Consider the following 71,296-nt stretch of genomic DNA (forward strand, 5'->3'; position numbering starts at 1 on the left):
GTAGTCCACTGTGTTGGGAATAGGGTGCCAGTAGTCCACTGTGTAGGGAAGAGGGTGCCAGTAGTCCACTATGTTGGGAATAGGGTGCCATTTGGGTCGCACTCCTGTCTTTTGGGTCATGTGATTCACAACGTCACTACGTCAGGAAATAAGCGAGACGCCACTGGCTCTCACAGAGATGTACATACAGTATGTAGTCACACACACCAGCGTTCACACAGACATGGAGACATTGATCAATGTTTATTTGTTCTTCTGTCATTACAACAATCATGTTTAGCCTTCATTGCAGCATTTACAGACCATGATGTATGTTTCACGTCCACTTGAAGCACAGTGATGTCAATTACTGACTAGTTTAGCTTCTAATGGTACCTTCCATCAGGATTATATATATCTATAACACCTTACCTTCTATCAGGATTATATATATCTATAACACCTTACCTTCTATCAGGATTATATATATCTATAACACTTTACCTTCTATCAGGATTATATATATCTATAACACCTTACCTTCTATCAGGATTATATATATCTATAACACCTTACCTTCTATCAGGATTATATATATCTATAACACCTTACCTTCTATCAGGATTATATATATCTATAACACTTTACCTTCTATCAGGATTATATATATCTATAACACCTTACCTTCTATCAGGATTATATATATCTATAACACCTTACCTTCTATCAGGATTATATATATCTATAACACCTTACCTTCTATCAGGATTATATATATCTATAACACCTTACCTTCTATTAGGATTATATATATCTATAACACCTTGCCTTCTATCAGGATTACATATATCTATAACACCTTACCTTCTATCAGGATTATATATATCTATAACACCTTACCTTCTATCAGGATTATATATATCTATAACACCTTACCTTCTATTAGGATTATATATATCTATAACACCTTACCTTCTATCAGGATTACATACATATATTGTCACGATCGTCATAAGGAACGGACCAAAATGCAGCGTGGTATGTGTTCATGATGATTTTAATAATTAAAGAAAGCACTGAACACTGAACACAAACTATACAAAACAATAAACGAATAACGACCGTGACGCTATAAGAACTGTGCTGACACAAGCAACTAACATAGACAATCACCCACAACCCACAATGAGAAAACAGGCTACCTAAATATGGTTCCCAATCAGAGACAACGACTAACACCTGCCTCTGATTGAGAACCATATCAGGCCAAACACAGAAACAGACAAACTAGACATCCAACATAGAATGCCCACTCAGATCAGACCCTGACCAAACAAAACATAGAAACATACATAGCAAACTATGGTCAGGGCATGACATATATATATATATATATATATATATATATATATATAACACCTTACTGTTTAGCTTCTAATAGTACCTTCTATCAGGATTATATATATCTATAACACCTTACCTTCTATCAGGATTATATATATCTATAACACTTTATCTTCTATCAGGATTATATATATCTATAACACCGTACCTTCTATCAGTATGTAACTGAATAGCAGCTAGTGGATATAATCTTATATTTTCACCTGTCCGGTCAGAAACACCAATGCTCATTCATTCAAGCAATCCCACCTCTTTAAAAAAAAACAAATGAGGTACCCTTTTAACCCACTGTAATCATAGTTTTTTTTTTTTAAACAAAAAAACAACATTGATTAGTAAAAAACAATATTATATCCTTCATATTCAAAATATTACACATGTGTATATATATATATATATGTTAACATCTTATAAACAATGTATCATTTCCTGGAATGTGCATAGCTGTGTGTGTCTCATTTCCAGTATACTGTTTGGATACAGAAAAGGCTAGAAAAGTCTGGATAGTTTTTAAAGCTGAAAGGTGATACTTCTTACAGAAAACCTTCCTTCCTTCCTTCCTCCCTCCCTCCCTCCCTTCCTTCCTTCCTTCCTTCCTTCCTTCCTTCCTTCCTTCCTTCCTTCCTTCCTTCCTTCCTTCCTTCCTTCCTTCCTTCCTTCCTCCCTCACTTCCTTCCTTTCTTGAAGTAGCCTAACCACTGATCTTTATGGGATTGGATTAGTAAAGACACACTTGTCTTCCTTTTGCATTAAATCAATCAAACCTTGTCAGACCTGTGATTTCCTCAGGGAAGGACTGTTAAGTGCCTACCTAGCTGTCACTGAGAAATGTTCACTACTGCCAATCAGCAGTCCATTATAATGTAACAAGACAGGAGGTACAGGAGAGTATAACTTCAGACTCTCTAGTACTGACAAAAGGGTTCCAAATGGTAAAGTCAAAGTCTCAAATCACTATCTTCAACTTACCCTCAATTTATCTTCAACTTACCCTCAACTTATCTTCGACTTACCCTCAACTTATCTTCAATTTACCCTCAACTTATCTTCGACTTACCCTCAACTTACCCTCAACTTATCTTCAATTAACCCTCAATTTATCTTCAATTAACCCTCAACTTATCTTCAATTTACCCTCAACTTATCTTCAATTTACCCTCAACTTATCTTCAATTTACCCTCAACTTATCTTCAATTTACCCTCAACTTATCTTCAATTTACCCTCAACTTATCTTCAACTTACCCTCAAATTATCTTCAACTTACCCTCAACTTATCTTCAATTAACCCTCAACTTATCTTCAATTAACCCTCAACTTATCTTCAATTTACCCTCAATTTATCTTCGACTTACCCTAAACTTATCTTCAACTTACCCTCAACTTATCTTCAATTAACCCTCAACTTATCTTCAACTTACAATTCATCTTCATCTACCTTCGTCTTTCCCCAGAACGGACGGCCATGTTGAAATAAAGTTCAGAAGTAAGAGCAGTCTTTGGCCACTATCTCCCTCATCCTCATCGCCATCCTTGTCATCGTACGTCCTCTTTCCCAGTAGGAAGACTGGAGCGTGCCCTCTTCTTCTCCTTAAACCGGCCTGACCGAGACACCCTCAGGTTCCTACGACACGTCTGTTCGTTGAAGACCGACTCAAACTGGGAGTCATCGAAGGTCTCGTCGCTGAAGAGGCTGTTGCCTGTACTGACTGGTGCCTGTGACTGCTGTGATGCTGGTGGCTGCTGTGACGCTGGTGACTGCTGTGATGCTGGTAGCTGTTGTGATGCTGGTGGCTGTTGGTCGGTTGGGAGTTTGGGGGCTGCTGCTGCTGAGAACAGTAGAAGAGAACAGTTTGGGGGATTTCAAGGTGGCTTAACATATGTGGCCCGTTTCAGGAACTATGTGGCAGGTCACTACTTTACAGGAGAGCCGTTTGAACGTAAACAATAACTGATGATTTTACGAACGCTCAACACCTGTTGGCCGGAGTCAGTCAACATCAGCAAAATAACGTAATTAAATTGTTGCCAGCAGCACAGTCACCAACGCTCTGGATAACATGAAAACTGCCTAACCAAGCTCTGCTAGGGGGAGTAAAATGGTCAGAGTTTTGGATGGGGACTACAGTTTAAGAGGATGATGCTGAATGGGTGGAAACAAAGAAGAGCTGTCCTGTAGGTACCAAAACATTCAAGGGCCATTTACATTTACACAAGTCAAAGAAGAGCTGTCCTGTAGGTACCAAAACATTCAAGGGCCATTTACATTTACACAAGTCAAAGAAGAGCTGTCCTGTAGGTACCAAAACATTCAAGGGCCATTTACATTTACACAAGTCAAAGAAGAGCTGTCCTGTAGGTACCAAAACATTCAAGGGCCATTTACATTTACATTTACATAAGTCATTTTTCCTAAAATTGTTTAAAGACAGATTATTTAACTTATAATTCACTGTATCACAATTCCAGTGGGTCAGAAGTTTACATACACTAAGTTGACTGTGCTTTTAAACAGCTTGGAATATTCCAGAAAATTATGTCATGGCTTTAGAAGCTTATGATAGGATAATTGACACCATTTGAGTCAATTGGAGGTGTACCTGTGGATGTATTTCAAGGCAACTGCACATGGGGACACAGATCATACTTTTTGGAGAAATGTTCTCTGGTCTGATGAAACAAAAATAGAACTGTTTGACCATAATGACCATTGTTATGTTTGGAGGAAAAATGGGGAGGCTTGTGTAACAGTATAATTTTAGACCGTCCCCTCGCCCATACCCGGGCGCGAACTAGGGACCTTCTGCACACATCAACAGTCACCCTCGAAGCATCGTTACCCATCGCTCCACAAAAGCCGCGGCCCTTGCAGAGCAAGGGGAACTACTACTTCAAGGTCTCAGAGCAAGTGACGTCACTGATTGAAACGCTATTTAGCGCCCACGCTAACTAAGCTAGCCGTTTCACATCCGTTACACTCACCCCCCTTTTGACCTTCCTCCTTTTTCCGCAGCAACCAGTAATCCGGGTCAACAGCATCAATGTAACAGTATAATTTTAGACCGTCCCCTCGCCCATACCGGGCGCGAACTAGGGACCTTCTGCACACATCAACAGTCACCCTCGAAGCATCGTTACCCATGGCTCCACAAAAGCCGCGGCCCTTGCAGAGCAAGGGGAACTACTACTTCAAGGTCTCAGAGCAAGTGACGTCACTGATTGAAACGCTATTTAGCGCCCACGCTAACTAAGCTAGCCGTTTCACATCCGTTACACTTGCAAGCCGAAGAACACCATCCCAACCGTGAAGCACGGGGGTGGCAGCATCATGTTGTGGGGGTGCTTTGCTGCAGGAGGGACTGGTGCTCTTCACAAAATAGATGGCATCATGAGGAAGGAAAATTATGTGGACATATTAAAGCAACATCTCAAGACATTAAAGCTTAGTCGCAAATGGGTCTTCCAAATGTACAATGACCCCAAGCATACTTCCAAAGTTGTGACAAAATGGCTTAAGGACAAGAAAGTCAAGGTATTGGAGTGGCCATCACAAAGCCCTGACCTCAATCCTATTGAACATTTGTGGGCAGAACTGAAAAAGCGTGTGCGAGCAAGGAGGCCAACAAACCTGATTCAGTTACACCAGCTCTGTCAGGAGGAATGGGTCAAAATTCACCCAACTTATTGTGGGAAGCTTGTGGAAGGCTACCCGAAACGTTTGACCCAAGTTAAACAATTTAAAGACAATGCTAGCAAATACTAATTGAGTGTATGTAAACTTCTGACCCACTGAGAATGTGATGAAATAAATAAAAGTTTAAATAAATAATTCTCTCTACATTTTATTCTGACATTTCACATTCATAAAATAAAGTGTTGATCCTAACTGACCTAAAACAGGGATTTTTTTTTATTACTAGGATTAAATTTCAGTAATTGTGAAAAACAGAGTTTATTAAGTGTATTTAAGGTGTATGTAAACTTCCGACTTCACTGCGGGTGCTGAGATGACTTACAGTGTGGTGTTGCTAGGACTCCCTGTGTGCTGGGCGTCAGAGGGTCCTTCACTGTGTCGGGGAGCTGAGTGGCGATGTCCTTGGTACCACTACACGTTCTCTTATTGTTCCCCATAAACGCTCTCCACCAAGTCACTCTCTCGGCCATCTTCCACCTGCTACAGACATTAACAGGTCCACCTTTATGCCGAGTATCACTCAGACATGTATTAAACAGTATATCTAAAACGAATGTTGTCATAGTGATGTCATAGTGATGTCATAGTGATGTACAGGTTGGTACAGTGTTATTACAATGTAATAACTGTTTACAATACTGCTGGTATAATCACGCAATGAATATTACGTTGTTTTTTTTTTACATCAAACATCCTGAGCAGCATAATGCATGCTCATCATCATCATCTTCATCATCAGCAATTATAGCTCTATGATGATGCCCACAGTGCGAATTATATCCTGACATTCGGGAGATATTTTTAAAAAATTAAAATAATTATGTGACTTCCTATAACGGTAGAAATGTATTCTATTTTAATGTGGCATGATCTTCATGATGCTGTCATCTGATTGTCAAAAAATATATATATATATAGACTTTAAAAACATAAGGCTACGTGCACATGTTCGTTTCACTCCAAAAAGACTTCGTGCATCACAACAGCGCACTGTGCACCGTACCATATATAAGAAATATATGAGACGCACTGTGCACCATACCATTTATATGAAATATATGAGACGCACTGTGCACCATACCATTTATATGAAATATATGAGACGCACTGTGCACCATACCATATATATGAAATATATGGGACGCACTGTGCACGTACCATATATATTACATATATGGGACGCACGGTGCACCATACCATATATATGAAATATATGGGACGCACTGTGCACCGTCCCATACATATGAAATATATGAGACGCACTATGCACCATCCCATATGGGACGCACTGTACACCGCGATTGGATGAATAGAAAGAGACATCTGTTATAAGACACACCAACAAGTCTAAATTACATTCGGTGATTGTCATTAGGCCTGCACTCTTGTAGCCTGATTAATTGATACGTTTAGGTTGTCAAAATGAACTTCTTTTTTTTTTGTCAAAAATGAAAGTCTGGACACATGAGAAGGTGTTGAAATATGGGATGATATGATATTTAAAAAAATCAATTAAACAAAATAAGGCTACATGCACATGTTCGTTCCACTACAAAAAGACTTCGTGCATCACAACAGCGCACTGTGTACCATACATATATATATAAAATATATGAGACGCAAATACAGTGTCTAGAACCTCATGTCTCATTCGCACACCGACTATGCCTTTATGTTCTTCTTGGTCAGTGAAAGCCTATGAATATGAATACAGAACTTCTCTGCAAAAAAAAAAAAAACTAAACAGCAAACACAGCGTATACTATCCGTGACTATCTATGTGGTGCAGAACAGGTTTAATGAGCCGTGAGAACAGCTGAGACAGAGCTGTGATTCACCGCTCAGCAACGCTATAAGCATCTCTACACCACCGGGCCACTCACCTGCACTATTCGGGCTGGTATGGGACAGGGTCGGAGCGGGTCGGACCTCTTCAAGAACGAACTTTAGTCCGTGTTGAGGCAAAAATCCATGGCTGATCTCTTGTGGAGTCAGTTGAAACGGTTTATATGTTGTGCGTCCTAAAAGTGCGTCTACCTTTACACACGGATTCTCAGCGCAAGCTATCTCCACTCATTCTCTTTCCACGGTTGAAAAATATATATATTTAAACCTAAATATCATTAATTTGATTCGCTCTCATAACTCGTTGTTTCGGTGATTCTCTGATTTTAAAAAATACGACTGAATTTACAACTTTATATTGAGGCGTCTGTCTTTTAGTGGACCTGCAGGTTTCCGCCTCCGAAACTGTCCTCCCGGAGGAGCACCTGTCCGGGCCCCTGATTGGCCAAAACCGGAGGACCGCACACGTGACCTGCGTTCAGGTGAATCCACTCGAAGGGTGGGTTGGGCTTCAGGGTTACCTAGCAACGTGCTGCGGCGCGCACATTGCCTGACATCCAGGAGGATATACATAGAGGCACTGAACAATAGGACACAACACAGAGTCACACCCTCCAAAGGGACCAACGATGTTCAGATACTAGAGTTTAATTGCTTAGCAACAGCATATTAAAACACCAAAAAAATGGAATGAAGATAGCACTGGTGATACTTTTTACAGAACAAATATTTGAATGGTTACCACAGCGACAGTGAGGTATACCAGTAATTGTAGACCTATCTGTCACATCTAACAAAACAAAAAAACTGTTTTCTGCAGATAGATGCAACTGAGCAGATTGATGTACTGTACAATGGGCCTTAACCCCAATCTATATCAGTAGGCCTATACAATTTCTACAAGTATATGTATTCCAACCTCCTGCGACAGATACAGAGATGATCCGTGTTAAAATTAGCAGAGACATTTAGTGTCTCTATTATAAAAAGGAGCTTAGGAGTTGGAGGAATCCCAGGACCTTTCAAAATCAAATTGACACAGAGCATACAAACTGACGTAAGCACAGCAAAGACTGGACTGTTGCCAGTTTTACCAGTTGTGCAGCTTGTAGGAAATGAAGGTTCCGAATGCTTTAGCAAGGACACATACTGTGCATTCCTTACTGTTTCTGTATGAGTTTTTACAATTCTCTCTCTCGCTCTCTCTCTCTCTCTATGTCTCTCTCTCTCCCTCTCTCTCTCTCTCTCTCTCTCTCTCTCTCTCTCTCTCCCTGTCTCTCTCCCTGTCTCTCTCCCTCTCTCTCTCTCCCTCTCTCTCTCTCCCTCTCTCTCTCTCTCTCTCTCTCTCTCTCTCTCTCTCTCTCTCTCTCTCTCTCTCTCTCTCTCTCTCTCTCTATCTCTCATTATAACTGGGACTTTTTTCACCATCCACAGTCACAGAGTCACCTGATCATCCATGGTGTAAATGGACCAATGTCAATACAACATATGAAATATCTAACCCATGTCATTACCTATCTCAGTGAAAAATAGGATTGTATCCATATAAACGTATAAACCAAGCAGTGTGCCAGTAGTTCCATTTGATGCTTTCACAAGTCAACAGAGGACAGGGGGTGAAAGTGGATGAGAGAGAGAGAGATTGGGGATAAGGTGGAAGGAGATTGAGAGAGACAGAGAGAGAGGAGATGATGGAGGAAGGAGAAAGAGAGAGAGGGTGGGGATAAAGGTGGAAGGAGAGAGAGAGAGAGAGAGGTTGGGGATGAATGTGGAAGGAGAGAGAGAGAGAGGGGTTGGGGATGAAAGTGGATGAGAGAGAGAGAGATTGGGGATGAAGGTGGAAGGAGAGCGAGAGAGACAGAGAGAGAGGAGATGATGGAGGAAGGAGAGAGAGAGACAGAGAGAGAGAGGAGATGATGGAGGAAGGAGAGATGCATCTCTGATGGAGGAGAGAGAGATGCATCGCTGAGTCAGGACATCTTTCAGGAAGTATTGGATCTAAGTACACAATGACACCTAATGTATTTATGTCAGGCATGTTTTAAGGCTGCAACTATCACACTCCTTTGGCAGACAGACAGACTGAGACAGACAACACACACACACACACACACACACACACACACACACACACACACACACACTCTTTGAGCAGTATGATATTTTATGTCACAAGGTGGAAATGGGAAAAGATCTCACCATACTTGGGGCTCCCAACTGGAACAGCGGTCTAAGGCACTGCATTGCTAGAGATATCACTACAGACCCCTGGTTCAATTCCAGGCTGTGTCACAACTGGCCATGATTGGGGGTCCCATAGGGCGGCGCACAATTGGCCTAGCGTCATCGGGTTAGGGATCGGCCGGGCTAGGCCTTCATTGTAAATAAGATTTTGTTCTTAACTGACTTAAATTAAGGTTAAATAAATACAAAAAATCCTTCCCTGGGTTTTTGCTCGGGTCAACTCCTTATCCCTAATGCATGCTTAACCTTCCTCACATTTGCATGGGCTTGTTGTAAACAATACAAAATACTATTTGCAGGAATATTACGGTGGAGTGTCTCTTATACAATATTGGGAAAGGGACTTTTCAGTCTATTGGTAGTGTATGTGTTGCAGGTGCATGTTATTGGTGACCTGTGATTTGTGATACTGTACTGTGTGTGTGTGTGTGTGTGGTACTGTGTAAACACTGCACGGCCTTCCAGGTGAAACTCACCCGAATCTCACCTCAACAGGTTGTGTGTTGTCATGGCAAGACTCGCCACAGGTGAAACGCTCTGGAATGTAGAGTTGGCACAGAGGAATCCAAAAGAAACTCTGTGTTCCACCCTCTTTCACTTTGTCTCTCTGTCTTGCAACTCTTTCACTTCTAGGTTAAAAATAGCATAGTTTACATAGCAACTGTACTATCAACACTGACAATGCAGACAATCTTGTTGCTCTTAACACAGGCTACGTATGTACAGTATTTAAGCACCCATATGCACCTGACGCACACACACACGCACACGCACACACACACACACACACACACACACACACACACACACACACACACACACACACACACACACACACACACACACACACACACACACACACAAAATACAATAATACTACAAATTGTATAGAGTCTTGGGTAATATAGCCTAATTATGTAATTATTTTCGGTACTATTGTCTGCTGTGGCTGATGATCATTTTGATTGAGGATTACTTTCCTGGATGCAGTACCAAAACCAAACACATGAGCGCGTTGTTGCGTTACCCGCCTTGAACCTGACGTCATAGACCCGCGACATTCCTTCATGTGGATTTTCAAAATGGCGTAATCTGAAAGAAAACAATGTGGTGTTGAAAACTATTGTGGGGAAACGAGAGGATTTCATTTCATTCACCGCACCGGTAATTATAAATCCTGCCACACTATGACGGTGTGCAACTTTTGGATGCAAGGCCGGTGTCGATATGGCGACAAGTGTTGGAATGAGCACCCAAAAGGAGGAGGAGGAGGAGGAGGAAATTACAACAACCGTCCCCCTCAACAGTCCAACAGAGGTGGAGGTGGAGGAGGAGGTGGCGGAGGTAAGGGGTAACTAGTAGCTAGTCTCTGCCACACAGGCTTTCATCTTCACTTTCGACAACAACGTCGGCGCAGCGTGGGAGCCGAGGCGAACCAGATGTAGTACTAGCAAGTAGTATTGTTCATCCGGGTCCCCAGACCGCAGTCTGTTTTTGTTATAAGCAACTCTCCACCGTAGCTAATAGACATAAACTCAACTATAACATTTGTTTTGTTTACCTTTTAGCCTAGCTAGTTACGTTTCTTTCTAGTAGTCTCGGCTTTACATCCGTTACAAGATGTTACGGCAGTGGGATAAAGACGTTGGTTATGAGGAACACTTGTATTGTAACGTGACTTGTGATGGTTTTTGGTTCACTGATTATTTGGACCAATCACGATTTCCCGCGAGTGAACCAGTATTTGTCTGGCATATGTTGAATGTTTTGAAAATGTTTATTAAGAGCAGAAGATGGTATGGTCGTGGGTAGTCCTCTTCAGAATGTAACTGTGGGGGAAATGATGCTGTTGGTGAGGAAAAATAGGTGCTCGGACGAGCCCTGAAACTCCAGTCACGTCCCAGGTGAAAAAGATGAGAGGGCAAGAGGGTATGTCACTTATTGAGATGCAAAACAATATTGTGATGCTTTTGACAGCAACAAAATAAATAAATGAAAGGGCAGATGGCTTGGAGAACATGGTTTATTTTAATTTTTAAATTTAACCTTTATTTAACTGGTCAGTTAAGAACAAATTCTTATTTACAATGACGGAAGGTATCTGCCAGGAAAATGAGAAGGTGTCTGAACTCGAGCGAAAGGTGAATGAGGCGGAGAGATGCCAGCAGGTGGAACCTGAGGCTCCATCGAATTCCAGAGCAGTCGGGGGAGGACACCAAATGTAGAGTTGTTGACATCTGTGGAGCTCTCTCACTCACGCTCACTCGCTGACCTCTGCGGACAAAGTGACACGGGAGAAACTGTGACTGACGGTGGCTGCAGCTCGAAAGGCAGGGAAAAACGGCATTCATAGTCGGTGCTGAAGTTATCGTCAGGAAATCAGACTCTGGCTCTCTCTTAAATGTTCTAACTCGGACAGACCTGGCAGGCCTAAACACGGCCTAATTGCCAGGTGAAAAGCAGCCTTTTATTATAAAGAATTTACACAATACACTTGAAATAAGAAAAGGCTAAACTGAAAACTGGTGAACTAAACACTAACTATGGGTGAATAACTGCTTATTGTAAAGTTTACACAATGTCTCCCCCTTGTGGGAGTAAGAATACTTTGGTAACGTTATGAACAGTATAATGGGATGGACATCTTTTGAGTTACAACTTTTTTTCCTTAGCTTTTGTGTAGGTTGTTGGTTTAAATTGATGTCTTTATCTCTTTGTTCAATTAATGTCAGGGTTATTGGGGATTTACTCAAAACCTAAGGCTATTTTCCTGTATTGAAAACTGTTTAATGGAGACATTCTACAAGAGACCCATGCTTGTTCTTCCGATCTAGCTTTTTGAAAAAAATCTATGGAGTAACGATATCTGGTTATCATATGGCAACAACCACTCTGCAGGTGTAGCAGTTTTTAAGAGGTACATTTAAAGGGAAGGTCATCAGTAGTAAGACTCACCACTCTGGCAGAGATTAATAGAGTTAAAGGTGTATTTAAAGGGAAGGTCATCAGTAGTAAGACTCACCACTCTGGCAGAGATTAATAGAGTTAAAGGTGTATTTAAAGGGAAGGTCATCAGTAGTAAGACTCACCACTCTTGCAGAGATTAATAGAGTTAAAGGTGTATTTAAAGGGAAGGTCATCCGTAGTAAGACTCACCACTCTGGCAGAGATTAATAGAGTTAAAGGTTTATTTAAAGGGAAGGTCATCAGTAGTAAGACTCACCACTCTTGTAATATTCTATATTTGGATACCTAAATATCCTAATTAAAAAGTACTTCACTTGGTGTAACAAGGACATGTCCAGATAGTCAAGAATTTACTTCTAATCCATTAGATAACACTGTAGTAAAGGTATCCATTGAACCATATGATCATACAGTTATATTATTATCTTTAAATTTGAATAGATCTGAAGTTAATAAACCCAAATCTGAGTTATAGGAAACTCAATAGTAGACTGTTGGTAGATGATCATTTCAAGATGGATGTCAAAGATATTATACAAGACAATTGGAGGAAAGCCCAACTATTTGTCATTGGGGCGGCAGGTAGCCTAGTGGTTAGAGCGTTGGACTTGTAACCGAAAGGAATCCCTGAGCTGACAAGGTAAAAATATAAAAATATCTTTCTGCCTCTGAACAAGGCAGTTAACCCACTGTTCCTAGACCAGTTAACCCACTGTTCCTAGACCAGTTAACCCACTGTTCCTAGACCAGTTAACCCACTGTTCCTAGACCAGTTAACCCACTGTTCCTAGACCAGTTAACCCACTGTTCCTAGACCAGTTAACCCACTGTTCCTAGACCAGTTAACCCACTGTTCCTAGACCAGTTAACCCACTGTTCCTAGACCAGTTAACCCACTGTTCCTAGACCAGTTAACCCACTGTTCCTAGACCAGTTAACCCACTGTTCCTAGACCAGTTAACCCACTGTTCCTAGACCAGTTAACCCACTGTTCCTAGACCAGTTAACCCACTGTTCCTAGACCAGTTAACCCACTGTTCCTAGACCAGTTAACCCACTGTTCCTAGACCAGTTAACCCACTGTTCCTAGGCCGTCATTGAAAATAAGAATTTGTTCTTAACTGACTTGCCTAGTTAAATAAAGGTAAAATAAAATAAAAAAAGGAAAATATTGTGAATGTATGAGATGAGAGGGAAAGACATTTCTGAACTTTAAAAGATTGAGGGAAGAGGAAATTAAGGACATACTTTCTCTAATCTCTATGGATGAAGAAGGAAAGGGTCAATTATGGACCGAATGTACGAAGAGAGCTAAATGTATCAGCTAAATGTATCAGCTAAATGTATCAGCTAAATGTATCAGCTAAATGTATCAGCTAAATGTATCAGCTAAATGTATCAGCTAAATGTATCAGCTAGGTTAAAAGAGAACAAATCTCCAGGGAATGATGTCCTTATTACTGAATTCTATTCATATTTTCAGGAGGATATTGTTTAATTTATATTTCATGTCTTTAAGGAGGCAATTGATTTAGGGCTCCTGCCTGTTTCTATGACACAAGGCCTCATTTCTGTAATACCCAAACCAAACAAAGATCCTTGGTTAATCAAAGGTTTACCTAGACCCCACTATGCTGCTGCTACTCTCTGTTTATTATCTATTCATAGTCAGTTTAATAACTCTACCTACATGTACATATTACCTCAATTACTTTGACTAACCGGTGGCCCATTGACTCTGTACATGTAATTACCTGTATTTAACTAGGCAAGTCAGTTAAGAACAAATTCTTATTTTCATCCAGTATTTTTTTATTGAACCTTTTATTAAACTAGGAAAGTCAGTTAAGAACTATTTATTATTTAAAATGACGGCCTGCCCCCCCGGCCAAACCCGGACGACGCCGGGCCAATCGTGCGCCGCTCTATGGGACTCCCAATCACGGCCGGTTGTGATACAGCCTGGATTTGAACCAGGGACTGCAGTGACGCCTCTTGCGCTGAGATGCAGTGCCATAGACCGCTGCGCCACTCAAGCAGCCCGTATTTAGGTAGTCCAATATGGAGGCAGTCTAACCTATGAATGTCCTGTTTCCTCATCCAATATGGAGGCAGTCTAATCTATGAATGTCCTGTTTCCTCATCCAATATGGAGGCAGTCTAATCTATGAATGGCCTGTTTCCTCATCCAATATGGAGGCAGTCTAATCTATGAATGGCCTGTTTCCTCATCCAATATGGAGGCAGTCTAATCTATGAATGTCCTGTTTCCTCATCCAATATGGAGGCAGTCTAATCTATGAATGTCCTGTTTCCTCATCCAATATGGAGGCAGTCTAATCTATGAATGTCCTGTTTCCCCATCCAATATGGAGGCAGTCTAATCTATGAATGTCCTGTTTCCTCATCCAATATGGAGGCAGTCTAATCTATGAACGTCCTGTTTCCTCATCCAATATGGAGGCAGTCTAATCTATGAATGTCCTGTTTCCTCATCCAATATGGAGGCAGTCTAATCTATGAATGTCCTGTTTCCTCATCCAATATGGAGGTAGTCTAATCTATGAACGTCCTGTTTTCAGGATTTGGGAACAGAGTGTGGGTGAACCCAGCTCAGAGGTCTGGAGGAGGAAGCTACGTCCAGCCGTCATCCTTCTCCTCCCAGCAGGGTGGGGATGACTGGGGTAGAGGGGGAGGAAGAGGTGGGGGAGGTGGTGGCAACAACTGGGGTCCAGGCGGAGGAGGAGGAGGAGGAGGAAGAGACAGCCAAGTCAAGAGTTCCAGTTTCAGTTTCGCAGCCGTCTCTCCAAACCACAACAGATTTTCTGCCTTGAGCACACAGAGCAGCTCCGACAGGGGTGGGAGTGAAGGGGAGGACAATGAAAAACACTTGTAAGTCCAGTGATTGGTTGTGTGGATACAGTTTTCATTATGCTATTCAGAATTCACACACACACACACACACACACACACACACACACACACACACACACACACACACACACACTGTACAAAGTAGTCTGTAAATGTAATATCCATTGTCTTCTATCCTCACCAGAGAGACCATCCAGAAAGATATGGAGATCTGGGAGACTTCAGGCCAATGGCTTTTTTCCTGTTACTCTGTCCTCAAAGAAAGCATCTCAGGTAAGACAAACAGCTTAGCTTCGGTCTGTCCCACTATAGGATCGTCTGGTTGGAACAGATTGATTGTTGCAACCACACACTCACACATGAGGGTTGGATACAGCTGTTAACTATTACCCACTAGTCAATGGGAGGATTTAGAGGAAGTGGTTTTGGACAGACGAGTGGAGGGTTTTGGGGTATGGTATCAGGGACAGGGGCGACTGGGGGGGGGTAGCAGACAGTCTCTTCTTCCCCCAGAGCCAGCTGAGTGAAGAGGAACTGAAGGAGTTTGGAGGGAAGAGGTTCACCCTGGGACAGATACCACTCAGACCTCCCCCTGTTGATATGCCGGTGGTCTGATCCCACCACTCAGACCTCCCCCTGTTGATTTGCTGGTGGTCTGATCCCACCACTCAGACCCCCCCCCCCTGTTGATATGCTGGTGGTCTGATCCCACCACTCAGACCCCCCCCCCCCCCCTGTTGATATGCTGGTGGTCTGATCCCACCACTCAGACCCACCCCCCTGTTGATATGCTGGTGGTCTGATCCCACCACTCAGACCTCCCCCTGTTGATTTGCTGGTGGTCTGATCCCACCACTCAGACCCCCCCCCCCTGTTGATATGCTGGTGGTCTGATCCCACCACTCAGACCTCCCCCCTGTTGATATGCTGGTGGTCTGATCCCACCACTCAGACCTCCCCCCTGTTGATATGCTGGTGGTCTGATCCCACCACTCAGACCTCCCCCCTGTTGATATGCTGGTGGTCTGATCCCACCACTCAGACCTCCCCCCCCTGTTGATATGCTGGTGGTCTGATCCCACCACTCAGACCCCCCCCTGTTGATATGCTGGTGGTCTGATCCCACCACTCAGACCTCCCCCTGTTGATATGCTGGTGGTCTGATCCCACCATGGACATCTGCAAAATGGCTTGTCTCCTTTTCCCCTGTGTGTGTGTGTATGTGTGTGTGTGTGTGTGTGTGTGTGTGTGCGTGTGTGTCTTACAGTCCCTACTGTTCCATGAGATGTTATTTATTCGTTTGTTTTAAAAGGTCATTTTGCTGTTTGCTTGAGTAGTTGGACATGGAAAGGAGTTTCTATGCGATCATGGCTCTCTGTATATTACTGTACGTTGTCATGAATTAGTTTTGGGCTTGGGGGGGTGATGTTAACTCCAGCATATTGAATGGATGTGGACGGCATTGAACCGGGTCTTCCTCCTCCTCTGTGCAGGGTTCACAGAGCTCTCTCCAGAGGAGCTGAGACTGGAGTACTACAACACCAAGCCGTCTGGAGACCTGCAGGGATATGTGAGTAGAATCACATGGATGTGTCCCTTTATCTGCAGCAACACAATATAACGTGAAGGTATCTGCACTGGGATTCAATGTCATGAACACAGTATAACGTGAAGGCGTCTGCACTGGGATTCAATGTCATGAACACAGTATAACGTGAAGGCGTCTGCACTGGGATTCAATGTCATGAACACAATATGTTATTGATCCATACGAGACAGACATTTGTCTCCTGGTTTTTTTTACGAACCATTCCGATACACACACACACACACACACACACACACACACACCTTATGTAGAGGTGGCCGTAGTGCAGCGTCCAAGGAGCAGTTTAGGGGCGTTAAGTTCCTTCGAACTTTAAGGACAGCGATTCCAGAGTGTACCGCCATTGGAGTACGATTTGATTTGATATGTGTCTGTATCGTCCAATCAATGCTACCTTCTGTGTGTCTGCAGGCTGACATCATCAATCAGCTGCTCAACCAATGGAGATGCAGAGTCCAGGAGCTGAGGGCTATGAGCGGCAACACCAGAGTCGCTATGGTAACACACACACACACACACACTACTTTCTGTAGTAATACGACAAGACAAAATAGGAAGTCTTATACACTAACTGTTCAAAAGGTCAAAAGGTCGGGGTCACTTAGAAATGTCCTTGTTTTTGAAAGAAATGATCATTTTTTTTGTCCATTTTTAAAATAACAACAAATTGATCAGAAATGCAGTGTAGACATTGTTAATGTTGTAAATGACTATTGTAGCTGGAAACGGCTGATATCTCATGGAATATCTACAGAGGCTGACAGAGGCCCATTATCAGCAACCATCACTCCTGTGTTCCAATGGCACGTTGTGTTAGCTAATCCAAGTTTCTCATTTTAAAAGGCTAGTTGATCATTATAAAACCCTTTAGCAATTATGTTAGCACAGCTGAAAACTGTTGTCCTGATTTAAAGAAGCAATAAAACAGGCCTTCTTTAGACTTGTTGAGTATCTGGAGCATCAGCATTTGTGGGTTCGATTACAGGCTCAAAATAGACAGAAACAAATAATTTTCTTATGAAACTCGTCAGTCTATTCTTGTTCTGAGAAATGAAGGCTATTCCATGTGAGAAATTTCCAAGAAACTGAAGATCTCGTACAATGCTGTGTAGTACTCCCTTCACAGAACAGCACAAACTGGCTCTAACCAGAATAGAAAGAGAAGTGGGAGGCCCCAGTGCACAACTGAGCAAGAGGAGAAGTACATTAGTGTCTAGTTTGAGAAACAGATGCCTCACAAGTCCTCAGCTGGCAGCTTCATTAAATAGTACCCGCAAAACACCAGTCTCAATGTCAATAGTGAAGAGGCAACTCCGGGATGTTGGCCTTCTAGGCAGAGTTACAAAGAAAAAGCCATATCAGACTGGCCTATAAAAATAAAAGATTAAGATGGGCAAAAGAACACAGATACTGGACAGAGGAACTCTGCCTAGAAGGACAGCATCCCGGAGTCGCCTCTTCACTGTTGACGTTGAGCCTGGTGAACGGTAGTGTATGTACAGGGTGAGTAATACTGTCTCTTCTCTCCCAGCTTGCAGAGCTAGGCAACCCAGCATCACGGGCAGCGTCTGGAGGTTTTGGGTCGACACCAGTGACCGGCTTTGGGTCCTCAGCACCATCTGGCTTCGGAACAGGTAAGATCTGCTGTAGCCTGTGTTCTTCATAGGAATACAATACAAATGGAATACAAACATGGAGGCCTTCTGTAACTCCTAGGTTGACTGGCTAAGACCCTCTGTAACTCCTAGGTTGACTGGCTAAGACCCCCTGTAACTCCTATGTTGACTGGCTAAGACCCTCTAACTCCTATGTTGACTGGCTAAGACCCTCTAACTCCTATGTTGACTGGCTAAGACCCTCTAACTCCTATGTTGACTGGCTAAGACCCTCTAACTCCTATGTTGACTGGCTAAGACCCCCTCTGACTCCTATGTTGACTGGCTAAGACCCTCTGTAACTCCTATGTTGACTGGCTAAGACCCTCTGTAACGCCTAGGTTGACTGGCCAAGACCCTCTGTAACTCCTATGTTGACTGGCCAAGACCCTCTGTAACTCCTATGTTGACTGGCCAAGACCCTCTGTAACTCCTATGTTGACTGGCTAAGACCCTGTAACTCCTAGGTTGACTGGCTAAGACCCTCTGTAACTCCTAGGTTGACTGGCTAAGACCCTCTAACTCCTATGTTGACTGGCTAAGACCCTCTGTAACTCCTATGTTGACTGGCTAAGACCCCCTCTAACTCCTATGTTGACTGGCTAAGACCCTGTAACTCCTAGGTTGACTGGCTAAGACCCTCTGTAACTCCTAGGTTGACTGGCTAAGACCCTCTAACTCCTATGTTGACTGGCTAAGACCCTCTAACTCCTATGTTGACTGGCTAAGACCCCCTCTAACTCCTATGTTGACTGGCTAAGACCCCCTCTAACTCCTATGTTGACTGGCTAAGACCCCCTCTAACTCCTATGTTGACTGGCTAAGACCCTGTAACTCCTATGTTGACTGGCTAGGATGATATCTCTCTGGTACGTCTCTCAATCTAAAGCTCGACTCTCTCTAGGTTTTGGAGTGCCAGCCCAGGCTCCAGTCCAGGACACCGCAGGTGTCAGCAGTTTCAGCTTTGCTGCGCCGAGTGCAGGAGGCTTTGGTTCGGCTGCTTCAAAGCCTGCAGCGTCTGGTTTTGGCAGTGCTGTGGTAGGTGCCGCACCATCTCCCGCTGGGATCGGCTCTACGGCCGCCTCTGCTCCCTCGGCAGCCGGTTTCTCCTTTACCGCCCCTGCTGCCAACAAAGACCTAACTACTGCCGCTTTCGGAGCTTCTGCTTCAGGGTTTGGAGCTGCTGCCTCTGCTTCCGGGTTTAGCTTCACCTCGACGACCACTAGTGGAGGAGGATTTAGAGGAAGTGGTTTCGGGAGTGCAGTCCCGGGGGCTGCAAGTGGTTTTGGACAGGCGAGTGGAGGGTTTGGGGGTTTGGTAGCAGGGGCAGGGGCGACTGGGGGGGCAGCAAACAGTCTCTTCTCCCCCCAGAACCAGCTGAGTGAAGAGGAACTGAAGGAGTTTGGAGGGAAGAGGTTCACCCTGGGACAGATACCACTCAGACCTCCCCCTGTTGATATGCTGGTGGTCTGATCCCACCACTCAGACCCCCCCCCCCCTGTTGATATGCTGGTGGTCTGATCCCACCACTCAGACCTCCCCCCTGTTGATATGCTGGTGGTCTGATCCCACCACTCAGACCTCCCCCTGTTGATATGCTGGTGGTCTGATCCCACCATGGACATCTGCAAAATGTCTTGTCTCCTTTTCTTTAACTGACCTGATGGAGGAAAGAGCTGGACAGAATGAGTAAAAACCCGTTGATCTGACTAGATTCTACTGATCACATGGATTCTGAATGATGTCATGTTTCAACCAAGAGGGTGTTCCTGGTAATAGTGCCTTGGCAGTTGGTTGAAATGTTTTCTTTTTAAAATGAAGGTGGAGCAGAATGTAATGCAGATATCATTATCACAGGCTACTTACTGGTGGTCTGCAGGGACTTAATGTTTCAACATTAAACTCAGTTTTAATTAATTATGGTTGGTGGTATTTGTTTTCCTTTACGTAGATGTATTTTTCAAACCAAATTGTTGTGTGCTTTCATCCCCCCCAGGTGTATGTTGTATGCACGATACTTTTTGACAAGTAACAAAACGCGGACAGTCACACACACATTTAAAATACCATGTACAAATAATACAACAGAAACCAACTGTGGCGTGTGTGTGTGTGTGTGTGTGTGTGTGTGTCCTCTTGCACTTCCATGAGATGTTTCATATGTATTTTTGTTTTGTTATGGTCATTTTGCTGTTTGCTTGTAGTAGTTGGAGATGTGCGATCATGACTCTGTATATTACTGCGTTGCCGTAAATTATTTTTGGAGCCCTGTTGGCTTGTCATGTGGGGTGTGTATTGGGTGTCTGAAGAGACCCCTGGTGGCTGGTCTTGTGGGGTGTGTATTGGGTGTCTGAAGAGACCCCTGGTGGCTGGTCTTGTGGGGTATGTATTAGGGTGTCTGAAGAGACCCCTGGTGGCTTGTCTTGTGGGGTGTGTATTGGGTGTCTGAAGAGACCCCTGGTGGCTGGTCTTGTGGGGTGTGTATTGGGTGTCTGAAGAGACCCCTGGTGGCTTGTCTTGTGGGGTGTGTATTGGGTGTCTGAAGAGACCCCTGGTGGCTGGTCTTGTGGGGTATGTATTGGGTGCCTGAAGAGACCCCTGGTGGCTGGTCTTGTGGGGTGTGTATTGGGTGTCTGAAGAGACCCCTGGTGGCTTGTCTTGTCGGGTATGTATTGGGTGTCTGAAGAGACCCCTGGTGGCTGGTCTTGTGGGGTGTGTATTGGGTGTCTGAAGAGACCCCTGGTGGCTGGTCTTGTGAGGTATGTATTGGGTGTCTGAAGAGACCCCTGGTGGCTGGTCTTGTGGGGTGTGTATTGGGTGTCTGAAGAGACCCCTGGTGGCTTGTCTTGTGGGGTGTGTATTGGGTGTCCGAACTGAATGTTATTTGATTATGCAAACAATCTGGTATATATTACAGTAAATATTCCCATAACTAGTAGAGAAGCAGCTAATCTCTCGTCAACATGAAGGACTGTCACGCGTGTTGATGATGTTTAGTTCTGTATGTGCAGTTAAAGGGAAAGGCTTCCTGCTCTGTTCTGAGCTGCAGCTTTTCCAGGTCTTTATTTAGCTACACTTGACCATATTACCGGACAGTAATCAACATGGGACCACAGTCTGATACTACTGCTACTGTTGATTTATGTGTAAAAATAATAATAATTTAAACACAAAAAACAATACAGAACATGTTTTAATAACAGACCTTCCCGTCTTCACAGCAACTTAGTCAATATGTCGTGACGTTGTATTAGTTAATGTGACGACTGTTGTTCATCGAATTATAAAAAAAATTCTAATTGCGTGATTAACTGAATCAAGCAATTATTAACTCATTAACCTGGGGCACCATGGGAAAACTAGTTTTTTATTGAGTTTCTATTTCCCAAATTAACTCAAAAGAATATCAGAATATCGATTTTACAACAGCCGTTAATTAACCAGTTTCCTCTACCAATCTGGTTCTGAACGTCGTGTAGCCCGTGAATCTGCACAGACCCGGGTCTCACCAATGAGTTCGGACCCGGGTCTCACCAATGAGTTCGTACCACACCAATCTTAGTTTACTATTTATTTACTAAAAAGCTAAAATGATGAAAAAAGGTACACATAGACAAAACACATAGGCTATTGATTAGAACTTAGTATAACGGGCCAACACACTATGGCGCGTGTTACCCACAATGGGGATTTCAAAGAGAGAGAGAGAAAAAAGAAAGTACATGAGAGAAATATACATTTGGGTGAATTTGTCAGCTGTGCTATTCTAACCCTAGCCTTGCCCCAAACTGCCGCTCTTATGGGTCAGAATATAATGATGTAATTACGTGGGGAAGACCTCCGAGGATTCTCTGCGTGGACCGTTCAGGGGACCGTTCAGGCTTCTCGATGATGCACTTCTCCGGCGCACCTTTCTGATCGTCCTCACGATGTCAGTGTCCTTTTGGCTTAGGAGTCTGTTCCCTCACCCATTGCTCTGGAAGGGGTCTTCTGAGGACAGGCAGCTCTGTAGCTCAGAGCTCACAGCATAGGAATGAAACCTTTTAGATACCACGATTCGCTGGGATTGGATGCTAGGTGGTTGGACTTGAATTCACCCGCTTAGACATAGCGGGTAGCTTGGGTAGAAAAATATTTCTTTGTCTTCAAACTTGCGTTGCGTTTTGGGTTCGTTGACTTTTTAGACCTTGGCTGCAGCTTGGGTCACGTAGTCTTATCTGTAAATTATTTTCTCACAGGTTTTATACCCTCGTGTCAGAAGTGGGCGTAACCGCCTTTTAGGGCAATTCTCTGGGCGTACCTAGTTAAGAGGCAAGGTCTAGATTTGACTCAAATCCAATTTTAGACAACTAACTTCACATTTCACCTTTACCAAAACATTCTCTTTGATTTGGACATTTTCCATACAACGTACAATGTATAAACCTCAAACATATACTAGGTAAACTGTTGATGTTACAATGTTTTTGTAATAACATCATCTATTAACCTCTAATAACAAAACAAAAATGACATACATTTTCATATCCCATCTATCGTCATGACCACCATTGTGGCTGACGGAAACCATTGTCCCAAAGTCCCTTCATTTCATGTTTAATGTTCTGAGGCTGGTTTTTAATAGTAACAGGACAAAGGAATGTGTCCGTGGCCTGAGATTTACAAGGGGCGTGAGGGGTCATAAAACCCCCAGATCTCTCCTCCTCTGTTGGGGTTGAGAGATAATCTGTAGGGTTGTGGTCTCCTGTAACCTGACCTGATCAGGACAGTCATGACAGTCTTAACCATGATAACTGACCCTCCAATGTTAAACCAAGGAGATTAATTTCCTCAACTGGCTCAGTGGTCACATTCTTTATGTTCTCCAATTGAGGTCTTAGAGAGTGTTTTTAATCAAATAAAATACTTTTAGTTGCAGATGTATTTCAGACCTGTTTGTTATTAATCGCCCATTCTGTAACTAACTCATTATTTAGAGGTTCAGTGAGCTCAAACTGGCTTTGGAATCATCTGAATCATTCTAGCTTTGTGTTTAAGACCAGTGGCAAATCACTTGTAAAAATAGAGAAGAGTAACGGCCCAAGGGAACTGCCCTGAGGGACACCCCCACTACACATCTGATGTTAGAGAATCTTCCATTGAAGAACACACTCTGGGTTCTATTGGTTAAGTAACTATCCACCCAACCATATGATGGCAGGTGATGTAAAATCATATATAGTGAGTTTCTTCAATAACAATTTATAATCAATAACATTAAAGGCTGCACTGAAATCTAACAACACAGTTCCAACTATCATCATATCCTTGTCTTTTAACCAATCATCCTTTATCTGAGTTAGTTGTGAAGAGAGCACGACAAAGCCTATTCCCCCTCAGGAAACTAAAAAGATTTGGCATGGGTTCTGAGATCCTCAAAAGGTTCTACAGCTGCCTGGTATGGCAACTGCTCGGTCTCCGACCGCAAGGCACTACAGAGGGTAGTGAGGCTAAGCTTCCTGCCATCCAGGACCTCTATACCAGGCGGTGTCAGAGGAAGGCCCTAAAAATGGTCAAAGACCCCAGCCACCCCAGTCATAGACTGTTCTCTCTGCTCTCTGCCACGGACAAAAAGGCTTCTCAACAGCTTTTACCCCCAAGCCATAAGACTCCTGAACAAGTAATCAAATGGCTACCTGGACTATTTGCATTGTGCCCCCCCTCCCTTTTACGCTGCTGCTACTCTCTTTTCATCATAAATGCACAGTCACTTTAACTACACCTACATGTACATATTACCTCAACTACACCTACATGTACATATTACCTCAATTAGCATGACTAACCAGTGCTTGTATATAGCCTCTCTACTGCATATAGTCTCTCTACTGTATATAACCTCTCTACTGTATATAGCCTCTCTACTGTATATAGCCTCTCTACTGTATATAACCTCTCTACTGTATATAGCCTCGCTACTGTATATAGTCTCTACTGTATATAGCCTCTACTGTATATAGCCTCTACTGTATATAGCCTCTCTACTGTATATAGCCTCTCTACTGTATATAGCCTCGCTACTGTATATAGCCTCTCTACTGTATAAAGCCTCTACTGTATATAGCCTCTCTACTGTATAAAGCCTCTACTGTATATAGCCTCTCTACTGTATATAGCCTCTCTACTGTATATAGCCTCTACTGTATATAGCCTCTCTACTGTATATAGCCTCTACTGTATATAGCCTCTCTACTGTATATAGCCTCTCTACTGTATATAGCCTCGCTACTGTATATAGCCTCTCTACTGTATAAAGCCTCTACTGTATATAGCCTCTCTACTGTATAAAGCCTCTACTGTATATAGCCTCTCTACTGTATAAAGCCTCTCTACTGTATATAGCCTCTACTGTATATAGCCTCTCTACTGTATATACCCTCTACTGTATATAGCCTCTCTACTGTATATAGCCTCTCTACTGTATATAGCCCCTCTACTGTATATAGCCTCTCTACTGTATATAGTCTCTCTACTGTATATAGCCTCTCTACTGTATATAGCCTCTCTACTGTATAAAGCCTCTCTACTGTATATACCCTCTACTGTATATAGCCTCTCTACTGTATATAGCCTCTCTACTGTATAGAGCCTCTCTACTGTATATAGCCTCTCTACTGTATATAGCCTCTCTACTGTATATACCCTCTACTGTATATAGCCTCTCTACTGTATATACCCTCTACTGTATATAGCCTCTCTACTGTATATACCCTCTACTGTATATAGTCTCTCTACTGTATATAGCCTCTCTACTGTATATGGCCTCTCTACTGTATATAGCCTCTCTACTGTATATACCCTCTACTGTATATAGCCTCTCTACTGTATAGAGCCTCTCTACTGTATATAGCCTCTCTACTGTATAGAGCCTCTCTACTGTATAAAGCCTCTCTACTGTATAAAGCCTCTCTACTGTATATAGCCTCTCTACTGTATAAAGCCTCTCTACTGTATATAGCCTCTCTACTGTATATACCCTCTACTGTATATAGCCTCTCTACTGTATATACCCTCTACTGTATATAGCCTCTCTACTGTATATAGCCTCTCTACTGTATATGGCCTCTCTACTGTATATAGCCTCTACTGTATATAGCCTCTCTACTGTATATAGCCTCTCTACTGTATATAGCCTCTCTACTGTATAGAGCCTCTCTACTGTATATAGCCTCTCTACTGTATAAAGCCTCTCTACTGTATATAGCCTCTCTACTGTATATAGCCTCTCTACTGTATATAGCCTCTCTACTGTATATAGCCTCTCTACTATATATAACCTCTCTACTGTATATAACCTCTCTACTGTATATAGCCTCTCTACTGTATATAGCCTCTCTACTGTATATAGCCTCTCTACTGTATATAGCCTCGCTACTGTATATAGCCTCTCTACTGTATAAAGCCTCTACTGTATATAGCCTCTACTGTATATAGCCTCTCTACTGTATATAGCCTCTCTACTGTATATAGCCTCGCTACTGTATATAGCCTCTCTACTGTATAAAGCCTCTACTGTATAAAGCCTCTACTGTATATAGCCTCTCTACTGTATATAGCCTCTACTGTATATAGCCTCTACTGTATATAGCCTCTACTGTATATAGCCTCTCTACTGTATATAGCCTCTCTACTGTATATAGCCTCTCTACTGTATATAGCCTCGCTACTGTATATAGCCTCTCTACTGTATAAAGCCTCTACTGTATATAGCCTCTCTACTGTATAAAGCCTCTACTGTATATAGCCTCTCTACTGTATAAAGCCTCTCTACTTTATATAGCCTCTACTGTATATAGCCTCTCTACTGTATATGCCTCTCTACTGTATATAGCCTCTCTACTGTATAAAGCCTCTCTACTTTATATAGCCTCTACTGTATATAGCCTCTCTACTGTATATAGCCTCTCTACTGTATATAGCCTCTCTACTGTATATAGCCTCTCTACTGTATAAAGCCTCTCTACTGTATATAGCCTCTCTACTGTATAAAGCCTCTCTACTGTATATACCCTCTACTGTATATAGCCTCTCTACTGTATATAGCCTCTCTACTGTATAGAGCCTCTCTACTGTATATAGCCTCTCTACTGTATATAGCCTCTCTACTGTATATACCCTCTACTGTATATAGCCTCTCTACTGTATATACCCTCTACTGTATATAGCCTCTCTACTGTATATACCCTCTACTGTATATAGCCTCTCTACTGTATATAGCCTCTCTACTGTATATGGCCTCTCTACTGTATATAGCCTCTCTACTGTATATAGCCTCTACTGTATATAGCCTCTCTACTGTATAGAGCCTCTACTGTATATACCCTCTACTGTATATAGCCTCTCTACTGTATATAGCCTCTCTACTGTATATAGCCTCTCTACTGTATATAGCCTCTCTACTGTATAAAGCCTCTCTACTGTATATAGCCTCTCTACTGTATAAAGCCTCTCTACTGTATATACCCTCTACTGTATATAGCCTCTCTACTGTATATAGCCTCTCTACTGTATAGAGCCTCTCTACTGTATATAGCCTCTCTACTGTATATAGCCTCTCTACTGTATATACCCTCTACTGTATATAGCCTCTCTACTGTATATACCCTCTACTGTATATAGCCTCTCTACTGTATATACCCTCTACTGTATATAGCCTCTCTACTGTATATAGCCTCTCTACTGTATATGGCCTCTCTACTGTATATAGCCTCTCTACTGTATATAGCCTCTACTGTATATAGCCTCTCTACTGTATAGAGCCTCTCTACTGTATAGAGCCTCTCTACTGTATAAAGCCTCTCTACTGTATAAAGCCTCTCTACTGTATAAAGCCTCTACTGTATATAGCCTCTCTACTGTATAAAGCCTCTCTACTGTATATAGCCTCTCTACTGTATATACCCTCTACTGTATATAGCCTCTCTACTGTATATACCCTCTACTGTATATAGCCTCTCTACTGTATATAGCCTCTCTACTGTATATGGCCTCTCTACTGTATATAGCCTCTCTACTGTATATAGCCTCTACTGTATATAGCCCCTCTACTGTATATAGCCTCTCTACTGTATAAAGCCTCTACTGTATATAGCCCCTCTACTGTATATAGCCTCTCTACTGTATATAGCCTCTCTACTGTATATAGCCTCTCTACTGTATATAGCCCCTCTACTGTATATAGCCTCTCTACTGTATATACCCTCTACTGTATATAGCCTCTCTACTGTATATAGCCTCTGTATATAGCCTCTCTACTGTATAAAGCCTCTCTACAGTATATAGCCTCTCTACTGCCATTTCCCGGTCGCTCTGCCATTTCCTGGTCGCTCTGCCATTTCCTGCTCGCTCTGCCATTTCCTGCTCGCTCTGCCATTTCCTGCTCACTCTGCCATTTCCCGGTCGCTCTGCCATTTCCCGGTCGCTCTGCCATTTCCTGCTCGCTCTGCCATTTCCTGGTTGCTCTGCCATTTCCTGGTCGCTGCATTTTTTAAATATTTTTTCGTTCTTACTAATTTCAGTTTATGACAAAACAAGTTGTTTAAAGAATCATTGTATCGATTCTATTATTATATATATATATTATATAACCATCTTATCTAATGTGAAATATGTTTGCCATAAAGAAATATTAGTACTTTCAGCTGTTGGAAGTTGGTGAACAAAACCGAAAGTAAAAAAAGACGCATTAACAACATTTTTAAGAACGGAATGCGTAGAATTAGCGCACGTAGAACATATCTACTGCTTCTTAGACTTGTTTTTCAATGAAAATGACAGATCTATAACCCACATTTCTATGTTAATTTGGTCGGGGTCTCCCAAAAAACGTTACATATTGCAGCTTTGAAATCAAATCAAATGTATTTATAAAGCCCTTCGTACATCAGCTGATGTCTCAAAGTGCTGTACAGAAACCCAGCCTAAAACCCCAAACAGCAAGCAATGCAGGTGTAGAAGCACGTTGGCTAGGAAAACCTCCCTAGAAAGACCAGAACCTAGGAAGAAACCTAGAGAGGAACCAGGCTCTGAGGGGTGGCCAGTCCTCTTCTGGCTGTGCCGGATGGAGATTATAACAGAACATGGCCAAGATGTTCAAATGTTCATAAATAACCAGCATGGTCGAATAATAATAAGGCAGAACAGTTGAAACTGGAGCAGCAGCACAGCCAGGTGGACTGGGGACAGCAAAGGCACGCTGACTGCAGAAATATCCACGTGAGCCGTTGTGTTGTTGTCTGTGTCGAACTGCTTTGCTTTATCTTGGCCAGGTCGCAGTTGTAAATGAGAACTGGTTCTCACCTGGCCTACCTGGTTATATATAGGTGAAATAACTAAATAAATCCCTGAGCTACAGTCTGACTCTAGGCTCCGCCCACTGTGACGCGCAGCAAATGATGAGGAAGCTCATGTCCATCCTCGGATTCAAGTGCCACGCCCTCTTCCTGGACTTTAAAGTGAGTCGGGCTCTGCTATTGGCTATGACCACCTGTCAATCAACTGTCTGTCCACTCTCTCCACGGCCTACATGAAATGTGTGACCACAAACAGCCACAGTAAACAAAGGAGAGGGACTTTAGCCTCTCTGTCTGAAAGAAACCCAGATAGACACACCAGCAGATTGATGGTTAACTAGCTAACCACTAACATAGTTTATAGATACTGTAATAAACCTTAGCATCTATGATATAGTAATGGTCATTTCTCTATGGTTAATGTTTTCCTGGGTTTTATGAATGAATTTTTGGGGGGGATTACATTTTATCTGTAACGGAATCAATCATTTATTTTCTTGTTCACCTTTATTCCAAGAGTGGACACATTCCATTTCATTCACTAACCTCCTTTACTTCTAATCAGCGATACTTTCTGTGGTTTTGGGGCATTAGGTTCCATGCCTATGCCCAGAGTTTGCCCTTTGGTCAGAATGTGGACTGAAACCACGCTTACTTCCTCAATCTGATCTGGGACATGTCAGAGTACACCAACCAACTAGTCAAACTCTGAAACAAAGGCAAGCCTGAGCTTTTTGTTACATAATATAGGATTCTCCATACTTCTGTCGTTTTAGCTTCCATCTGCCTTTCACATCCTCCATCTCTATCCACTCATTGTCACTGTTGTCTTCATTAGCTAAATGTGCTGATGACTGTGCTGATAATGAACGTATCTTTCTCACTGGTGCCCCTTGCCCAGGTCTGTCTTTAGGCTGTGAAAGGCTCTCCATCGTGATTTCACAGTCTACGCCAACTCATCTACAGAGCTCCGTTTGCATTGCGTTCCCATATTTCAGCTGCACAAATACGTCTCCTTTGAGTAGATCCTAACAGGTGTTCCCTCTAGTATGAGACAGTAGAACTAATATACTGTTTGAATTCACTTCTCAATTCAATTTACACATACAGTGGCAATGCAGAAGGATTCATCCCCCTTGGCGTTTTTTCTATTTTGTTGCATCGCAACCTATAATTTAAACAGATTTTCATTTGGATTTCATGTAATGGACATACACAAAAAAAAGTACAAATTGGTGAAGTGAAATTAAATAAATAATTTGTTTCAGAAAATTTTCAATAATTAAAAATGGAAAAGTGGTGAGTGCATATGTATTCACCCCCTTTGCTATGAAGCCCCTAAATAAGATCTGGTGCAACCAATTACCTTCAGGAGTCACATAATTAGTTAAGTGTCACATGATCTGTCACATGAGCTCAGTATATATACACCTGTTCTGAAAGGCCCCAGGGTCTGCAACACCACTAAGCAAGGGGCACCACCAAGCAAGCGGCACCATGAAGACCAAGGAACTCTCCAAACAGGTCAGGGACAAAGTTGTGGAGAAGTACAGATCAGGGATCGGATATAAAAAATGTCTGAAACTTTGAAAATCCCATGGAGCGGAGCACCATTGAATCCATTATTAAAAACTGGAAAGAATATGGCACCACAACAAACCTGCCAAGAGAGGGCCGCCCACCAAAACTCACGGACCGGGCAAGGAGGGCATTAATCAGAGAAGCAACAAAGAGACCAAAGATAACCCTGAAGGAGCTGCAAAGCTCCACAGCGGAGATTGGAGTATCTGTCCGTAGGACCACTTTAAGCCGTACACTCCACAGAGCTGGGGTTTACGGAAGAGTGTCCAGAAAAAAGCCATTGCTTAAAGAAAAAAATTAGCAAACCTGTTTGGTGTTCGCCAAAAGGCATGTGGGAGACTCCCCAAACATATGGAAGAAGGCACTCTGGTCAGATGTAGTTTTTTGGAAAATGCTTTGTCTGTCACAAACCCAACACCTCTCATCACCCAAATAACACCATCCCCACAGTGAAGCATGGTGGTGGCAGCATCATGCTATGGGGACGTTCTTCATCGGCAGGAACTGGGGAAATGGTCTGAATTGAAGGAATGATGGATGGCTCTAAATACAGGGAAATTATTGAGGGAAAACTGTTTCAGTCTTCCAGAGATTTGAGACTGGGACGGAGGTTCATCTTCCAGCAGAACAATGACCCTAAGCATACTGCTAATGCAACACTCAAGTGGTTTAAGGGGAAACATTTAAATGTCTTAGAAAGGCCTAGTCAAAGCCCAGACCTCAATCCAATTGAGAATATGTGGTATGACTTAAAGATTACGGTACACCACCAGAACCCAACGAACTTGAAGGAGCTGGATCAGTTTTGCATTGAAGGATGGGCAAAAGTCCCTGTGGCTAGATGTGCCAAGCTTATAGAGACATACCCCAAGAGACTTTCAAAAGATGTCTCTACAAAATATTGACTTTGTTATGCATGCTTTGTTATGCATGCTCAAGTTTTCAGTTTTTTTTGTCTTATTTCTTGTTTGCTTCACAATAAAAAAAGTATTTTACATCTTAAAAATGGTAGGCATGTTGAGTAAATCAAATGATACAAACCACCAAAATATCAATTTTAATTCCAGGTTGTAAAGGCAACAAAATAGGAAAAAAGCCAAGGGGGGTGAATACTTTCGCAAGCCACTGTATGTTTACATTGCCAAAGCAAGTAAAATGCAGAGCATTCGGAAAGTATTCAGACCCCTTGACTTTTTCCACATTTTGTTACGTTACAGCTGTCAGAGTCTATCTAAAAGATAGCGAAGGAGTCAGGCGCAGGACAAAAATAAGAGTAACAATCACTGATTTACTCAATCCAAAACGTAACAAAATCCCGTTCCAAACAAGGATAAAACAGGACTCAAAATACATCACACCGGAATACACGAAAGACAATCACGCACAAAACAGAAAGGGAAACGAGAGGGTTAAATACGGAACATTAATTATGAGATGGGAACCAGGTGTGTAAAGAGACAAAACAAAAGGAAAAATGAAACATGGATCGGTGGCGGCTAGAAAGCCGGTGACGTCGACCGCCGAACGCCGCCCGAACAAGGAGAGGGAACAACTTTGATGGAAGTCGTGACAGTACCCCCCCCCCCCCCACCCCGTTGACACGCGGCTCCAGCAGCGTGCCGACACCGACCTCGGGGACGAATCCCCCGAGCTGACAAGGTAAAAACAACTTTTCATTGAAATCCAGAACTGAAGGTGAACCTGTTACTTTTAGTCCATCGGTTTTTCTATCATCTGTATTTTAGCAGAGACAGAGTTGATGGTGTCTTCTCTGAAGCCGTTGTCTTTCTGGCAGCAGCGGTTGTAGGTGAATTTGAATATGGCGACTCCAGGGACAGCCAGACTGGGAATGCCAGCCAAAATAAATATGATGAAGTAGATCCAGTCGGGATACTGACGGTCTGCCAGAGTAGGGAACTCCTCCTAGAATCAGATGAAGGAAATCAGGGAACAACAAAATAACTTATTATTTTATTAAATTAACTTGGTTTATCCTCAATAGTGTTTTCATTTGTTGATAATTGATTTATCTTGGATAATCCAGAACTAAAGTTTTGCGTAATTAGTTTAGATTCTGGATTAAGTTCCGGGTCCATACTGTGTTAAGAGAACCGGAACGAACTCTTCAATACGGGCCATTCTACTGCCATTGTTTGTCTATGGAGATCGCATGGCGGCGGGCTCGATTTTATACACCCGTCAGCAATGGGTGTGGCTGAAATAGACGAATCCACTAATTTGATTGGGTGTCCACATACGGCTATATATCCTGTATAATGTATCAACTTCAAAAAACTGTTGACAACTTTAGATACATTTCCAATCTAGATACTAAAGAGTTGTTGTGGCATAAGAGCAACAAATGGTTTAAACTTCAACAAGTGAAAGTCTTTACTTAGAATAAGGGAGAAAATGCATACAAGTCCATGTCTGCATCATCTATGGGTCCTGGTCTAAAGTAGTGCACTACTACCCTATAGACCCTGGTCTAAAGTAGTGCACTACTACCCTATAGACCCTGGTCTAAAGTAGTGCCCTACTACCCTATAGACCCTGGTCTAAAGTAGTGCACTACTACCCTATAGACTCTGGTCTAAAGTAGTGCACTACTACCCTATAGACCCTGGTCTAAAGTAGTGCACTACTACCCTATAGACCCTACACAGCAAATATGGTGCCATTTGGGACGCAGATATGATATCAACAACATTCATGAACTATTTCCTGTCAACAAGGCTTACCGCTTCCTGGTCCCATACGAGGTAGGTCAGCTCTCCGCTGACCTGGGTGACGAAGTAGAAGATGAAAATCACCAGCATGATGACTGGACTGACGAACCTCCAGGTCACCTGCCAGAACAGGTTGGGCTTGTGTCCAATCATGAACTCTATGTCTGCGTTAAACCTGTCGGAGTAGGAGAGTGAATTAACTGGGATTTCGATGTTCCAATGGCTGGTTATCAGAGTGAAAGTTCCCCATGATATCCAACGAAGAGGAATATGCACACTGTGATACATGTTTGATGTAACCCAACAGGTCTAATGAAGACCTAAGGTGTACTCAGGCGCGCAACATTCACTGGGGACATGTCCCCCCCCACATCCTGAAATTGCATTTTTGAGGCTTCTAATGTTAATATGCATGAAATCAAGGCTTTTACGGTTGCAGAAGTCAACAAATGAGAGCACCTGGGGAATAGGAGTGGAGCTAGGCACTGCAGGACCTGGATTCACCTCTACATCACCAGAGGAACAGAGGAGGAGTAGGATAAGGGTACGGCTAAAAACTATACGAACTGGCCGTCTAGCACGTTCGGAACAGAGAGTAAAAGGAGCAGGTTTCTGGGCACGATAGCATAGATTCAAGGCATAATGTACAGACAAAGATAAGGTAGGATGTGAGTACATTGGAGGTAAACCTAGGCATTGAGTAATGAAGAGAGAGACATAGTCTCTAGAGACTTTTAAACCAGGTGATGTCATCGCATATGTAGGAGGTGGAACAACATGGTTGGTTAAGGCATATTGAGCAGGGCTAGAGGCTCTACAGTGAAATAAGACAGTAAAATAAACCCACTACAATAAGACAGTAGTGGGTCCAGTGAGTGGTTGGGCTGACTGGGGACAAGGCGATTCAGACAGTTAGCAGGCCGATGCTAACACGCTAACAGTTAGTAGGCCGGGGCTAAACAAGCTAGCAGTTAGCAGACCGGGGCTGGCAAGCTTGCAGTTAGTAGACCAGGGCTAGCAAGTTAGCCTTTGGGGGACGTCGCGATGGCGGTAAGTCTGTTTTTGCCTCTTCATGCGGTGACGTCATTACACCAGTTGTGGAATTAGTAGGGTTCCAAGTAGCTCTAGGTAGCTAGCAGGCCTAGCAGGTTAGCAGAATGGGTCTTCAGCGGGCGTCGCACCTGAGGGGCCTGTTGGATTCCTCGGGCAGATTATGTCAGTATTCCAGTCGTAGAGGATCGGTGGGGTTCCGTGCCCCGTACCGGCAGTAGAAGGGGACCGGATATTGTAGCGCAGGAGTGAGCCGGAAGATGGGTCTAGCATGGGCTAGCCCCAGGCTAGTTGGTGCTAGCTCCGGGACGAAAACGTTAGCCAGGAGTAGTCAACCCGGGTTGCGGTTAGCTAGCTATGATGATCCAGATGAAAAAATATTAAGAATAACCCTTGAATGAGTAGGTGTGTCCAAACGTTTGACATCTACAGTACATCTCCACGTAAGCTTTGACAATTAGGTATTTTCTATTCTATTCAGTTCTATTTTATTTCGTGGTGTTTCAGTATCTGGACTCACCTGTCGATCCCGTAGATGTAAACAACAGACACCATTTCACAGAAGGCGATGACTAGGAGAGGGATGGAGCCGGCAAAGCCGTCGAACAGAGCCAGCCAGTAGTTACCAGACCGCTGGGTGAATATGAGAGCGACCGTGAAGCAAACGATACAAGTGACGCCTGAAAGGAGACGAAACAAAGACAGTTGTTTAAACGGCGACAGCCAAGGTTCTATCATTGGTGCTCAACCTCATTGGATGTTCAGAGGGATACTCCCTTAAAGGTGCGTGCGCAGAGAGGTTAAAGGTCAACAACAAGCTTGTGATCTCAACCAATGAACAACTGGGATGTTGGAGACAATGCCTTGGTTTGAAGACATTTTGATTTAGTGCTGTTTAGAAGAAGAAATGTCAGCTTCTGTGTGTCACTAACCTGTTAAGACTTCTTTGGGCCACTTGGGGAAGATGTTGAGATCCTGAAGGGGCACCACGACCCCCTCTATGTTCCCAAACATGGTGGACAGTCCCAGACAGAAGAGCATGATAAAGAACAGGATGGACCAGAGAGGAGAGACAGGCATCTTGGTGATGGCTTCTGTGAACACGATGAAGGCCAGACCAGTTCCCTCCACACCCTACAGGGAACACAGTACGGGCATAAGAAAGTTCTGGTGTCCCTTAGAGTAAATGATGTGTCTTGGATTGAACATGGTGTAATTTCACTACCTGACTGAGAAACTGCTGTAGATCACAGGTCTTCAGGTTTAATCCCTGGATGATGTCTGGCGATGTGCTGTTGAAATGTTGAAGAACTTCCTCATAGTTGTTCACAGTGAAGAAGTGCTCAGGGAGATCAAATGCATTCACAAGGGCCATGGTGTTACTAGGAAGAGAACACATTCAGCAGGGCCATGATGTCACAAGGAAGAGAACACATTCAGCAGGGCTATGATGTCACAAGGAAGAGAACACATTCAGCAGGGTCATGATGTCACAAGGAAGAGAACACATTCAGCAGGGTCATGATGTCACAAGGAAGAGAACACATTCAGCAGGGCCATGATGTCACAAGGAAGAGAACACATTCAGCAGGGCCATGATGTCACAAGGAAGAGAACACATTCAGCAGGGCCATGATGTCACAAGGAAGAGAACACATTCAGCAGGGTCATGATGTCACAAGGAAGAGAACACATTCAGCAGGGCCATGATGTCACAAGGAAGAGAACACATTCAGCAGGGTCATGATGTCACAAGGAAGAGAACACATTCAGCAGGGTCATGATGTCACAAGGAAGAGAACACATTCAGCAGGGCCATGATGTCACAAGGAAGAGAACACATTCAGCAGGGCCATGATGTCACAAGGAAGAGAACACATTCAGCAGGGCCATGATGTCACAAGGAAGAGAACACATTCAGCAGGGCCATGATGTCACAAGGAAGAGAACACATTCAGCAGGGCCATGATGTCACAAGGAAGAGAACACATTCAGCAGGGCCATGATGTCACAAGGAAGAGAACACATTCAGCAGGGCCATGATGTCACAAGGAAGAGAACACATTCAGCAGGGCCATGATGTCACAAGGAAGAGAACACATTCAGCAGGGCCATGATGTCCACAAGGAAGATAACTAATTCAGCAGGGCCATGATGTCCACAAGGAAGAGAACACATTCAGCAGGGCCATGATGTCCACAAGGAAGAGAACACATTCAGCAGGGCCATGATGTCACAAGGAAGAGAACATATAGAAGTAAACACCAAACTCATTTAGATTATCTTCCTGTAATCCCTAATTATTAAATCCAATTTTGACATAAATTTGACAGTGTTGTCAACAAATATGAGTTCAATCTACATTGAATTTGATTGAAAATACGGATTCAACCAAGAAGGAACTAGGAATGTACCCATCCGAGCAGTCGTCAAACTTCTCCGTGGCCCTGAAGCCTATGATGGAGTAGATGACGGTAGCAGAGTAGACGGAGGTGGCTCCGTTGATGATGGAGATGATGACAGCATCCTGTTCACAGTTGTTGCTGGAGAAACAGACAATGGAAGAAAATGACTGAAATTATTTGAAGAGATTAAAAGACAAGATCCTTGGGAATAATGTCTATGAGCATCTGTGATTTACTCTCTGCACGGATGAGGATTCAGTCGCAATAAAAGTTTAAAAAAAAAACAACATTTTAATAAGGAGTTGCTTACTGTACAGAGTTGTAGCTGGAGAATGAGATGAGACCTCCGAAGGCCAAGGAGAAAGAGTAGAACACCTGTGCCCCTGCATCCAGCCAGGTAGACGGGTTCATCAACTCATTCACCTGGAGAAATAGAAAACAGTTAGACTCAAAGAAATCAGCCTTTGTGTTGATTTTAGTGGCACGACAACGTTAGCACATACAGTTAATGCTTACGTCGGGCGTGAAGAGGAACTTGACTCCATCCAGAGAACCTTTGAGAGTCAGTCCTCTGATCAGGAAGATGGTGAGCACCAAGTAGGGCAGAGTGGATGTTATGTACACAGCCTGACGAGAAGGAGAGAGAGATTCTAAAACTGTTACACAAACTGAATCCAGAACCACTTATGAAATGAGACAGAGAGAGAAAGAGAGAGAGAGAGACAGAGAGAGACAGAGACAGAGAAAGAGACAGAGAGAGGACAGAGAGAGAAAGAGAGAGAGAGAGAGAGAGAGATACAGAGAAACATCAGCAATAAGACAACTGGCACCCATTCCCAAGGCAAGCCATTATTTTTTACTGAAATTTGACCTCCCTCATAAACAGTGAGAGAGTGAATCTGAGCTGGTACCTTGCCAGTAGTCTCAATCCCCCTGATACAGCAGACATAGAGTAAGGTCCAGGCAGACACCAGGGCTAGCACCATCCACCACTGAAGGCCTCCAGATAAATCTATGGCCGTAGAGGTGTTCAGTGTCTCTCTGTACCAGAAGTAATCCACTGAGGAGCTCCTTGCGCATTCTGACACCAGACCTGCAGGGGGCCGATATTCAAACTGTTTCTGTCTGGATCTAAGAATGATAACAGCTAAGATGAAAATGAGATAGAAGTTGGGTCGGTCTAAATTCTCAATGTTTGTCTAGCTAGCGATCTTACTGCCAATGTATTCAGCATGATACAGAACGAAAAAGCATGATTCAGCATGATTCAGCATAGATGAGACGAGTCAAAAACACCTCAAAACAACATGGTATTAATAACAGCTACCTACGATTCCCCCTCAAGTCAGCTTCTTGTCATTGTTGCTAGCTTAGTTATACGTAGCTATATATATATCATATATATTTATTCATATAGTTATAAGCTAGTTGCTAGCTATCCATCTTAAATAATAACACACAGACACATCTTCCCCATGGACGTGTGTGCATCGTTTTCGTGACGACGTCAGTTAACCCGTGAGCTGAGCCTGCTTGCTATCATGCTGTTATTAGGCTAGCTAGCTAAGTTTAGATATCTTTTTTGGGATCCAAGTTTTGATGATACTGTAGTGAATTCACGGGGGGGGGGGGGACGGGGGGGGACTCTGTCGGGACTCTGTCAAGCCAACACCTCAAACCTTTACGCCAAGAGGTCTGAACATCGTAACCGAGGTAGCTGGGTAACCGAGGTAGCTAGGTAACTGAGGTAGCTGGGTAACTGAGGTAGCTAGGTAAACGAGGTAGCTAGGTAAACGAGGTAGCTAGGTAACCGAGGTAGCTGGGTAACCGAGGTAGCTAGGTAACCGAGGTAGCTAGGTAACCGAGGTAGCTGGGTAACCGAGGTAGCTGGGTAACCGAGGTAGCTAGGTAACCGAGGTAGCTACGTTTTGAGTTAAGGTCGCTACCAATACCAACTGTTACTCATGAAGGAAATTCTGTACCTGTCTTGTTTGCATTGAGGGGACACTGACTCCAAGGCAAGGGGTCCTGGAAGGAGTTGAAGAGGTACCACATGATCCAGGCCATGATGGTGTTGTAGTACATCCCAACCAGGAATGATACCAACATGGAGGCAATACCTGTTTCAGAACAAATGTTATTTACATTCCCTGTACATTCCAGTGAATTATAAGCATATTAAAGTGTATTCAAGTATGCTATGTCTAAGTATATACAGTATACAGAGTATCAGTCAAAAGTTTGGACACACATACTCATTCAAGGGTTTTTCTTTATTACAACAAAAAAACTGTTTTGTACATTGTAGAATAACAGTGAAGACATCAAAACTACGGAATAACACATATGGAATCATGTAGTAACCAAAGAAGTGTTGAACAAATCAAAATATATTTTTGATTCTTCAAAGTAGCCACCCTTTGCCTTGATGACAGCTTTGCACACTCTTGGCATTCTCTCAACCAGCTTCATGAGGAATGCTTTTCCAAAACTATGGAAAGTGTTCTCACATATGCAGAACACTTGTTGGCTGCTTTTCCTTCACTCTGCGGTTCAACTCATCCCAAACCATCTCAATTGGGTTGAGGTCGGGTGATTGTGGAGGCAGCACTCCATCACTCTCCTTCTTGATCAAACAACTCTTAAGGAGCCTGGAGGTGTGTTTTGGGTCATTGTTAAAAAAATGAATGATAGTTCCACTATGCGCAAACCAGATAGGATGGCATATCGCTGCAGAATGCTTTGGTAGCCATGCTGGTTAAGTGCGCCTTGAATTCTAAATAAATCACAGACAGTGTCACCAGCAAAGCACCCCCACACCATCACACCTCCTCCTCCATGCTTCACAGTGGAAACCACACATGCAGAGATCATCCGTTCACCTACTCTGCATCTCACAAAGGCACGGCGGTTCGAACCAAAACTCTCAAATTTGGACTCATCAGACCAAAGGACAGATTTCCACCGGTCTAATGTCCATTGCTCTTGTTTCTTGGCCCAAGCAAGTCTCTTCTTATTATTGGTGCCCTTTAATAGTGGTTTCTTTGCAGCAATTATGGCGATCCTCATGAGAGCCAGTTTCATCATAGGATTTCATGGTTTTTGTGACTGCACTTGAAGAAACTTTCAAATTTCTTGGAACTTTCCGGATTGACTGACCTTCATGTCCTAAAGTAATGATGGACTGTCATTTCTCTTTGCTTATTTGAGCTGTTCTTGCCATAATATGGACTTGGTCTTTTACCATATAGGGCTATCTTCTGTATACCACACCTACCTTTTCACCACACAACTGATTGGCTCAAAGCATTAAGAAGGAAAGAAATTCTACAAATGGAATTCTACAACTTTGCACAGCTATTAATTGAAATGCATTCCAGGTGACTACCTCATTCAGCTGGTTGAGAGAATGCCAAGAGTGTGCAAAGTTGTCATCAAGGCAAATGGTGGCTACTTTGAAGATTCTCAAATAAACTTTGATTTGATTTGAAATGTAAAATATATGTTGATTTGTTTATCACTTTTTTGGTTACTACATGATTCCATATGTGTTATTTCATAGTTTGGATAGCTTCACTATTATTCTACAATATAGAAAATAGTACAAATATAGCAAAACTCTTGAACGAGTCGCTGTTTCCAAACTTTTGACTGGTACTGTATGTTTAAGTATGCTATACATAATACACAATATGGCAAAACATAAAAACATAGCTACTTATAACCATATTCCTGAAGCCACAAGGGTTTTGTCAGACATGATCACAGGAATTCCACACAGATACCGTAATCAGGAATGGTCTGTCACCCACCAATGCCAGTGAGGTAAGGGTTGACAGAGCCCCACACCCCGACACTGCCGCTCCTGAGGCGCTGTCCGATGGCAAACTCCAGGTGCAGCAGTGGAATCCCCTCCAGAACCAGCAGGATCAGGAACGGGATCATAAACGCTCCTGGGAACACAAGATCAGGAATGGAATCATAAAACGCTCCTGGGAAAACAGGATCAGGAATGGAATCATAAAACGCTCCTGGGAACACAGGATCAGGAATGGAATCATAAACGCTCCTGGGAACACAGGATCAGGAATGGAATCATAAACGCTCTTGGGAACACAAGATCAGGAATAGAATCATGAAACGCTCTTGGGAACACAGGATCAGGAATAGTATCATAAAATGCTCCTGGGAACACAGGATCAGGAATGGAATCATAAAATGTTCCTGGGAACACAAGATCAGGAATGGGATCATTAAACGCTCCTGGGAACACAAGATCAGGAATGGAATCATAAAACGCTCCTGGGAACACAGGATCAGGAATGGAATCATAAAATGCTCCTGGGAACACAGGATTAGGAATGGAATCATAAACGCTCCTGGGAACACAGGATCAGGAATGGAATCACAAAACACTCCTGGGAACACAGGATCAGGAATGGGATCATAAACGCTCTTGGGAACACAGGATCAGGAATGGAATCATAAACGCTCCTGGGAACACAAGATCAGGAATGGAATCATAAAACGCTCCTGGGAACACAGGATCAGGAATGGAATCATAAACGCTCCTGGGAACACAGGATCAGGAATGGAATCACAAAACGCTCCTGGGAACACAGGATCAGGAATGGGATCATAAACGCTCCTGGGAACACAGGATCAGGAATGTAATCATAAACGCTCCTGGGAACACAGGATCAGGAATGGGATCATAAAACGCTCCTGGGAACACAAGATCAGGAATGGAATCATAAACGCTCCTGGGAACACAGGATCAGGAATGGAATCACAAAACGCTCCTGGGAACACAGGATCAGGAATGGGATCATAAACGCTCCTGGGAACACAGGATCAGGAATGTAATCATAAATGCTCCTGGGAACACAGGATCAGGAATGGGATCATAAAACGCTCCTGGGAACATAGGATCAGGAATGGAATCATAAACGCTCCTGGGAACACAGGATCAGGAATGGGATCATAAACGCTCCTGGGAACACAGGATCAGGAATGGAATCATAAACGCTCCTGGGAACACAAGATCAGTAATGGAATCATAAACGCTCCTGGGAACACAAGATCAGGAATGGGATCATAAACGCTCCTGGGAACACAGGATCAGGAATGGAATCATAAAACGCTCCTGGGAACACAAGATCAGGAATGGAATCATAAACGCTCCTGGGAACACAGGATCAGGAATGGGATCATAAATGCTCCTGAGAACACAAGATTGGAATTGGAATCTCTTGTTGGTTGTTTTGATCAGTTGACAAATCAACAATAGTCTACTGAACACATTTCCAATATTGCAGCAGTAGCAGGTGTATTATTGTGTTATCCAAGTCTTAGTGTTGAAGATGTTCAGATAATCACATTTTTAAATGAACTCTCCAGTGAAAAATCCCTCTTTTAAAAGTTCTCATATATCTTATTTTTTTAACCTTTATTTAACTAAGCAGGTCAGTTAAGAACAAATTCTTATTTTCAACGACGGCCTAGGAACAGTGGGTTAACTGCCTGTTCAGGGGCAGAACGACAGATTTGTACCTTGTCCAGCTCGGGGGTTTGAACTTGCAACCTTCCGGTTACTAGTCCAACCACTAGGCTACCCTGCTGCCACAGTTACTTTAAAGTGTTATTACCCAAACAATGTTGTTGACTCGTCCTATGTTTGACATTTTAGTTATTCAGTAGACGTTTTCATCCAGAGCAACTAGGTCTAAGTGCCTTGCTCAATGTAATGTTTTGTAATCTCCCTGTAGTTTGTAGTTTTCCCTATTTAATTTCTACTGTGAAAAAATACGTATCTCAAAATCCTTTTCATTAATTTACAAAAATGTTGCATACAATCAAACCCACTCCCTCTTTCTCCCCTACCTCCTCCATGGCTCTGACACAGGTAAGGGAACCTCCACACGTTCCCCAGCCCCACACAGAAGCCCACACAGGTCAGCATGTACTGGGTCTTGTTGTCCCATTTGGGCCTGTCCCCAGCCTCCTCTTTCTCCATCCTCTCCAGCTCCTTATGAGACGGGATCCGGTCATCCAGACCTGGGTTGGGCAGCTTGGGGAATCTCATGGCAACCGGCTGGATAGTGAAGTCTTCCTCACCCAATGAAGATACAGTTCTCCGTCTCTCTCTCTCTCTTGTTCTCCGTCTCTCTCTCTAGTTCTCTTTCTCTTTCAGCTGCTGGCTTTTTTGTTCACCCAGAAAGGGTCTCAGGATGGTTGTAAACAACAAAAGGAACTGAATGGCCTCTCTACTGTCAGCTGGTTGACTGCCGAGTGTATCTAGCCTCTCTACTGTCAGCTGGTTGACTGTTGCGTGTGTCCTGCCTACCTTGTGTGGCCTTTACCCTCTAAATGTCTTATTTCAAGGGGGACTGTCACAGCAATTCTGCTGAACTTTGGTTTCACAGTGGCTTCAGTTATCTGAGGATTGATCTGAGCCAGTGAGATATTATACACATCGTCAGCAGGTTGTGTCGGCTAAAAGGTCAGCCATCTTTATAATGGTTAAAACATCACGGGAAGAGCAGTCGCGTAATTGGCATTGTTTTTCCAGACGGAAGCGAGGGTCCACATCCAAAATGGCAGCCTATTCCTTATTGGAACGCTCTAGAACAATAGAACGCTCTAGAACAATAGAATGCTCTAGAACAATTGAACACTCTAGAACAATAGTACGCTCTAGAACAATAGAACGCAGAAAGGAATGTGGTCTAGCTCAGAACGCTCTAGAACAATAGAACGCTCTAGAACAATAGAACACAGAAAGGAATGTGGTCTACCTCAGAACGCTCTAGAACAATAGAACGCAGAAAGGAATGTGGTCTAGCTCAGAACGCTCTAGAACAATAGAACGCAGAAAGGAATGTGGTCTAGCTCAGAACGCTCTAGAACAATAGAACGCTCTAGAACAATAGAACGCAGAAAGGAATGTGGTCTAGCTCACCCGCGACTTAAAGGTCACTGATGCTGTGTTCTCATTTACCAACGTGTTGACACATTCTTCCCATCAACACTCACCTGTTCTATTTACACGATCTGTACAGTCTACTTCTAGTTTAAAGGTCCCGGACAGTCATTTTGATTCCCATGTAAAATAGCCTTTTGAGTAACTAAAATATCACCTGTAATATAGGGGGGTGGGGGTTGAACATTTTTGAAAAAGTACATTTTCTCTCAGGACTAACTACCAGGAAGTTTGAAAAGACAGGCTGAGTGGGCAGGGAGCTTCATGAGCTCGTCTTTGACTGACAGCTCTTTGAAACACCTACGTCAAGAAACTTGGATGCCGTTAGCAGCGTTGCAGTTAGCAGCGTTGCAGTTAGCAGCGTTGCAGTTAGCAGCGATGCAGTTAGCAGCGTTGCAGTTAGCAGCGTTGCAGTTAGCAGCGTTGCAGTTAGCAGCGTTGCAGTTAGCAGCGATGCAGTTAGCAGCGATGCAGTTAGCAGCGTTGCAGTTAGCAGCGTTGCAGTTAGCAGCGTTGCAGTTAGCAGCGATGCAGTTAGCAGCGTTGCAGTTAGCAGCGATGCAGTGAAACCATCTCAAGCTAATTTGGTGAAACACAAATCAACTCAAACAACATTGAAATTGCATCAAAGATGTCCATTTTTTTTTAATATATATATATATATATCTCCCGTCTGGCATGTCTCTTGTGATGCGGTTCACAGCAGCACTGACAGATGTGTTGACATGACAACTGTGTCAAGGGTTTTGAACAACCCCCCCCTTGAAGACCTAGCTAGCCAGTAAGTAGCTACACCCAGACAGATGAAAGGGGAAAGATATCTAAGTATCTTTGACATGGATAAATAGTGTAGATGTTTTATTATCTTTTGCTAACACCCGACAGTAAAATGTTGGCACCAGTAGAGTAGATATCTAGCAATATAAACCACACCCCTCTGCAAACACACCTTCTCTGATGTTGGTTACAAGATGTTCTTATTTAAATTAGGTAAGACAATATAATGTTACCATTGGTGTATTAAAATGAGAGCTAGGGTGATGTTACCCTATCCGCTTAATAATCCCGCCTCCTTAATCCAAGTGTTTGACACGGGGGAGGGGACCGGTGCCTGTGGTCTGGTTTCATTCAAATTATCATCCAATTTCATGAAAAACATGATTTTGAGTGTTTCATGACCTTTAACATAAATTAATTTGTACAGTCTAGTTCTGCTCTGTGGCTGGAAGCCCACTGATGTCATATGTTCCATACTCTATATGACTTAATACAGTCCATTATATGAATGTACAGTGCCTTGCGAAAGTATTCGGCCCCCTTAAGTTAATACTTTGTAGCGCCACCTTTTGCTGCGATTACAGCTGTAAATCTCCGTCCCAGTCTCAGGTCTTTTGCAGACTCCATCAGGTTTTCTTCCAGAATGGTCCTGTATTTGGCTCCATCCATCTTCCCATCAATTTTAACCATCTTCCCTGTCCCTGCTGAAGAAAAGCAGGCCCAAACCATGATGCTGCCACCACCATGTTTGACAGTGGGTATGGTGTGTTCAGGGTGATGAGCTGTGTTGCTTTTACGCCAAACATAACGTTTTGCATTCTTGCCAAAAAGTTCAATTTTGGTTTCATCTGACCAGAGCACCTTCTTCCACATGTTTGGTGTGTCTCCCAGGTGGCTTGTGGCAAACTTTAAACAACACTTTTTATGGATATCTTTAAGAAATGGCTTTCTTCTTGCCACTCGTCCATAAAGGCCAGATTTGTGCAATATACGACTGATTGTTGTCCTATGGACAGAGTCTCCCACCTCAGCTGTAGATCTCTGCAGTTCATCCAGAGTGATCATGGGCCTCTTGGCTGCATCTCTGATCAGTCTTCTCCTTGTATGAGCTGAAAGTTTAGAGGGACGGCCAGGTCTTGGTAGATTTGCAGTGGTCTGATACTCCTTCCATTTCAATATTATCGCTTGCACAGTGCTCCTTGGGATGTTTAAAGCTTGGGAGATATTTTTGTATCCAAACCCGGCTTTAAACTTCTTCACAACAGTATCTCGGACCTGCCTGGTGTGTCCCTTGTTCTTCATGATGCTCTCTGCGCTTTTAACGGACCTCTGAGACTATCACAGTGCAGGTGCATTTATACGGAGACTTGATTACACACAGGTGGATTGTATTTATCATCATTAGTCATTTAGGTCAACATTGGATCATTCAGAGATCCTCACTGAACTTCTGGAGAGAGTTTGCTGCACTGAAAGTAAAGGGGCTGAATAATTTTGCACGCCCAATTTTTCAGTTTTTGATTTGTTAAAAAAGTTTGAAATATCCAATAAATGTCGTTCCACTTCATGATTGTGTCCCACTTGTTGTTGATTCTTCACAAAAAAAATACACTTTTATATCTTTATGTTTGAAGCCTGAAATGTGGCAAAAGGTCGCAAAGTTCAAGGGGGCCGAATACTTTCGCAAGGCACTGTACAGATCATATGAAAAGGCTGTGTTTCAAAGAAGGAGGAAACCAATAGAAAAGTTGTTTGGTGAAAACTCCCATACGACTTGAGTAGGACAATAAATGGTTGAGTTTGGAAGGTTCTAACAACTGAGATATATTTGCTCAATTTACTAAAACCAATAAATGTAAATCAATAACCTCTTTATGAAGTTGAGTCATTCTGCCTATTGTTTATTAAAGACTATAGAGTTGATCCAAAATCAATTAATCAAGTGAGAGAGAATGTAATCCACTGGGCACACTACGTCATTTCAACGTGGAGAAATTGGACACTATTTGGTAGATTCGTTGATCAATGAGATTCCAACCGATTTTCAACCAATCAAAAACAGAGACAGCCAAAACGTTTTTTTGAATTTCCAACCAAATTTAAATTGGAAGATCAATGTCAGATTTTTGGATTAGTTGTCACCTAAATGTGTTATCAACTGCGCTTTAAACATTTTTTGTTAAAAGCACACTAAAGTTCAAATGGGAATACAATGTCAGCTATTTGGTTTATTTCTACAACAATTGAATGTGTGTGCTTGATCTAATAGCACAACTACATGGCCTGGATTGCAGGTAGTTGAGATTACATTACAGTACATTACAGTTGAGATTACATTAGAGTGCATTACAGTTGAGATTACATTACAGTACATTACAGTTGAGATTACATTAGAGTGCATTACGGTTGAGATTACATTACAGTTGAGATTACATTACAGATGAGATTACATTACAGTGGAGATTACATTACAGTTGAGATTACATTACAGTACATTACAGTTGAGATTACATTACAGTTGAGATTACATTACAGTTGAGATTACATTACAGATGAGATTACATTAAAGTACATTACAGTGGAGATTACATTACAGTGGAGATTACATTACAGTTGAGATTACATTACAGTTGAGATTACATTACAGTTGAGATTACATTACAGATGAGATTACATTACAGTACATTACAGTTGAGATTACATTACAGTTGAGATTACATTACAGTACATTACAGTGGAGATTACATTACAGTTGAGATTACATTACAGTACATTACAGATGAGATTACATTACAGATGAGATTACATTACAGATGAGATTACATTACAGTACATTACAGTTGAGATTACATTACAGATGAGATTACATTACAGTTGAGATTACATTACAGATGAGATTACATTACAGTACATTACAGTTGAGATTACATTACAGTTGAGATTACATTACAGATGAGATTACATTACAGTACATTACAGTTGAGATTACATTACAGTTGAGATTACATTACAGATGAGATTACATTACAGATGAGATTACATTACAGTACATTACAGTTGAGATTACATTACAGTACATTACAGATGAGATTACATTACAGATGAGATTACATTAAAGTGCATTACAGTTGAGATTACATTACAGTACATTACAGATGAGATTACATTACAGTACATTACAGTTGAGATTACATTACAGTTGAGATTACATTACAGATGAGATTACATTACAGTACATTACAGTTGAGATTACATTACAGATGAGATTACATTACAGTACATTACAGTTGAGATTACATTACAGATGAGATTACATTACAGATGCGATTACATTACAGATGAGATTACATTACAGTACATGGTGTAAGTGATCAACGCCATGTGAGATTCTCTGTAGATTAGTGTAGATTTCCACAGACCTGTGACCTTGAACGCTTCCTAGGATTACATAGGAAGACATTTATAGTCACAGTAACCTCTCTAAATGTGACCATGAACGCTTCCTAGGATTACATAGGAAGACATTTATAGTTACAGTAACCTCTCTAAATGTGACCATGGAAGTGTTACTCATTTTAAGGTTGATTGAATTAAAAACCTATTATAACTTTAACATTACTGTCTTACAAAAGTCATATTTAATTGTTTGTTTGACAACACAACCAAAATATCAACATTTAAACATGTGGGTCGTCATTGTAAATAAGAATTTGTTCTTTAACTGACTTGCCAAGTTAAATAAAGGTGAGAGAGAAAAACAGATGGATTTTGATGGGGGAGTTTTTACATTATGCAAACATGGACTCTTAAGTTGTTAACTTATCGAGATGTGAATCAAACATATGTATTATTACCTCTTAGATTCCATTTGAAATCAACCAAAGCTTGAGACCCAAGGACTAAATATGTATTGTCTATTTTCCTGGCTCTGAATTTAATGCTTAGCTGTTGATGACTTCTGAAACGCTTTATAGGCCTAAATAGCATCATTGATCGTACAGTTTATGATTGGTAACATAAAGTTACTTTTCATTGGCTCTGTGGAACCTTTGGAAGGACTTTGACAGCACCAGTAAATCTATTATATGGAGATTTCACAACAATCATCCTCACGATAGCACATTGTTAATAGTCAGAGACACATATCAAAGCTAAGCAGGGTTGGGCTTGGTTAAAACCCTGGATGGGATACTAGAGGGATAGTTGTTAGAACCCTGGATGGGATACTAGAGGGGTAGCTGTTAAAACCCTGGATGGGATACTAGAGGGGTAGCTGTTAAAACCCTGGATGGGATACTAGAGGGATAGCTGTTAAAACCCTGGATGGGATACTAGAGGGGTAGCTGTTAAAACCCTGGATGGGATACTAGAGGGGTAGCTGTTAAACCCCTGGATGGGATACTAGAGGGGTAGCTGTTAAAACCCTGGATGGGATACTAGAGGGATAAAACCCTGGATGGGATACTAGAGGGGTAGTTGTAAAAACCCTGGATGGGATACTCGAGGGGTAGCTGTTAAAACCCTGGATGGGATACTAGAGGGGTAGCTGTTAAAACCCTGGATGGGATACTAGAGGGGTAGCTGTTAGAACCCTTGATGGGATACTAGAGGGGTAGCTGTTAAAACCCTGGATGGAATACTAGAGGGGTAGCTGTTAAAACCCTGGATGGGATACTAGAGGGGTAGCTGTTAAAACCCTGGATGGGATACTAGTGGGGTAGTTGTAGATAGATCAACTCTCTAGTAGGAGGTGCTGCCCAGCCAATTGTATTCTTATCGTAGACATATTATGTTGAAGATCTGACGCTGTTTCAAAGGTTTGACCGTGTTGAAAATTGGCGACCGTGATTTTGATAATCCTGTGTTTGAAATTTTATCCCCAAAACACCCGTTTGTATCGATTACTTTTTCAAAATCCACTTTTTTTTTCTCCATATGCAGATTCCACATCACAATACTTTAAACAAAATAGGTTGAAACAACGTTGATTGAACCGTTTTGTACCCAGTGGGAAGCCTTGTCCTGAGACAGAACCACTCATGGAATCAGTGGTTCTGGACCAGAACAAATGGTTCAAATCAAATTTGTTTGGGTTTGGTACAAAGTGCTCAAAATCCTCCTCATTTACCAACATGGTGACACATCTTTCCCATCCACGCTTATCTTAACAATCAGTGCAAGACGTTCCCACGAACATAATGAAGATACTCTGAGCAGCACAGTAATTAATTAAAGGCGGGCCAAAGGTGAACTAATTGATTGATCAGTGTCCCAAATGTCACCCCATGTCCTACGTAGTACCCAACTTTTTTACCCATAGGGAATAAGGTTCTGTTTAGGACGTGACCTTTGAACTGATAGTGTGGAAAATGTTTTCCCTGTTTTGTTATGGAGTAAAAGGCCTCCCTTTGATTCTCTATACATCTTATCAGTGTACCCTTCTGATACAATTATTAACCCAGGCACTGTTGCAAATATACTGTTTTTATTGACTTGTAGTTGTAATATCTGGCAATAGAACTAGAGGTCGACCGATTAGGATTTTTCAACGCCGATACCGATACCGATTATTGGAGGACCAAAAAAGCCGATACAGATTAATCGGACAATTAAAATAATAATAATAATAATGATAATAAAATAAAGAAAATGTATTTGTAATAATGACAATTACAACAATACTGAATTAACACTTATTTTAACTTAATATAATATATCAATAAAATCTATTTAGCCTCAAATAAATAATGAAACATGTTCAATTTGTTTTAAATAATGCAAAAACAAAGTGTTGGAGAAGAAAGTAATAAGTGCCATGTAGGTGCCATGTAAAAAAGCTAACGTTTCAGTTCCTTGCTCAGAACATGAGAACATATGAAAGCTGGTGGTTCCTTTTAACATGAGTCTTCAATATTCCCAGGTAAGAAGTTTTAGGTTGTAGTTATTATAGGAATTATAGGACTATTTCTCTCTATACCATTTGTATTTCACATACCTTTGACTATTGGATGTTCTTATAGGCACTTTTGTATTGCCAGTGTAACAGTATGCTTCCATCCTTCTCCTCGCCCCTACCTGGGCTCGAACTTGCCATTCCGATTAATCGGTCGACCTCTAGAAGACAGATTTATAAATAATGTCATCAAAGCTATTTGATTGTATGTAAAATATGGTACATTTCTATATCCCTGAAATGATATTTTATAGTATTTGAATTATTTTATTTGTATTGAGTTATTTTTACCAAGTGATTGATAGCAACATTGGTCTCCAAATCCTCAAACAGAGTAAGCCAAAGCGAGAGTAAAATCTTCCTTAGGTTCATTCCTCTAAAGACCTGTCGTCCTCTGGTTGGTCAGGTTCATTCCTCTAAAGACCCGTCATCCTCTGGTTGGTCAGGTTCATTCCTCTAAAGACCTGTCGTCCTCTGGTTGGTCAGGTTCATTCCTTTAAAGACCCGTCATCCTCTGGTTGGTCAGGTTCGTTCCTCTAAAGACCTGTCATCCTCTGGTTGGTCAGGTTCATTACTCTAAAGACCCGTCATCCTCTGGTTGGTCAGGTTCATTCCTCTAAAGACCCATCGTCCTCTGGTTGGTCAGGTTCATTTCTCTAAAGACCCGTCATCCTCTGGTTGGTCAGGTTCATTCCTCTAAAGACCCGTCATCCTCTGGTTGGTCAGGTTCATTCCTGTAAAGACCCATCATCCTCTGGTTGGTCAGGTTCATTCCTCTAAAGACCCGTCATCCTCTGGTTGGTCAGGTTCATTCCTCTAAAGAACCGTCATCCTCTGGTTGGTCAGGTTCATTCCTCTAAAGACCCGTCATCCTCTGGTTGGTCAGGTTCATTCCTCTAAAGACCCGTCATCCTCTGGTTGATCAGGTTCATTCCTCTAAAGACCCGTCATCCTCTGGTTGGTCAGGTTCATTCCTCTAAAGACCCGTCATCCTCTGGGTGGCCAGGTTCATTCCTCTAACGACCCGTCATCCTCTGGTTGGTCAGGTTCATTCCTCTAAAGACCCGTCATCCTCTGGGTGGCCAGGTTAATTCCTCTAAAACCCGTCTTCCTCTGGTTGGTCAGGTTCATTACTCTAAAGACCCGTCATCCTGTGGTTGGTCAGGTTCATTCCTCTAAAGACCCGTCATCCTCTGGTTGGTAAGGTGGTCAGGTTCATTCCTCTAAAGACCCATCATCCTCTGGTTGGTCAGGTGGTCAGGTTCATTCCTCTAAATACCCGTCATCCTCTGGTTGGTCAGGTGGTCAGGTTCATTCCTCTAAAGACCCGTCATCCTCTGGTTGGTCAGGTTCGTTCCTATAAAGACCCATCATCCTCCGGTTGGTCAGGTTTGTTCCTCTAAAGACCCGTCATCCTCTGGTTGGTCAGGTTCATTCCTCTAAAGAGCCGTCATCCTCTGGTTGGTCAGGTTCATTCCTCTAAAGATCCGTCGTCCTCTGGTTGGTCAGGTTCATTCCTCTAAATACCCGTCGTCCTCTGGTTGGTCAGGTTCATTCCTCTAAAGACCCGTCATCCTCTCGTTGGTCAGGTTCATTCCTCTAAAGACCTGTCATCCTCTGGTTGGTCAGGTGGTCAGGTTCATTCCTCTAAAGACCCGTCGTCCTCTGGTTGGTCAGGTTCATTCCTCTAAAGACCCGTCATTCTCTGGTTGGTCAGGTTCATTCCTCTAAAGACCCGTCATCCTCTGGTTGGTCAGGTTCATTCCTCCAAAGACCCAACGTCCTCTGGTTGGTCAGGTTCATTCCTCAAAAGACCCGTCATCCTCTGGTTGGTCAGGTGGTCAGGTTCATTCCTGTAAAGACCCGTCATCCTCTGGTTGGTCAGGTTCGTTCCTCTAAAGACCCGTCATCCCCTGGTTGGTCAGGTTCATTCCTCTAAAGACCCGTCATCCTCTGGTTGGTCAGGTTCGTTCCTCTAAAAACCTGTCATCCTCTGGTTGGTCAGGTTCATTCCTCTAAAGACCTGTCATCCTCTGGTTGGTCAGGTCCGTTCCTCTAAAGACCTGTCGTCCTCTGGTTGGTCAGGTTCATTCCTCTAAAGACCCGTCGTCCTCTGGTTGGTCAGGTTCATTCCTCTAAAGACCTGTCGTCCTCTGGTTGGTCAGGTTCATTCCTCTAAAGACCCGTCATCCTCTGGTTGGTCAGGTTCATTACTCTAAAGACCCGTCATCCTCTGGTTGGTCAGGTTCATTCCTCTAAAGACCCGTCATCATCTGGTTGGTCAGGTTCATTCCTCCAAAGACCCAACGTCCTCTGGTTGGTCAGGTTCATTCCTCTAAAGACCTGTCATCCTCTGGTTGGTCAGGTTCATTCCTGAAAAGACCCGTCATCCTCTGGTTGGTCAGGTTCATTCCTCTAAAGACCCGTCATCCTCTGGATGGTCAGGTTCATTCCTCTAAAGAACCGTCATCCTCTGGTTGGTCAGGTTCATTCCTCTAAAGACCCGTCATCCTCTGGTTGGTCAGGTTCATTCCTCTAAAGACCCATCATCCTCTGGTTGGTCAGGTTCATTCCTCTAAAGACCCGTCATCCTCTGGGTGGCCAGGTTCATTCCTCTAAAGACCCGTCATCCTCTGGTTGGTCAGGTTCATTCCTCTAAAGACCCGTCATCCTCTGGGTGGCCAGGTTAATTTCTCTAAAACCCGTCTTCCTCTGGTTGGTCAGGTTCATTACTCTAAAGACCCGTCATCCTGTGGTTGGTCAGGTTCATTCCTCTAAAGACCCGTCATCCTCTGGTTGTCAGGTGGTCATGTTCATTCCTCTAAAGACCCGTCATCCTCTGGTTGGTCAGGTGGTCAGGTTAATTCCTCTAAATACCCGTCATCTTCTTGTTGGTCAGCTTCATTCCTCTAAAGACCCGTCATCCTCTGGCTGGTCAGGTTCGTTCCTCTAAAGACCCGTCGTCCTTTGTTTGGTCAGGTTCATTCCTCTAAAGACCCGTCATCCTCTCGTTGGTCAGGTTCATTCCTCTAAAGACCCGTCATCCTCTGGTTGGTTAGGTGGTCAGGTTCATTCCTCTAAAGACCCGTCGTCCTCTGGTTGGTCAGGTTCATTCCTCTAAAGACCCGTCATCCTCTGGTTGGTCAGGTTCATTCCTCTAAAGACCCGTCATCATCTGGTTGGTCAGGTTCATTCCTCCAAAGACCCAACGTCCTCTGGTTGGTCAGGTTCATTCCTCAAAAGACCCGTCATCCTCTGGTTGGTCAGGTGGTCAGGTTCATTCCTCTAAAGACCCGTCATCCTCTGGTTGGTAAGGTTCGTTCCTCTAAAGACCCGTCATCCTCTGGTTGGTCAGGTTCATTCCTCTAAAGACCCGTCATCCTCTGGTTGGTCAGGTTCATTCCTCTAAAGACCTGTCGTCCTCTGGTTGGTCAGGTTCATTCCTTTAAAGACCCGTCATCCTCTGGTTGGTCAGGTTCGTTCCTCTAAAGACCTGTCATCCTCTGGTTGGTCAGGTTCATTCCTCTAAAGACCCATCGTCCTCTGGTTGGTCAGGTTCATTTCTCTAAAGACCCGTCATCCTCTGGTTGGTCAGGTTCATTCCTCTAAAAACCCGTCATCCTCTGGTTGGTCAGGTTCATTCCTGTAAAGACCCATCATCCTCTGGTTGGTCAGGTTCATTCCTCTAAAGACCCGTCATCCTCTGGTTGGTCAGGTTCATTCCTCTAAAGAACCGTCATCCTCTGGTTGGTCAGGTTCATTCCTCTAAAGACCCGTCATCCTCTGGTTGGTCAGGTTCATTCCTCTAAAGACCCGTCATCCTCTGGTTGATCAGGTTCATTCCTCTAAAGACCCGTCATCCTCTGGTTGGTCAGGTTCATTCCTCTAAAGACCCGTCATCCTCTGGGTGGCCAGGTTCATTCCTCTAAAGACCCGTCATCCTCTGGTTGGTCAGGTTCATTCCTCTAAAGACCCGTCATCCTCTGGGTGGCCAGGTTAATTCCTCTAAAACCCGTCTTCCTCTGGTTGGTCAGGTTCATTACTTTAAAGACCCGTCATCCTGTGGTTGGTCAGGTTCATTCCTCTAAAGACCCGTCTTCCTCTGGTTGGTCAGGTTCATTACTCTAAAGACCCATCATCCTCCGGTTGGTCAGGTTCGTTCCTCTAAAGACCCGTCATCCTCTGGTTGGTCAGGTTCATTCCTCTAAAGAGCCGTCATCCTCTGGTTGGTCAGGTTCATTCCTCTAAAGATCCGTCGTCCTCTGGTTGGTCAGGTTCATTCCTCTAAATACCCGTCATCCTCTGGTTGGTCAGGTGGTCAGGTTCATTCCTCTAAAGACCCGTCATCCTCTGGTTGGTCATGTTCGTTCCTATAAAGACCCATCATCCTCCGGTTGGTCAGGTTCGTTCCTCTAAAGACCCGTCATCCTCTGGTTGGTCAGGTTCATTCCTCTAAAGAGCCGTCATCCTCTGGTTGGTCAGGTTCATTCCTCTAAAGATCCGTCGTCCTCTGGTTGGTCAGGTTCATTCCTCTAAATACCCGTCGTCCTCTGGTTGGTCAGGTTCATTCCTCTAAAGACCCGTCATCCTCTCGTTGGTCAGGTTCATTCCTCTAAAGACCTGTCATCCTCTGGTTGGTCAGGTGGTCAGGTTCATTCCTCTAAAGACCCGTCGTCCTCTGGTTGGTCAGGTTCATTCCTCTAAAGACCCGTCATTCTCTGGTTGGTCAGGTTCATTCCTCTAAAGACCCGTCATCCTCTGGTTGGTCAGGTTCATTCCTCAAAAGACCCGTCATCCTCTGGTTGGTCAGGTGGTCAGGTTCATTCCTGTAAAGACCCGTCATCCTCTGGTTGGTCAGGTTCGTTCCTCTAAAGACCCGTCATCCCCTGGTTGGTCAGGTTCATTCCTCTAAAGACCCGTCATCCTCTGGTTGGTCAGGTTCGTTCCTCTAAAGACCTGTCATCCTCTGGTTGGTCAGGTTCATTCCTCTAAAGACCCGTCATCCTCTGGTTGGTCAGGTTCATTCCTCTAAAGACCTGTCATCCTCTGGTTGGTCAGGTTCGTTCCTCTAAAGACCTGTCGTCCTCTGGTTGGTCAGGTTCATTCCTCTAAAGACCCGTCATCCTCTGGTTGGTCAGGTGGTCAGGTTCATTCCTCTAAAGACACGTCATCTTCTTGTTGGTCAGCTTCATTCCTCTAAAGACCCGTCATCCTCTGGCTGGTCAGGTTCGTTCCTCTAAAGACCCGTCGTCCTTTGTTTGGTCAGGTTCATTCCTCTAAAGACCCGTCATCCTCTCGTTGGTCATGTTCATTCCTCTAAAGACCCGTCATCCTCTGGTTGGTTAGGTGGTCAGGTTCATTCCTCTAAAGACCCGTCGTCCTCTGGTTGGTCAGGTTCATTCCTCTAAAGACCCGTCATCCTCTGGTTGGTCAGGTTCATTCCTCTAAAGACCCGTCATCCTCTGGTTGGTCAGGTTCATTCCTCCAAAGACCCAACATCCTCTGGTTGGTCAGGTTCGTTCCTCTAAAGACCCGTCATCCCCTGGTTGGTCAGGTTCATTCCTCTAAAGACCCGTCATCCTCTGGTTGGTCAGGTTCGTTCCTCTAAAAACCTGTCATCCTCTGGTTGGTCAGGTTCATTCCTCTAAAGACCTGTCATCCTCTGGTTGGTCAGGTTCGTTCCTCTAAAGACCTGTCGTCCTCTGGTTGGTCAGGTTCATTCCTCTAAAGACCCGTCGTCCTCTGGTTGGTCAGGTTCATTCCTCTAAAGACCTGTCGTCCTCTGGTTGGTCAGGTTCATTCCTCTAAAGACCCGTCATCCTCTGGTTGGTCAGGTTCATTACTCTAAAGACCCGTCATCCTCTGGTTGGTCAGGTTCATTCCTCTAAAGACCCATCGTCCTCTGGTTGGTCAGGTTCATTTCTCTAAAGACCCGTCATCCTCTGGTTGGTCAGGTTCATTCCTCTAAAGACCTGTCATCCTCTGGTTGGTCAGGTTCATTCCTCTAAAGACCCGTCATCCTCTGGTTGGTCAGGTTCGTTCCTCTAAAGACCTGTCATCCTCTGGTTGGTCAGGTTCATTCCTCTAAAGACCCGTCATCCTCTGGTTGGTCAGGTTCATTCCTCTAAAGACCTGTCATCCTCTGGTTGGTCAGGTTCGTTCCTCTAAAGACCTGTCGTCCTCTGGTTGGTCAGGTTCATTCCTCTAAAGACCCGTCATCCTCTGGTTGGTCAGGTGGTCAGGTTCATTCCTCTAAAGACACGTCATCTTCTTGTTGGTCAGCTTCATTCCTCTAAAGACCCGTCATCCTCTGGCTGGTCAGGTTCGTTCCTCTAAAGACCCGTCGTCCTTTGTTTGGTCAGGTTCATTCCTCTAAAGACCCGTCATCCTCTCGTTGGTCATGTTCATTCCTCTAAAGACCCGTCATCCTCTGGTTGGTTAGGTGGTCAGGTTCATTCCTCTAAAGACCCGTCGTCCTCTGGTTGGTCAGGTTCATTCCTCTAAAGACCCGTCATCCTCTGGTTGGTCAGGTTCATTCCTCTAAAGACCCGTCATCCTCTGGTTGGTCAGGTTCATTCCTCCAAAGACCCAACATCCTCTGGTTGGTCAGGTTCGTTCCTCTAAAGACCCGTCATCCCCTGGTTGGTCAGGTTCATTCCTCTAAAGACCCGTCATCCTCTGGTTGGTCAGGTTCGTTCCTCTAAAAACCTGTCATCCTCTGGTTGGTCAGGTTCATTCCTCTAAAGACCTGTCATCCTCTGGTTGGTCAGGTTCGTTCCTCTAAAGACCTGTCGTCCTCTGGTTGGTCAGGTTCATTCCTCTAAAGACCCGTCGTCCTCTGGTTGGTCAGGTTCATTCCTCTAAAGACCTGTCGTCCTCTGGTTGGTCAGGTTCATTCCTCTAAAGACCCGTCATCCTCTGGTTGGTCAGGTTCATTACTCTAAAGACCCGTCATCCTCTGGTTGGTCAGGTTCATTCCTCTAAAGACCCATCGTCCTCTGGTTGGTCAGGTTCATTTCTCTAAAGACCCGTCATCCTCTGGTTGGTCAGGTTCATTCCTCTAAAGACCTGTCATCCTCTGGTTGGTCAGGTTCATTCCTGAAAAGACCCGTCATCCTCTGGTTGGTCAGGTTCATTCCTCTAAAGACCCGTCATCCTCTGGATGGTCAGGTTCATTCCTCTAAAGAACCGTCATCCTCTGGTTGGTCAGGTTCATTCCTCTAAAGACCCGTCATCCTCTGGTTGGTCAGGTTCATTCCTCTAAAGACCCGTCATCCTCTGGTTGGTCAGGTTCATTCCTCTAAAGACCCGTCATCCTCTGGGTGGCCAGGTTCATTCCTCTAAAGACCCGTCATCCTCTGGGTGGCCAGGTTAATTTCTCTAAAACACGTCTTCCTCTGGTTGGTCAGGTTCATTACTCTAAAGACCCGTCATCCTGTGGTTGGTCAGGTTCATTCCTCTAAAGACCCGTCATCCTCTGGTTGTCAGGTGGTCAGGTTCATTCCTCTAAAGACCCGTCATCCTCTGGTTGGTCAGGTGGTCAGGTTAATTCCTCTAAATACCCGTCATCTTCTTGTTGGTCAGCTTCATTCCTCTAAAGACCCGTCATCCTCTGGCTGGTCAGGTTCGTTCCTCTAAAGACCCGTCGTCCTTTGTTTGGTCAGGTTCATTCCTCTAAAGACCCGTCATCCTCTCGTTGGTCAGGTTCATTCCTCTAAAGACCCGTCATCCTCTGGTTGGTTAGGTGGTCAGGTTCATTCCTCTAAAGACCCGTCGTCCTCTGGTTGGTCAGGTTCATTCCTCTAAAGACCCGTCATCCTCTGGTTGGTCAGGTTCATTCCTCTAAAGACCCGTCATCCTCTGGTTGGTCAGGTTCATTCCTCCAAAGACCCAACGTCCTCTGGTTGGTCAGGTTCATTCCTCAAAAGACCCGTCATCCTCTGGTTGGTCAGGTGGTCAGGTTCATTCCTCTAAAGACCTGTCGTCCTCTGGTTGGTCAGGTTCATTCCTCTAAAGACCCGTCATCCTCTGGTTGATCAGGTTCATTCCTCTAAAGACCCGTCATCCTCTGGTTGGTCAGGTTCATTCCTCTAAAGACCCGTCATCCTCTGGGTGGCCAGGTTCATTCCTCTAAAGACCCGTCATCCTCTGGTTGGTCAGGTTCATTCCTCTAAAGACCCGTCATCCTCTGGGTGGCCAGGTTAATTCCTCTAAAACCCGTCTTCCTCTGGTTGGTCAGGTTCATTACTCTAAAGACCCGTCATCCTGTGGTTGGTCAGGTTCATTCCTCTAAAGACCCGTCATCCTCTGGTTGGTCAGGTGGTCAGGTTCATTCCTCTAAAGACCCGTCATCCTCTGGTTGGTCAGGTGGTCAGGTTCATTCCTCTAAAGACCCGTCATCCTCTGGTTGGTCAGGTGGTCAGGTTCATTCCTCTAAAGACCCGTCATCCTCTGGTTGGTCAGGTTCGTTCCTATAAAGACCCATCATCCTCCGGTTGGTCAGGTTCGTTCCTCTAAAGACCCGTCATCCTCTGGTTGGTCAGGTTCATTCCTCTAAAGAGCCGTCATCCTCTGGTTGGTCAGGTTCATTCCTCTAAAGATCCGTCGTCCTCTGGTTGGTCAGGTTCATTCCTCTAAATACCCGTCGTCCTCTGGTTGGTCAGGTTCATTCCTCTAAAGACCCGTCATCCTCTCGTTGGTCAGGTTCATTCCTCTAAAGACCTGTCATCCTCTGGTTGGTCAGGTGGTCAGGTTCATTCCTCTAAAGACCCGTCGTCCTCTGGTTGGTCAGGTTCATTCCTCAAAAGACCCGTCATTCTCTGGTTGGTCAGGTTCATTCCTCTAAAGACCCGTCATCCTCTGGTTGGTCAGGTTCATTCCTCCAAAGACCCAACGTCCTCTGGTTGGTCAGGTTCATTCCTCAAAAGACCCGTCATCCTCTGGTTGGTCAGGTGGTCAGGTTCATTCCTCTAAAGACCCGTCATCCTCTAAAGACCTGTCGTCCTCTGGTTGGTCAGGTTCATTCCTCTAAAGACCCGTCGTCCTCTGGTTGGTCAGGTTCATTCCTCTAAAGACCTGTCGTCCTCTGGTTGGTCAGGTTCATTCCTCTAAAGACCCGTCATCCTCTGGTTGGTCAGGTTCATTACTCTAAAGACCCGTCATCCTCTGGTTGGTCAGGTTCATTCCTCTAAAGACCCATCGTCCTCTGGTTGGTCAGGTTCATTTCTCTAAAGACCCGTCATCCTCTGGTTGGTCAGGTTCATTCCTCTAAAGACCTGTCATCCTCTGGTTGGTCAGGTTCATTCCTGAAAAGACCCGTCATCTTCTGGTTGGTCAGGTTCATTCCTCTAAAGACCCGTCATCCTCTGGATGGTCAGGTTCATTCCTCTAAAGAACCGTCATCCTCTGGTTGGTCAGGTTCATTCCTCTAAAGACCCGTCATCCTCTGGTTGGTCAGGTTCATTCCTCTAAAGACCCGTCATCCTCTGGTTGGTCAGGTTCATTCCTCTAAAGACCCGTCATCCTCTGGGTGGCCAGGTTCATTCCTCTAAAGACCCGTCATCCTCTGGTTGGTCAGGTTCATTCCTCTAAAGACCCGTCATCCTCTGGGTGGCCAGGTTAATTTCTCTAAAACCCGTCTTCCTCTGGTTGGTCAGGTTCATTACTCTAAAGACCCGTCATCCTGTGGTTGGTCAGGTTCATTCCTCTAAAGACCCGTCATCCTCTGGTTGTCAGGTGGTCAGGTTCATTCCTCTAAAGACCCGTCATCCTCTGGTTGGTCAGGTGGTCAGGTTAATTCCTCTAAATACCCGTCATCTTCTTGTTGGTCAGCTTCATTCCTCTAAAGACCCGTCATCCTCTGGCTGGTCAGGTTCGTTCCTCTAAAGACCCGTCGTCCTTTGTTTGGTCAGGTTCATTCCTCTAAAGACCCGTCATCCTCTCGTTGGTCAGGTTCATTCCTCTAAAGACCCGTCATCCTCTGGTTGGTTAGGTGGTCAGGTTCATTCCTCTAAAGACCCGTCGTCCTCTGGTTGGTCAGGTTCATTCCTCTAAAGACCCATCATCCTCTGGTTGGTCAGGTTCATTCCTCTAAAGACCCGTCATCCTCTGGTTGGTCAGGTTCATTCCTCCAAAGACCCAACGTCTTCTGGATGGTCAGGTTCATTCCTCAAAAGACCCGTCATCCTCTGGTTGGTCAGGTGGTCAGGTTCATTCCTCTAAAGACCCTTCATCCTCTGGTTGGTCAGGTTCGTTCCTCTAAAGACCCGTCACCCTCTGGTTGGTCAGGTTCATTCCTCTAAAGAACCGTCATCCTCTGGTTGGTCAGGTTCGTTCCTCTAAAGACCTGTCATCCTCTGGTTGGTCAGGTTCATTCCTCTAAAGACCCGTCATCCTCTGGTTGGTCAGGTTCATTCCTCTAAAGACCTGTCATCCTCTGGTTGGTCAGGTTCGTTCCTCTAAAGACCTGTCGTCCTCTGGTTGGTCAGGTTCATTCCTCTAAAGACCCGTCATCCTCTGGTTGGTCAGGTTCATTCCTCTAAAGACCTGTCGTCCTCTGGTTGGTCAGGTTCATTCCTCTAAAGACCCGTCGTCCTCTTGTTGGTCAGGTTCATTCCTCTAAAGACCTGTCGTCCTCTGGTTGGTCAGGTTCATTCCTCTAAAGACCCGTCATCCTCTGATTGGTCAGGTTCATTACTCTAAAGACCTGTCATCCTCTGGTTTGTCAGGTTCATTCCTCTAAAGACCCATCGTCCTCTGGTTGGTCAGGTTCATTTCTCTAAAGACCCGTCATCCTCTGGTTGGTCAGGTTCATTCCTCTAAAGACCTGTCATCCTCTGGTTGGTCAGGTTCATTCCTGAAAAGACCCGTCATCCTCTGGTTGGTCAGGTTCATTCCTCTAAAGACCCGTCATCCTCTGGATGGTCAGGTTCATTCCTCTAAAGAACCGTCATCCTCTGGTTGGTCAGGTTCATTCCTCTAAAGACCCGTCATCCTCTGGTTGGTCAGGTTCATTCCTCTAAAGACCCGTCATCCTCTGGTTAGTCAGGTTCATTCTTCTAAAGACCCGTCATCCTCTGGGTGGCCAGGTTCATTCCTCTAAAGACCCGTCATCCTCTGGTTGGTCAGGTTCATTCCTCTAAAGACCCGTCATCCTCTGGGTGGCCAGGTTAATTTCTCTAAAACCCGTCTTCCTCTGGTTGGTCAGGTTCATTACTCTAAAGACCCGTCATCCTGTGGTTGGTCAGGTTCATTCCTCTAAAGACCCGTCATCCTCTGGTTGTCAGGTGGTCAGGTTCATTCCTCTAAAGACCCGTCATCCTCTGGTTGGTCAGGTGGTCAGGTTCATTCCTCTAAAGACCCGTCATCCTCTGGCTGGTCAGGTTCGTTCCTCTAAAGACCCGTCGTCCTTTGTTTGGTCAGGTTCATTCCTCTAAAGACCCGTCATCCTCTCGTTGGTCATGTTCATTCCTCTAAAGACCCGTCATCCTCTGGTTGGTTTGGTGGTCAGGTTCATTCCTCTAAAGACCCGTTGTCCTCTGGTTGGTCAGGTTCATTCCTCTAAAGACCCGTCATCCTCTGGTTGGTCAGGTTCATTCCTCTAAAGACCCGTCATCCTCTGGTTGGTCAGGTTCATTCCTCCAAAGACCCAACGTCCTCTGGTTGGTCAGGTTCATTCCTCAAAAGACCCGTCATCCTCTGGTTGGTCAGGTGGTCAGGTTCATTCCTCTAAAGACCCGTCATCCTCTGGTTGGTCAGGTTCATTCCTCTAAAGACCCGTCATACTCTGGTTGGTCAGGTTCATTCCTCTAAAGACCCGTCATCCTCTGGTTCGTCAGGTTCACTCCTCCAAAGACCCAACGTCCTCTGGTTGGTCAGGTTCATTCCTCAAAAGACCCGTCATCCTCTGGTTGGTCAGGTGGTCAGGTTCATTCCTCTAAAGACCCGTCATCCTCTGGTTGGTCAGGTTCGTTCCTCTAAAGACCCGTCATCCTCTGGTTGGTCAGGTTCATTCCTCTAAAGACCCATCATCCTCTGGTTGGTCAGGTTCGTTCCTCTAAAGACCTGTCATCCTCTGGTTGGTCAGGTTCATTCCTCTAAAGACCCGTCATCCTCTGGTTGGTCAGGTTCATTCCTCTAAAGACCTGTCATCCTCTGGTTGGTCAGGTTCGTTCCTCTAAAGACCTGTCGTCCTCTGGTTGGTCAGGTTCATTCCTCTAAAGACCCGTCATCCTCTGGTTGGTCAGGTTCATTCCTCTAAAGACCTGTCATCCTCTGGTTGGTCAGGTTCATTCCTCTAAAGACCCGTCATCCTCTGGTTGGTCAGGTTCATTCCTGTAAAGACCCATCATCCTCTGGTTGGTCAGGTTCATTCCTCTAAAGACCCGTCATCCTCTGGTTGGTCAGGTTCATTCCTCTAAAGAACCGTCATCCTCTGGTTGGTCAGGTTAATTCCTCTAAAGACCCGTCATCCTCTGGTTGGTCAGGTTCCTTCCTCTAAAGACCCGTCATCCTCTGGTTGATCAGGTTCATTCCTCTAAAGACCCGTCATCCTCTGGTTGGTCAGGTTCATTCCTCTAAAGACCCGTCATCCTCTGGGTGGCCAGGTTCATTCCTCTAAAGACCCGTCATCCTCTGGTTGGTCAGGTTCATTCCTCTAAAGACCCGTCATCCTCTGGGTGGCCAGGTTAATTCCTCAAAAACTCGTCTTCCTCTGGTTGGTCAGGTTCATTCCTCTAAAGACCCGTCATCCTCTGGGTGGCCAGGTTCATTCCTCTAAAGACCTGTCATCCTGTGGTTGGTCAGGTTCATTCCTCTAAAGACCCGTCATCCTCTGGTTGGTCAGGTGGTCAGGTTCATTCCTCTAAAGACCCGTCATCCTCTGGTTGGTCAGGTGGTCAGGTTCATTCCTCTAAAGACCCGTCATCTTCTTGTTGGTCAGCTTCATTCCTCTAAAGACCCGTCATCCTCTGGTTGGTCAGGTTCGTTCCTCTAAAGACCCGTCGTCCTTTCTTTGGTCAGGTTCATTCCTCTAAAGACCCGTCATCCTCTCGTTGGTCAGGTTCATTCCTCTAAAGACCCGTCATCCTCTGGTTGGTCAGGTGGTCAGGTTCATTCCTCTAAAGACCCGTCATCCTCTGGTTGGACAGGTTCATTCCTCTAAAGACCCGTCATCCTCTGGGTGGCCAGGTTCATTCCTCTAAAGACCCGTCATCCTCTGGTTGGTCAGGTTCATTCCTCTAAAGACCCGTCATCCTCTGGGTGGCCAGGTTAATTCCTCAAAAACCCGTCTTCCTCTGGTTGGTCAGGTTCATTCCTCTAAAGACCCGTCATCCTCTGGGTGGCCAGGTTCATTCCTCTAAAGACCCGTCATCCTCTGGTTGGTCAGGTTCATTCCTCTAAAGACCCGTCATCCTCTGGTTGGTCAGGTGGTCAGGTTCATTCCTCTAAAGACCCGTCATCCTCTGGTTGGTCAGGTGGTCAGGTTCATTCCTCTAAAGACCCGTCATCTTCTTGTTGGTCAGCTTCATTCCTCTAAAGACCCGTCATCCTCTAGTTGGTCAGGTTCGTTCCTCTAAAGACCCGTCGTCCTTTCTTTGGTCAGGTTCATTCCTCTAAAGACCCGTCATTCTCTCGTTGGTCAGGTTCATTCCTCTAAAGACCCGTCATCCTCTGGTTGGTCAGGTGGTCAGGTTCATTCCTCTAAAGACCCGTCATCCTCTGGTTGGTCAGGTGGTCAGGTTCATTCCTCTAAAGACCCGTCATCCTCTGGTTGGTCAGGTTCGTTCCTATAAAGACCCATCATCCTCCGGTTGGTCAGGTTCGTTCCTCTAAAGACCCATCATCCTCTGGTTGGTCAGATTCATTCCTCTAAAGAGCCGTCATCCTCTGGTTGGTCAGGTTCATTCCTCTAAAGACCCGTCGTCCTCTGGTTTGTCAGGTTCATTCCTCTAAAGGCCCGTCATCTTCTGGTTGGTCAGGTTCATTCCTCTAAAGACCCGTCATCCTCTGGTTGGTCAGGTTAATTCCTCTAAAGAGCCGTCATCCTCTGGTTGGTCAGGTTCATTACTCTAAAGACCCGTCATCCTGTGGTTGGTCAGGTTCATTCCTCTAAAGACCCGTCATCCTCTGGTTGGTCAGGTGGTCAGGTTCATTCCTCTAAAGACCCGTCATCCTCTGGTTGGTCAGGTGGTCAGGTTCATTCCTCTAAAGACCCGTCATCTTCTAGTTGGTCAGCTTCATTCCTCTAAAGACCCGTCATCCTCTGGTTGGTCAGGTTCGTTCCTCTAAAGACCCGTCGTCCTTTGTTTGGTCAGGTTCATTCCTCTAAAGACCCGTCATCCTCTGGTTGGTCAGGTTAATTCCTCTAAAGACCCGTCATCCTCTGGTTGTTCAGGTTCATTTCTTTAAAGACCCGTCATCCTCTGGTTGGTCAGGTTCATTCCTCTAAAGACCCGTCATCCTCTGGTTGGTCAGGTTCATTCCTCTAAAGACCCGTCATCCTCTTGTTGGTCAGGTTCATTACTCTAAAGATCCGTCGTCCTCTGGTTGGTCAGGTTCATTCCTCTAAATACCTGTCGTCCTCTGGTTGGTTAGGTTCATTCCTCTAAAGATCCGTCATCCTCTCGTTGGTCAGGTTCATTCCTCTAAAGAACCGTCATCCTCTGGTTGGTCAGGTTCGTTCCTCTAAAGACCTGTCGTCCTCTGGTTGGTCAGGTTCATTCCTCTAAAGACCTGTCGTCCTCTGGTTGGTCAGGTTCATTCCTCTAAAGACCCGTCATCCTCTGGTTGGTCAGGTTCATTACTCTAAAGACCCGTCATCCTCTGGTTGGTCAGGTTCATTCCTCTAAAGACCCATCGTCCTCTGGTTGGTCAGGTTCATTTCTCTAAAGACCCGTCATCCTCTGGTTGGTCAGGTTCATTCCTCTAAAGACCTGTCATCCTCTGGTTGGTCAGGTTCATTCCTGTAAAGACCCGTCATCCTCTGGTTGGTCAGGTTCATTCCTCTAAAGACCCGTCATCCTCTGGTTGGTTAGGGTCATTCCTCTAAAGAACCGTCATCCTCTGGTTGGTCAGGTTCATTCCTCTAAAGACCCGTCATCCTCTGGCTGGTCAGGTTCGTTCCTCTAAAGACCCGTCATCCTCTGGTTGGTTAGGTGGTCAGGTTCATTCCTCTAAAGACCCGTCGTCCTCTGGTTGGTCAGGTTCATTCCTCTAAAGACCCGTCATCCTCTGGTTGGTCAGGTTCATTCCTCCAAAGACCCAACGTCCTCTGGTTGGTCAGGTTCATTCCTCAAAAGACCCGTCATCCTCTGGTTGGTCAGGTGGTCAGGTTCATTCCTCTAAAGACCCGTCATCCTCTGGTTGGTCAGGTTCGTTCCTCTAAAGACCCGTCATCCTCTGGTTGGTCAGGTTCATTCCTCTAAAGACCCGTCATCCTCTGGTTGGTCAGGTTCGTTCCTCTAAAGACCTGTCATCCTCTGGTTGGTCAGGTTCATTCCTCTTAAGACCCGTCATCCTCTGGTTGGTCAGGTTCATTCCTCTAAAGACCTGTCATCCTCTGGTTGGTCAGGTTCGTTCCTCTAAAGACCTGTCGTCCTCTGGTTGGTCAGGTTCATTCCTCTAAAGACCCGTCATCCTCTGGTTGGTCAGGTTCATTCCTCTAAAGACCTGTCGTCCTCTGGTTGGTCAGGTTCATTCCTCTAAAGACCTGTCATCCTCTGGTTGGTCAGGTTCATTACTCTAAAGACCCGTCATCCTCTGGTTGGTCAGGTTCATTCCTCTAAAGACCTGTCATCCTCTGGTTGGTCAGGTTCATTACTCTAAAGACCCGTCATCCTCTGGTTGGTCAGGTTCATTCCTCTAAAGACCCATCGTCCTCTGGTTGGTCAGGTTCATTTCTCTAAAGACCCGTCATCCTCTGGTTGGTCAGGTTCATTCCACTAAAGACCCGTCATCCTCTGGTTGGTCAGGTTCATTCCTGTAAATACCCATCATCCTCTGGTTGGTCAGGTTCATTCCTCTAAAGACCCGTCATCCTCTGGTTGGTCAGGTTCATTCCTCTAAAGACCCGTCATCCTCCGGTTGGTCAGGTTCATTCTTCTAAAGACCCGTCATCCTCTGGTTGATCAGGTTCATTCCTCTAAAGACCCCGTCATCCTCTGGTTGGTCAGGTTCATTCCTCTAAAGACCCGTCATCCTCTGGGTGGCCAGGTTCATTCCTCTAAAGACCCGTCATCCTCTGGTCGGTCAGGTTCATTCCTCTAAAGACCCGTCATCCTCTGGGTGGCCAGGTTAATTCCTCTAAAACCCGTCTTCCTCTGGTTGGTCAGGTTCATTACTCTAAAGACCCGTCATCCTGTGGTTGGTCAGGTTCATTCCTCTAAAGACCCGTCATCCTCTGGTTGGTCAGGTGGTCAGGTTCATTCCTCTAAAGACCCGTCATCTTCTTGTTGGTCAGCTTCATTCCTCTAAAGACCCGTCATCCTCTGGTTGGTCAGGTTCGTTCCTCTAAAGACCCGTCGTCCTTTGTTTGGTCAGGTTCATTCCGCTAAAGACCCGTCATCCTCTCGTTGGTCAGGTTCATTCCTCTAAAGACCCGTCATCCTCTGGTTGGTCAGGTGGTCAGGTTCATTCCTCTAAAGATCCGTCATCCTCTGGTTGGTCAGGTGGTCAGGTTCATTCCTCTAAAGACCGGTCATCCTCTGGTTGGTCAGGTGGTCAGGTTCATTCCTCTAAAGACCCGTCATCCTCTGGTTGGTCAGGTTCGTTCCTCTAAAGACCCATCATCCTCTGGTTGGTCAGGTTCGTTCCTCTAAAGACCCGTCATCCTCTGGTTGGTCAGGTTCATTCCTCTAAAGAGCCGTCATCCTCTGGTTGGTCAGGTTCATTCCTCTAAAGACCCGTCGTCCTCTGGTTTGTCAGGTTCATTCCTCTAAAGGCCCGTCATCTTCTGGTTGGTCAGGTTCATTCCTCTAAGACCCGTCATCCTCTGGTTGGTCAGGTTAATTCCTCTAAAGAGCCGTCATCCTCTGGTTGGTCAGGTTCATTACTCTAAAGACCCGGCGTCCTCTGGTTGCTCAGGTTCATTCCTGTAAAGGCCCGTCATCCTCTGGTTGGTCAGGTTCATTCCTCTAAAGACCCGTCATCCTCTGGGTGGCCAGGTTAATTCCTCTAAAACCCGTCTTCCTCTGGTTGGTCAGGTTCATTACTCTAAAGACCCGTCATCCTGTGGTTGGTCAGGTTCATTCCTCTAAAGACCCGTCATCCTCTGGTTGGTCAGGTGGTCAGGTTCATTCCTCTAAAGACCCGTCATCCTCTGGTTGGTCAGGTGGTCAGGTTCATTCCTCTAAAGACCCATCATCTTCTGGTTGGTCAGCTTCATTCCTCTAAAGACCCGTCATCCTCTGGTTGGTCAGGTTCGTTCCTCTAAAGACCCGTCGTCCTTTGTTTGGTCAGGTTCATTCCTCTAAAGACCCGTCATCCTCTGGTTGGTCAGGTTAATTCCTCTAAAGACCCGTCATCCTCTTGTTGTTCAGGTTCATTTCTTTAAAGACCCGTCATCCTCTGGTTGGTCAGGTTCATTCCTCTAAAGACCCGTCATCCTCTGGTTGGTCAGGTTCATTCCTCTAAAGACCCGTCATCCTCTTGTTGGTCAGGTTCATTACTCTAAAGATCCGTCGTCCTCTGGTTGGTAAGGTTCATTCCTCTAAATATCCGTCGTCCTCTGGTTGGTCAGGTTCATTCCTCTAAAGACCCGTCATCCTCTCGTTGGTCAGGTTCATTCCTCTAAAGACCTGTCATCCTCTGGTTGGTCAGGTGGTCAGGTTCATTCCTCTAAAGATCCGTCGTCCTCTGGTTGGTCAGGTTCATTCCTCTAAATACCCGTCGTCCTCTGGTTGGTCAGGTTCATTCCTCTAAAGACCCGTCATCCTCTCGTTGGTCAGGTTCATTCCTCTAAAGACCTGTCATCCTCTGTTTGGTCAAGTGGTCAGGTTCATTCCTCTAAAGACCCTTAATCCTCTGGTTGGTCAGGTGGTCAGGTTCATTCCTCTAAAGATCCGTCATCCTCTGGCTGGTCAGGTTCATTCCTCTAAAGACCCGTCATCCTCTGGTTGGTCAGGTTCATTCCTCTAAATACCCGTCGTCCTCTGGTTGGTCAGGTTCATTCCTCTAAAGACCCGTCATCCTCTCGTTGGTCAGGTTCATTCCTCTAAAGACCTGTCATCCTCTGGTTGGTCAGGTGGTCAGGTTCATTCCTCTAAAGACCCGTCATCCTCTGGTTGATCAGGTTCATTCCTCTAAAGACCCCGTCATCCTCTGGTTGGTCAGGTTCATTCCTCTAAAGACCCGTCATCCTCTGGGTGGCCAGGTTCATTCCTCTAAAGACCCGTCATCCTCTGGTCGGTCAGGTTCATTCCTCTAAAGACCCGTCATCCTCTGGGTGGCCAGGTTAATTCCTCTAAAACCCGTCTTCCTCTGGTTGGTCAGGTTCATTACTCTAAAGACCCGTCATCCTGTGGTTGGTCAGGTTCATTCCTCTAAAGACCCGTCATCCTCTGGTTGGTCAGGTGGTCAGATTCATTCCTCTAAAGACCCGTCATCTTCTTGTTGGTCAGCTTCATTCCTCTAAAGACCCGTCATCCTCTGGTTGGTCAGGTTCGTTCCTCTAAAGACCCGTCGTCCTTTGTTTGGTCAGGTTCATTCCGCTAAAGACCCATCATCCTCTCGTTGGTCAGGTTCATTCCTCTAAAGACCCGTCATCCTCTGGTTGGTCAGGTGGTCAGGTTCATTCCTCTAAAGACCCGTCATCCTCTGGTTGGTCAGGTGGTCAGGTTCATTCCTCTAAAGACCCGTCATCCTCTGGTTGGTCAGGTGGTCAGGTTCATTCCTCTAAAGACCCGTCATCCTCTGGTTGGTCAGGTTCGTTCCTCTAAAGACCCATCATCCTCTGGTTGGTCAGGTTCGTTCCTCTAAAGACCTGTCATCCTCTGGTTGGTCAGGTTCATTCCTCTAAGACCCGTCATCCTCTGGTTGGTCAGGTTAATTCCTCTAAAGACCCGTCGTCCTCTGGTTTGTCAGGTTCATTCCTCTAAAGGCCCGTCATCTTCTGGTTGGTCAGGTTCATTCCTCTAAGACCCGTCATCCTCTGGTTGGTCAGGTTAATTCCTCTAAAGAGCCGTCATCCTCTGGTTGGTCAGGTTCATTCCTCTAAGACCCGTCATCCTCTGGTTGGTCAGGTTAATTCCTCTAAAGACCCGTCATCCTCTGGTTGGTCAGGTGGTCAGGTTCATTCCTCTAAAGACACGTCATCCTCTGGTTGGTCAGGTGGTCAGGTTCATTCCTCTAAAGACCCATCATCTTCTGGTTGGTCAGCTTCATTCCTCTAAAGACCCGTCATCCTCTGGTTGGTCAGGTTCGTTCCTCTAAAGACCCGTCGTCCTTTGTTTGGTCAGGTTCATTCCTCTAAAGACCCGTCATCCTCTGGTTGGTCAGGTTAATTCCTCTAAAGACCCGTCATCCTCTTGTTGTTCAGGTTCATTTCTTTAAAGACCCGTCATCCTCTGGTTGGTCAGGTTCATTCCTCTAAAGACCCGTCATCCTCTGGTTGGTCAGGTTCATTCCTCTAAAGACCCGTCATCCTCTTGTTGGTCAGGTTCATTACTCTAAAGATCCGTCGTCCTCTGGTTGGTCAGGTTCATTCCTCTAAATATCCGTCGTCCTCTGGTTGGTCAGGTTCATTCCTCTAAAGACCCGTCATCCTCTCGTTGGTCAGGTTCATTCCTCTAAAGACCTGTCATCCTCTGGTTGGTCAGGTGGTCAGGTTCATTCCTCTAAAGATCCGTCGTCCTCTGGTTGGTCAGGTTCATTCCTCTAAATACCCGTCGTCCTCTGGTTGGTCAGGTTCATTCCTCTAAAGACCCGTCATCCTCTCGTTGGTCAGGTTCATTCCTCTAAAGACCTGTCATCCTCTGTTTGGTCAAGTGGTCAGGTTCATTCCTCTAAAGACCCTTAATCCTCTGGTTGGTCAGGTGGTCAGGTTCATTCCTCTAAAGATCCGTCATCCTCTGGCTGGTCAGGTTCATTCCTCTAAAGACCCGTCATCCTCTGGTTGGTCAGGTTCATTCCTCTAAATACCCGTCGTCCTCTGGTTGGTCAGGTTCATTCCTCTAAAGACCCGTCATCCTCTCGTTGGTCAGGTTCATTCCTCTAAAGACCTGTCATCCTCTGGTTGGTCAGGTGGTCAGGTTCATTCCTCTAAAGACCAGTCATCCTCTGGTTGTTCAGGTTCATTACTCTAAAGATCCGTCGTCCTCTGGTTGGTCAGGTTCATTCCTCTAAATACCCGTCGTCCTCTCGTTGGTCAGGTTCGTTCCTCTAAAGACCCGTCGTCCTTTGGTTGTTCAGGTTCATTTCTTTAAAGACCCGTCATCCTCTGGTTGGTCAGGTTCATTCCTCTAAAGACCCGTCATCCTCTGGCTGGTCAGGTTCGTTCCTCTAAAGACCCGTCGTCCTTTGTTTGGTCAGGTTCATTCCTCTAAAGACCCGTCATCCTCTCGTTGGTCAGGTTCATTCCTCTAAAGACCCGTCATCCTCTGGTTGGTTAGGTGGTCAGGTTCATTCCTCTAAAGACCCGTCGTCCTCTGGTTGGTCAGGTTCATTCCTCTACAGACCCGTCATCCTGTGGTTGGTCAGGTTCATTCCTCTAAAGACCCGTCATCCTCTGGTTGGTCAGGTTCATTCCTCCAAAGACCCAACGTCCTCTGGTTGGTCAGGTTCATTCCTCAAAAGACCTGTCATCCTCTGGTTGGTCAGGTGGTCAGGTTCATTCCTCTAAACACCCGTCATCCTCTGGTTGGTCAGGTTCGTTCCTCTAAAGACCCGTCATCCATTGGTTGGTCAGGTTCGTTCCTCTAAAGACCCGTCATCCTCTGTTTGGTCAGGTTCATTTATCTAAAGACCCGTCATCCTCTGGTTGGTCAGGTGGTCAGGTTCATTCCTCTAAAGACCCGTCATCCTCTGGCTGGTCAGCTTCATTCCTCTAAAGACCCGTCATCCTCTGGTTGGTCAGGTTCGTTCCTCTAAAGACCCGTCATCCTCTGGTTGGACAGGTTCATTCCGCTAAAGACCCGTCATCCTCTGGTTGGTCAGGTTCATTCCTCTAAAGACCCGTCGTCCTCTGGTTGGTCAGGTTCATTCCTCTAAAGACCCGTCATCCTCTG

At 44.6% G+C, this 71,296-nt stretch overlaps 3 protein-coding genes across 4 annotated transcripts; 1 reads left to right on the forward strand and 2 right to left on the reverse strand.

Moving 5' to 3' along the window:
* Positions 1–1,996: 1,996 nt before the first annotated feature.
* Positions 1,997–7,297, reverse strand: LOC110496760 (uncharacterized). Of its 2 annotated transcripts, none has more exons than XM_021572793.3 (3): positions 6,960–7,297; positions 5,399–5,556; positions 1,997–3,211 (listed from the first exon to the last, which is right to left on the reverse strand). In XM_021572793.3, the coding sequence occupies exons 2-3, from the start codon at positions 5,544–5,546 to the stop codon at positions 2,919–2,921; spliced, it is 441 nt and encodes a 146-aa protein (XP_021428468.2). In that variant the 5' UTR covers positions 5,547–5,556; positions 6,960–7,297; the 3' UTR covers positions 1,997–2,918. The 2 variants fall into 2 exon arrangements, with proteins under 2 accessions (XP_021428468.2, XP_021428469.2); XM_021572794.3 differs by having other exon boundaries at positions 1,997–3,208; positions 6,960–7,249.
* Positions 7,298–10,225: 2,928 nt separating this feature from the next.
* LOC110496759 (nucleoporin NUP42) lies at positions 10,226–20,184 on the forward strand. Its single transcript, XM_036953660.2, has 7 exons — positions 10,226–10,509; positions 14,715–15,024; positions 15,191–15,279; positions 16,500–16,576; positions 17,024–17,110; positions 18,144–18,246; positions 19,172–20,184. The coding sequence occupies exons 1-7, from the start codon at positions 10,353–10,355 to the stop codon at positions 19,738–19,740; spliced, it is 1,392 nt and encodes a 463-aa protein (XP_036809555.2). The 5' UTR covers positions 10,226–10,352; the 3' UTR covers positions 19,741–20,184.
* An 11,036-nt stretch (positions 20,185–31,220) lies between these two features.
* On the reverse strand, positions 31,221–42,814 carry LOC110496758 (sodium-dependent neutral amino acid transporter B(0)AT1). Its single transcript, XM_021572791.3, has 12 exons — positions 42,247–42,814; positions 40,176–40,316; positions 38,346–38,483; positions 37,275–37,456; positions 36,880–36,990; positions 36,674–36,786; positions 36,373–36,501; positions 35,184–35,340; positions 34,891–35,092; positions 34,479–34,638; positions 32,921–33,083; positions 31,221–32,102 (listed from the first exon to the last, which is right to left on the reverse strand). Exons 1-12 carry the CDS (start codon positions 42,446–42,448, stop codon positions 31,890–31,892), a joined length of 1,911 nt encoding a protein of 636 aa, XP_021428466.3. The 5' UTR covers positions 42,449–42,814; the 3' UTR covers positions 31,221–31,889.
* Positions 42,815–71,296: the final 28,482 nt, after the last annotated feature.

Source organism: Oncorhynchus mykiss, chromosome 18 (assembly GCF_057628025.1).
Source record: "Oncorhynchus mykiss isolate SJ-2025 chromosome 18, ASM5762802v1, whole genome shotgun sequence".
Classification (NCBI taxonomy): domain Eukaryota; kingdom Metazoa; phylum Chordata; class Actinopteri; order Salmoniformes; family Salmonidae; genus Oncorhynchus; species Oncorhynchus mykiss.

Excerpts from the sequence above, each read along its gene's own strand:
- LOC110496760 (XM_021572793.3), bottom strand. The coding sequence starts at position 5,546 with ATGGCCGAGAGAGTGACTTGGTGGAGAGCGTTTATGGGGAACAATAAG. Across the intron at positions 3,212-5,398 it reads AGTCCTAGCAACACCACACT|CAGCAGCAGCCCCCAAACTC; the intron begins GTAAGTCATCTC and ends TACTGTTCTCAG.
- LOC110496759 (XM_036953660.2), top strand. The coding sequence starts at position 10,353 with ATGACGGTGTGCAACTTTTGGATGCAAGGCCGGTGTCGATATGGCGAC. Across the intron at positions 16,577-17,023 it reads CTGGAGACCTGCAGGGATAT|GCTGACATCATCAATCAGCT; the intron begins GTGAGTAGAATC and ends GTGTGTCTGCAG. Across the intron at positions 17,111-18,143 it reads GCAACACCAGAGTCGCTATG|CTTGCAGAGCTAGGCAACCC; the intron begins GTAACACACACA and ends CTTCTCTCCCAG.
- LOC110496758 (XM_021572791.3), bottom strand. The coding sequence starts at position 42,448 with ATGAGATTCCCCAAGCTGCCCAACCCAGGTCTGGATGACCGGATCCCG. Across the intron at positions 36,787-36,879 it reads AGTTCCTCTTCACGCCCGAC|GTGAATGAGTTGATGAACCC; the intron begins GTAAGCATTAAC and ends CTATTTCTCCAG. Across the intron at positions 35,093-35,183 it reads TACAGCAGTTTCTCAGTCAG|GGTGTGGAGGGAACTGGTCT; the intron begins GTAGTGAAATTA and ends TGTTCCCTGTAG.